Source organism: Schistocerca serialis, chromosome 5, assembly GCF_023864345.2.
Source record: "Schistocerca serialis cubense isolate TAMUIC-IGC-003099 chromosome 5, iqSchSeri2.2, whole genome shotgun sequence".
NCBI lineage: Eukaryota > Metazoa > Arthropoda > Insecta > Orthoptera > Acrididae > Schistocerca > Schistocerca serialis.
The window spans coordinates 72,744,192-72,816,280 of NC_064642.1; the positions used below are offsets into that span (position 1 = coordinate 72,744,192).

The 72,089-nt window shown below is 40.5% G+C and overlaps 1 protein-coding gene and 1 non-coding gene across 2 annotated transcripts; both read left to right on the forward strand.

The window, feature by feature from the left end:
• The first annotated feature begins 2,452 nt into the window (after positions 1-2,452).
• On the forward strand, positions 2,453-46,401 carry LOC126480761 (coiled-coil domain-containing protein 43). The gene is made up of 4 exons (XM_050104050.1): positions 2,453-2,643; positions 21,338-21,559; positions 35,866-36,035; positions 41,017-46,401. The coding sequence occupies exons 1-4, from the start codon at positions 2,479-2,481 to the stop codon at positions 41,087-41,089; spliced, it is 630 nt and encodes a 209-aa protein (XP_049960007.1). The 5' UTR covers positions 2,453-2,478; the 3' UTR covers positions 41,090-46,401.
• On the forward strand, positions 9,734-9,808 carry Trnar-gcg (transfer RNA arginine (anticodon GCG)). The gene has a single exon. It is a non-coding gene; the product is annotated as a tRNA-Arg (tRNA).
• Positions 46,402-72,089: the final 25,688 nt, after the last annotated feature.

Genomic DNA, 72,089 nt, shown 5'->3' on the forward strand with positions numbered 1-72,089 from the left:
AAAATATTGTCTATGGTTGTTCTACTGTTCCCTTGCACTCTCGTTGGAAAGAATACGGTTTGCATAAGATTATATGAATTAAGGAGGTCTACCAGCATCCTTTTCCTTGCACAATCACTTATACAATTAATATTGAAGTCACCACATATAACTAACTTTTTGTATTTCCTATAAAGTGAACCAAGAACCTCCTCTAGCTTTAGCAAAAATGTTGTGAAATCGGAGTCTGGGGATCTATAAATAACAACAGTAAGAAGTTTAGCTCCACTAAATTTAACCACACCTGCACAACATTCAAACACCTTTTCAGTGCAGTACTTTGAAACATCAATTGACTCAAATGGGATACCGTTTTTCACATACATGGCTACTCCCCCACACCGCAAAGAGCTCCTAGAAAAGCTGCCAGCCAACCTGTATCCTGGTAAAGGAAGCCTCTGAATTATCTCCTTATTTAAGAAGTGTTCAGATATACCAATAATTTCAGAGTCAACATCTATAAGCAGTTCACTAACTTTATCTCGAATACCTTGTATATTTTGATGAAATATACTAATTCCCTCATTAATCGGATACCCAAGCTTTGTAGAAAGTGGTTTCTTTGTTAGAGAGACTTCCCTTAAGCAGGAATACCTATCAGCTGACTTCAATCTAAAAAAGGTACAGCTCTAACACCCACAACTACCGGAATTTTCCCATGAGTGATCCCACCACCCCCACCTATGCTGTCACCTATAAGTTTTGCCAACCTCCCCTTCCCATACCTGTTGAGGTGCAGGCCATGTCTAGTGAAACCCGTCCTACTGATAGACTCCACCGACACCACTGAAATGTGACTCATGCCTTCTGTCATCAGCGCACCCCCAAGTCTCATGTTATTACGCCTGACGGCTATATTAAGATGAGGCCGATCGTGACGCTGAAACAGTTCCACGAAATGCACATTCGTGTTGCCAGTCTGAGTGGCTATCTTTTCCAGGTCACCATCTATGTCATACTTCCCATCCCTATCAATACTATTACCAGCCCCACCCACAATCACTACCTGATCCTCTTTAGTAAAATCCCTACATAACCCCCCTATGTTAAAAGTCACCTGAGCCAATCCTGCATTAGGCTTCACAATGCTGGTGACCTGGTACTCACTCCCCAAAACTTCCTGCAACTGCTGGCCTACACCTCTACCATGAGAACTACCTAACAGCAGAACCTTCTTCTTTCTCTTAGACTTTGCAACTGTCCTAGCCACCGTAACTGCTGAGGTCTGCTGCATACTTCCTACATCTACGGCTACTAGAGATTCCTCTCCACTAGACTCTGACAGTTGGTCATATCTATTACAAACACCAATAGTAAAACTATCTGAAAATCTCCTTCTCCTAGCAGATCTCTTGCCAACAGCCAGCTCCCATTCCCCAACCCCCTTCTCCCTCCTCATCCTATCTAGCTCCTCCTGTGCGTTTTTCAACTGCACCTGAAGGGCACAGATCTTACGCTCCTGCTCCTCTATCAACTTACTCTTGCTACATAACCTGCAGTTCCAGGAGAGGATCTCACCAGAATGCCCACTGGCTTCCCCACTGCATTCCCCCCAGTGAAAATTATAGTTATGATTTTAAAATAAATAAAATTTCATTTTGTAGTCCCATACTTACATAATAAATATCTTCAATTCTATTTTAAAAAGATAAATTATGTCCTTATACAACCCACCAGATATTTGGATAGGGAACACAATGACAAACAAATAGCTATTTTTACATCAATGTTAAGGGAATTTGGATTATTTATATATATATATATATATATATATATATATATATATATATATATATATATATATATATATATATATATGTATTTGTGTGTGTGTTTTCAAGAAAAAGGAAAACAGATAAAACAGATTTTCATGATATGACATGCTTATCATGAGCAGTGTTAAAAAGTATAAAAGTATAAAAATATTACCTTCAGTACAGAAGTTATTTATTGTTCAGGAATAACAAAAGAACACACAAAACTGTCCCTGTTCATCCCAGTTTACAATGCCGTGAGTCACACATAAATTACTATTAAAGGTTCATCAGAAATCTCTTGAAATGGGAATGTCATATACAAATTGGCGGCTACTATGACGACAAACATGGACTGCATAATAGTTTCGAATGATTAATGCACTGTAATCTATGGAGCGCGGCCGTGGTCCAGCAGAGCAGATTGCAGTTGACGAGGCGTCTGTGAAGGGTGTTGTGTTTCCGTTTTTTTCTTCAATGCTGCGTAAAAGTAAAACAGTTTGTGAAGGATAGTGTATTTTTAATATATGTACTGTCAATTAATACATACCATATGGCTGTTAAAATTCGTGTGTAAGAGCATTATCGAGCTCTAAATGTAGGTAATGTATTAAAATGTTCGGAGTGAATTATAGTATAAACTTTGGAGTACAAAGTGAATACACTTCTCTGATTTGGTGAAAATATGGCAGCTGGTGGGGAGGATTTTGATTCTTGGCTGAGTTTGAAATTGCTTGCTCTCAATATCGATGAAGGAGTATTTGGATCTTACATTAAAGGCATTTTGGACGGAGATGAATCACTGGAGGATAAAACTGAAGCCTTGGAAGGGATTCTGTCAGAGATAACAGTGAGTATATCATAGAATTGAATAGGTTAAAAATATTCTAGATGACAGATTTTGTGAATCATCATATTCAGCATTGCCAAATTTGATTTTCTGCAATATTGGGAATAAAACTATTATGATCCAGCACAGTGCTTAGTTTGTCTGTAGAAAGTTGTGCGATTGCTGTCTTTATAAGGCTGTAGTTACCGGTTAGTGACAAAACGGTAATTGTAATAGAAAATGACACTCAGTGGGAATTCCGAGTTATGTTCTGGACATTATTTTATAGCTAGTAGTATACAGGATAGTTGGATGCTAGTAACATGTTTTCTATGGCTAAACATGTATGAAGCGATCTGTATGTATAAAAGACTGTCTAAATAGAATATGCCAACTTGTTTAAATATGACATTCTGACTCTGTAGTTTGGTTATGTAGAACAATACTTCCCTGCATGAATACTAGAACGGCGTGTAAGCAGTGTTATTATGTACTAGTACTGTGTCCCTGGTTGCACACTGACAGTCTTTTCTCTGTATTGAATAAAACAGAATGTTCAAAGTTTAAGACACTATTGTTAGTACATTGTGTCTCTAAAGAATGTTTATGGAACTAAAGGTAGTCTGATCATAAGTTAGGGAAAGAACCATCATAGGAAACGCAATAAACTGATTAAAATGTAATCAGTGGAGTAGTTTTGAATCAAAACACTGGACTACATCGATGTGAAATATCACTTACATGTGTATATGTAGCTTTCAGAGTAAGGAATAGCTCGAGAAAAAGGAAAATTTTATCACTCAAATTTGAACAGTCTTTAAAGTGAGCAGGCATTTTAAACTGCTAAATCATCCAAATGCTTCCCCAGTAATCAGAAAAAATATTCGTATTCATTCCAAACAATATGAGGAAAATGTGATTTTGAATGCCAGTGTCAATCTTGGACGTTTATTCTGGCCTCCTTATTGGTGAAGACATATAGTCATGATAAGCAGGAGATCTGGTTTCATATTCCACTCTAGGAAATGGCAACTGCACCTTCAAAAGTAGTTATATAAAAAGCTGTTGAATTAGTAAAACTATGAATTCTTATCATATGCCCAGTGCATCTACAGATAGACTGATTTAAGTTTTCTTACCCCAAATATATTTGAAAGTATAGAAAGTAGGCAGGCAACATTATTTTCAACTAAATGTATGCTGTCTATCTAGTACCAGATGCCTGCACAACCATATTTTGCAAGGTGGTCACTGTACTTAAGAAATTTTGATTTATGAATGCAAATGTAAGTAATACCCGGGCACTAACATTAAAAAACGAAAGTGTTGGCATGTTGATAGAGACACTAACAAACACTCGTCTGCTTTTGTTTCTGTATATGTGCAGATGGGTGTGTGTGTGTGTGTTGTGTGTGTGTGTGTGTGTGTGTGTGTGTGTGTGTGTGTGGGCGCGCACGCGCCTGTCCCTTTTTCCCCCTAAGGTAAGTCTTTCCGCTTCCCGGGATTAGAATGACTCCTTACCCTCTCCCTTAAAACCCACATCCTTTCGTCTTTCCCTCTCCTTCCCTCTTTCCTGATGAAGCAGTTGGTGTTTCTATCAACATACCAATGCTTTCGTTTGGTAAGTTACATCATCTTTACACACACACACACTTTTTTTACCCCTGGAGTTTCCAGCTCTGATTTTTCCAGCTTCATTTCATGAAACAAAATCCCTTTGTTTTGTTTAATTAACTGCAGATGTTCTTTGATCACCGTATTAATAGAAACCCTACTCTTCCTTCCTTCTTCCTTTACTAATATGCACAACTGCATTGATTGGGCTTTCATGGCCGTCTCCCCATTTTCATATGGTCTTTCCTGTCTCGGTGGTTTTTCAGGACCCAAGTTGGTGATTCACTGTCAGATTGTTTTGAGTAGGAGAATGGTGTCCCTCAGGGCAGTGTTTTAAGTGTAACCCTGTTTGCCATAGCCATAAACACTATCACGTCTATCGTAAGGAGTCCTGTACAATTCTCCTTATTTGTAAACAATTATGCTGGTCTCTGTTCCTTCTCCAGTGTTGCAGCAGTGGCTCATCAGTTGTAATGTACGGTGCAGAGGTTAGAGGAGTTGGCTGCAAAGATGGGTTTTCGGATTCCTGCAGATAAAAGTAAGTGTGTGTGTGTGCGCGCGCGCGAGATCGCTTTTTACTCGTCTTGTCATATTTTTAATCTCCCGGTCTTGCATGTGAGGGACACCGTCATACATTGGAAATACGGAAGAGTCCGATCCCGCCCGTCTGCTTTGACCCACGGCGTCGCAAATATGGCGGAAACGACCATAAACCACGATTCCAATGTGGCGCATATAAAGTCGTTACGTACACATTATGAGGACGAAAATACATCGAAAAACAAACATACACACTTTCCACAAAAAGACTAATGACACTAACGGGACAAGCGCGGGAAATGGGGTGTTTTTGGGTGGTGGCAAACTAGATATAAACACCCACCCCTATACAAAACCACGCAAAACGACGAAAAGAACCTACATCACAAAATTGACACATCTGGAATACCAATACCAACGTACACAGCCACACATTGGGTTCGAACACTTCCCATGACCTACGCACTTAATTTTATCCGTCATATCCATTCCTGAACAAAACAACAACCGATTAATTTTACTAAAATTACCACACGACGTACAGTGAACAACACTATATTAACCTTCACACAAAATCGTTAACTCACTGAAACGAATTCCACTACGAACACAGCCGATACTCGAACAATTATGGATAATGAGCAAAAGCAAACTGAGCCCATTACCCCACACAAACGAAAACCCCGAACATACCACCAGAGAGCCCAACAAACCACAACACGACGACATCTATAAACACGCCACGCTCACGAACCAAACTCCACGCCGTCATGACGTCACACACGACAACGCCCTTACATCACGGGTCAAAGCATACGCGTGGGATCGGACGCTTCTGTCGACCCCATACATTTTAGAGGCTCAGTGAGGTTTATGGGCCTCATTTTGTCTCCAAATTGTTGTGGTTGTCACACTTGAGACCTCGCACAGTGTGTGGATCGGTGGGGCCTTCTTATTTGAAGATCCTTAACACTGTCCACCATGATTGGATTCAGCTGTCCACAGTTGCTTTTAGGACCAGTCCTGTAACTAGTCTTGTGCTGAGGCTGGGGAACCACCACTCACCATCCAGTGGAAACTCCTTGTGGTGTGTCAGGCATGTAAGTTCCTCGCAGCTCAGGCTTCACCCGCACACCATACTGTTGCTTGTCCACCTCTGGATCATCTGTTCTCCAACCGTCCATGAGCCACAATGCTGTTTGGGATCTGCTTGCAGTGTGTGTGCTGAAGTCAGTCTTTGTGGAGCAAGTACAACCCCAAATCCAGAGTTTTAACCATCTGCCACCCTGGATACTGCAGAGACACAGCATAATTCTGAATTCGGTGCATTACAGGAGAGATTTCACTCTCGCTTCTGTTTTCAATGCGATATTTTGCAACATTTTATGTGAGCACCACAACTATGTACCTGTGTTTACGGATGGGTATAAGCAGGTGGACTCTGTTGGTTGCTCTGTCGTTTTCTCGTACTGTGTCCTCAAGGTCCGATTGCCTCAAGAATTTACTGTCTTCAACGCAGAATTATATGCAATCTTGTGGGCACAGGAGCAGATGAGACATTCTTCCAGTGCTAAATTTCTTGTCTGTTCTGATTCTCTGAGTACCCTTCACATTCTCCAACTTTTGTACCTAGCAGATAAAGTAATCCAGGATGCCCTTCTCAAACTAAGACTGGGGAAGTAGTTGTCTTCATGGTGAGTACTAGGACATGTGGGTGTTGTGGGGAATGAAAGGACGGATATAGCAGCCAAGGAGATGTGTTGTGATCCCCAGTTCTTCCAGTGTGCCATCCACCTGAATGTTATCACCTCGTCATTGAGGTACAAAGTCATAAGTCAGGGGAAGATGAGTAGCTGAAAGTGACCAACACTAAGTTCTTGTAGTAAAGCCCACAATTTGACTGTGGTGTACCTCCTTTCAACCATGTTGACAGGGCGAGGTCCTTCTTACTCTTCTTCGTATAGGCCGCTGCCCTTCCTACTCTGGCGAGAGGACTCCAATGTGTGGTGCATAGATAACTGTGCGTCAAATTTTGTTGGTCTTTGTTTATTTTCCAACCAGCAGGCCATGATGGATTTACTGACAGATCTGCCATCTATTTTAAGTAACATTCAAATGCATGTGGGAAGAGTTTTAAAGTTTTCTGAATTAGGGCCTCTCCAATATTTTTCCCAAAATTTAGAAGAATGGTTTTAATGTTTCACAAGGCGACTGCCTCACTCAAGGGGTTGTTTTTTTTGAGGTGGGAAGCATCTCTGTCATTTTACTTGTGTTTTAATCTCCTATATAGCACATTTTAGTATTTCTTCACTTGTGTGTGTTAACATTTTGGTATTTTATCCACATTTGTTTCTTTTGATGTGTGTAAGGGTGTCAATAACCTCACAATTGGATGCCTTTAAGCTCCAAACACATGCACACACAGACATTAAAAAATCCCTGATTATGTTCAACAGATAAATACTCAGTTTTCCTGGAGCCCTAAATTTGCATCTTACTGCCTAGGCACATGTAATTCCTACAGTAGCAAAAGTTCCGCTGATCTGTGCAAATTTTAATTTCTGAGAATAAACAGGACACTGAAAGGGTAATTCTATCTCCCTATAAAATAGTTCACACTTTGAATGAAAAGTAAATGTTAACTGTATTGTACTAAACTCAAAATTAAATTGCTACTCAGTCTCACAAATACTCTCATTGCAGAAAGGAAAATAGCATATCCCTGAACAAACAGATTGTGACTGTATTCTGAAATTACGAATTACAAGCAATGTGCTTTGTAAAAACGGACTTTTGTCTAAATTTAACAATATGAAGGGGTCCACATCAGTGTTAAATAGTTTGTCCTGATGCTGTAATAGATGAACATCAGTTTCAAAAGAATACAAGCCAACAACTGATGAATAACAATTTAATTAATGTCTCATTATTTCTGGCAATAGCAGAGTTTGATGGTGCCCAAGATTCATTATTGTGATGCTGTCACCAACCTCCCACCAGATAGTCCATCACCTGGTGGGTTGAAATACTACATGGCGGCTGTTTATCAACATGAAGCATTTTTAACAGTCAATAAAAGGATTTTCTCCAACTTGCAGCCCTAATTCCATCACTCAGCCAATGTTTTTATATAATTGACCTAGCACTGTTACTCAAAATGGAAAATAAAAAGTGTGTGTAAAGTTGATATAGTCACACTGTTACAATGTATAGGATGGAGAAAAACAGTATTAATTGTTACCCAACAGCAGATTATGATTTCACAGTTATGCAGTTTGACAGGCTGCCTTTATTTTGTTTTAATGTATTGGCTTTGTTTCACAGTAAAGTTTTTTAAACATTAAATTTTCAGTGTCTGACCCCCTTGAATTCAAAACCACTTGTGTTTGCAGCTATGTAGGTGGCGCAAAACTTTTCTTTGCACATCTTGGCATAGCTCTACAAAATGTTAAACCTCTCCATTACTAAATTAAATCGAAAACAGCAGCATGAGAACAGTCATTCAAAAAGTATTGCCTGTAGTATAGCTACATGGCCAACAAAAAGTGCTAAGTTGGGAAGATGGGAATTTTAAAAGAAAGTAATGAGTAATTCTGCTTATTAGTAGTCTTATTGCATGTTGTGCTCCACATTGTGTGCAGCAGTGGTCATTGGTCGTCAGATTTTACTGACAAGTACACACTCCTGCAATATTGAATTACTGAAGTGAAGCTTATATGCATAACATTTTCAGCTAAAATTGAGTAAGGAGAAGCACAGTATTTTTACAATACAAAACTCTTTCATCAAAATTATGTTGCAGAATTCTGAAACACTTAATGCAAGATTTGTGCACCTTTCATTAAATGTAGACAGGGATTCTGTCTTGTTCCTCCATTGAATGCTGTGGCTAAAACATTGTAATAAATGTCACATGCAAGAAGTGTGTAGCCAAAAATATCTTTTCCAGTTCATGATCACAGACAGGAGACATGATGAAGGCAGTGTGTGTAAAATTTCACCACGAATATAAATTCCAAATGGAATTTGTGTGTTGACTGATTAGCATCAATCTTGAGAGAAATTTTCAGAAAATCTAACACTGAAAGAGCTTGAAACAAGTCATTTTTCAGGGTGGCTACTCAAACTTGGAAAAAAAAGTTCCCTGAGAATTTCAGGTGTGTGTGTGTGTGTGTGTGTGTGTGTGTGTGTGTGTGTGTGTGTGTGTGTGTGAGAGAGAGAGAGAGAGAGAGAGAGAGAGAGAGAGAGAGAGAGAGAGAAGATGGTGTCAAACAGCAGCTCCTAATAAATTGATGGTGAGTGGGGGGGGGGGGGGGGGGGGGGGGGGGGGGAGACAGCATACCACAATAATGGCTTTTCTTTCAGCTGAGCTACTGGGCTATATATCAGCTGTAAACAGTAGTTTGTACGAAATAATATTCATACGCTTAACACTCTTTGAAATATTAAGCATTTTAAAGTTTGTGATTTATAAAACTCTTTCAGTACTAGGTTAAAAACACAGAACTCCTTGAAATTTTATGAAATTCCCTGAGATTTCCCTGATTTTTCCAGGTTACATGTAATTTCCTCAGAATTGCAGGTTTTCCCAGAAGAATCACCACCCTGGTTTTGTAAGATGTCATACGCTTTCACAGCCATTTTTCTCCCCTGGGGACTCGCCGCTCTTTGGCGAGTTCATGCTTGACTACCATAGGGCCCCAACCTCAGCAACATTCCCAGAATGAGATTTTCACTCTGCAGCGGAGTGTGCTATGAAACTTCCTGGCAGATTAAAACTGTGTGTGTGTGTGTGTGTGGAAACATCCCCCAGGCTGTGGCTAAGCCATGTCTCCGCAATATCCTTTCTTTCAGGAGTGCTAGTTCTGCAAGGTTCGCAGGAGAGCTTCTGTAAAGTTTGGAAGGTAGGAGACGAGGTACTGGCAGAAGTAAAGCTGCGAGTACTGGGCGTGAGTCGTGCTTCGGTAGCTCAGTTGGTAGAGCACTTGCCCGCGAAAAGCAAAGGTCCCGAGTTCGAGTCTCGGTCAGGCATACAGTTTTAATCTGCCAGGAAGTATCAGCAACATTGTTTGCTGCATGTCTATCCTCTTGCTATTCTTTTCCCCCTGATTTGGGGAACATGTCTGGAATGTTTTTATTAATGTGTTCTGCTTTTTCAGTAGCCAGTATCACTGTTTTTTGTTCCCTTTTTCTTTCTCCATTCCCCTTCTCCTATTCTTCCTCCACTTTGGTGTTTGAGGTTTCTCTTTTTCTTCTTTCTCCCTGTGCATTCCTGAAGCCCAGCGCAAATGTCAGATGCATAACAGGTGACTGGGTAATGTGTAATTTCTAGCCCTGGGTAGACAGGTAGGGCTCGCATGTACCCCCTGGTAAAGGCCAGACCCAAGGAGCGCTGACTGCCTGAGCTGCTACCTTTCCGAATTGCCGACTGGTCCCTCTGTCAGGTGTTAGAAAGGTATGAATTGAGGTGTGAACGATCACCTAAAGTGGGTTTGCCCCTTCTGAAGGGTGCCCCCAGTCGGAACAAGCACACCATCGGAGTTGCTGGCAATCATGGGGATTTTCTCCCAGTGAGCCCATCATCTTCATCGGTCAACTTCTACTAAACGTAAATGGAATGAGCCTAACAATTCAAAGCCCCTCTCAGCCGCACCATAGTTCCATGTGGTTTCACATACTGAAGACAGTCAGTCCTTCACTATGGTAAATCTGTTTATTATTCAGAAAGGTGTTGATGCAGTTACTGGCCCTGTGAAATCCTGCTCTCGTTTACAAAATGACACTTTGCTTTCGGAGACTACTTCTGATTCTCAAGCACAACTACTGCTTGCAGCTTCGCTCCTTCAGGGCTATCCTGTTTGTATCGAGGCCCATCGAATGCTGAAGTCTCCCAGAGTGTTATTTACACTAGGCTGCGCGATGGTCTGACAGAGGCAGATATCCAAATGTAAATCTGATCAGGGTGTCATTGTAGTCCATCAGGTGATGAAAAAGATAGATGCCTCCTTAGTGCCCACATGCACTCTTTTCTCACTTTTGATAGATTGGTGCTTCTATCAAAGATCAAAGCAGGTTATGAAGTTATAGTCTGACCATACATTTTGAACCCGATGCATTGCTACCAGTGTCATTGTTACTCGAATGTTCTGTTTACATCCGGCCAAGTATGTAACCTCTGGTAGGGATGCTCGTGAGGGCGATTATCTACCTGCTTCTCCGCACTGTACGAACTGCAATGGTGACCATGCCGCCACCTTCCAAGAATGTCCAGCATATCTCGATAAGCGCACTGGCTAGGAGATCCAGGTGAAGGAAAAAATGTCTTACCGGTCACTTGCAAGTTGTTTAATGTCGTAAACCCTGTGTTCTACCATCCAGGACTTGCAGTACTGTTTTTGCTGCTGCTCACTCCACAAAGGACATGGCCACGCAGACATGTGACCTGAAATTCAGCAACGTAGTTGTAAAATCGCCCAGTGTCATGGTAGCATCCCCATCTCCTCCAGCTGTGCAACAGGCCACCAAGCTTTCACCTCATGGGTTGAAGTACCTGCTACACAACCAGCAGGCTGGAAAGGACAGAAGGAATACTTCTGTGAAGATGTCCTATGTCCCTTCAGCTAACAAACATCTGAGTCTTCCTCTGCCAACTAGAAAGACTCCAAGCAGTCTTCTCCTTCGCCGACTCTGAAATCCTTTTTGACAATGTTGCAACGTGATATCCTCACCTGGTTCAAATGGCTCTGAGCACTATGGGACTCAACTGCTGTGGTCATAAGTCCCCTAGAACTTAGAACTACTTAAACCTAACTAACCTAAGGACAGCACACGACACCCAGCCATCACGAGGCAGAGAAAATCTCTGACCCCGCCGGGAATCGAACCCGGGAACCCGGGCGTGGGAAGCGAGAACGCTACCGCACGACCACGAGATGCGGGCTCCTCACCTGGCTGACCTCCATGTTACCGGTGTGCACCGCCAACCATTTTTCTGCCCTGGACTCCGTAGGCCGACAGGAGGAGAATGCTGACACCTCTGTAGATTTTATGCAGCAGGATCCTCCAGCCCCTGTGCCCTGTAGCAGAGAGTCTTCGAAGGCTGGCACTCGGCAGCCACTGAGGTGACACTTCATTTTTTCGTTCGTCCACTTTCCTTGTCATGACATTACTCCAATGGAACATTCGTGTCCTTTGATCCAGCAAAGAGGACTTATTGCTGCTCTTAGAATCACAGCGTCCACTAGTTCTCTGCCTCGAGGAAACAAAATTGCTTTCTGACGACCGCTTTGAGCTCCTACATTTTTTCCCAGTCTGCTTTGACCCCTCTCTCCTCCCTCCCGAGGACTCCCAGAACCTGCCAGAGAGGTGCCCTCATGGTTGACCTTCTCTATCAACTTAACCTCGTCTGCGTTAACATGGGAGCATGTTCCTTTCAGATTCCACGCTCGCCTATTCCTATTTGGATCTCTTCTTCTACACTGACCAGCTTGCCCATCATCTCGAGTGGTCTGTTCTCTCCGACACGTACTCTAGCAACCACTTCCTGTGTGCTATTCATTTGTCGACTCCTACCCCCCCCCCCCCCCCCCCCCCCCCGCCAAAATGGCAGCTTTCTAAGGCCAATTGGAGGCTGTACTCTTCCCTGGCAACCTTCAACGAACCACATTTCCCCAGTTGTGATGACCAGGTAGAATATCTTACAAACTTTATCCTTACTGCTGCAGAACTTTCCATTCCTCCCACTTCTTCTATACTGCGCCGTGTCCTGGTTCCTTGGTGGACTGAGGTATAACACAACGCAATTTGCGAATGGAGACGTGCTCTCTGTGTTCTTAACTGTCATCCTACAGTGGCAAACTGCATTCGTTATAAACAGCTGTCTGCACAGTGTCATCGTGTTCTTCGGGCTACCAAAAAGCTTGCTATATTTCATTTACAAGTTCTTTTAACAGTTCCACTACCTCTTCCATTGTGTGGGCTAACGTGAGATGGGTTTCTGGGACCAAGATCAAGTCTGACAGCAGCAGATGATGGCATAGTGGACCCTGTTGCTATCTCCAAGACCTTGGCCGCTATTTTGTGGCGATTTCAAGCTCCTTCCACTATCACCCTGCCTTCGTGCATCAGAAACAAGTGGAGGCGGCTCAGGCGATATCATTCTTTTCCCAGAATAGTGAGTGTTACAATGCTGCTTTTACTATGATGGAGCTTGATGATGCTCTCACTTCATCCCGATCCTCAGCCCCAGGGCCGGATGACTTTTATATTCAGATGTTGCAGAACCTTTCTCTTGCGAGGAAGCACTTTCTCCTTCATATGTACAATCACATCTGGGCAGAGGGCATGTTTTCCAGATGCTGGCATGAAGCCAGTGTCGTACCCATATCAAAACCTGGTAATGACAAACACCTCTTTCTAGTTATTGCCCTATTTCTCTCACCAGCCATGTTTGCAAGGTGATGGAATGTATGATTCATGCCTGCTGGTATGGTGGCTAGAGTCTCACATTTTACTGACCACTGCATAGTGTGGATTTTGAGCACGCCATTCTGCAGTTGACAATCTTGTCACTTTGTCAACCCATGTCATGAATGGTTTTCTGCAGGAATACCAGACTATGGCTGTGTTTTTCGATTTGGAGAAAGCTTACAACACCTGCTGGAGGACTGGTATCCCCCGTACTCTCTACTCATTGGGCTTGCATGGCCACATGCCCTGTTTCCTTCAGGACTTTTTGAAAGACAGAGTTTTCAAGGTATGTGTGGTTTCTGCCTTGTCAGACACCTTTATCCAGGAAAACGGAGTGCCTCAGGGTTCTGCCCTGAGCGGCTTCCTCTTTGCTATCGCCATTAATCCTATTCCTGGCCTATCTCTGACCGGGCATCTACAGCTCCCTTTTTGTTGACAAGTTTGCCATCTATTGCAGTTCTTCAGACTTGTCTCCTCAAGCAGTGTCTTCGGCTATGTCTCAATCGTCTTTAATCATGGAGCATTGACAATGTCTTCCGCTTTTCAACTGATAAAATTGTTTGTTTGAATTTCTGGTGGCACAGTTGGTTTCTTCCACCATCTTTGTGTCTTGGGTCTGTTGCTCTTCCATTTGTTGAAGCTAGGAAATTCCTGGGGCTCATGCTTGATAGGAGACTTTCTTGGTCCTCCCATGTGCCTTATCTGGCCACCTGCTGTATACTGCCCCTCAGTGTCTTGTGTGTCCTCAGCAGTACTTCCTGGTAAATGGGTCGGACCATCCTCTATTTGTACCAGTCCCGTGTCCATTTGAAACTGGACTATGGGTGTTTCGTGTATGCATCTGCACATCTTTCCACCTTACGCCATCTCAATACAATCCACCACTGTGGCATCCGTTTGGCCATGGCACCTTTTACACTAGCCCGATTGAGAGTCTGTTTGCAAAAGCTGCCGGAGTACTGCTGTGACTTCCTTCTCAGCAGATGTGCATGCTCTTGGAGCATCGAAACAGGCTTCCACTTTTCTCCCAGTAAGACTGTTTGTGTTAATTTTTGGCATCGTACTGAGTTTCTTGCACCTTCCTAACATCTAGGACCTGTCAACCTTCCGTTTTCGGACGTCGCTAAATTCTTGGGTCTTATGTTTGACAGGAAACTGTGCTGGTCCTCCCTCGTTGCCTATCTTTTGGCTCGCTGTCTGCGATCCCTCAGCGGCCTCCGTGTCCTGAATGGTATCTCCTGGGGAGTGGACCGAGTGGTCCTTCTCCGCCTCTATCGCGCCTTAGTGCGCTCAAAATTGGACTATGGAAGCATAGTTTACTCCTCTGCTCGGCCGTCTATTCTTCGGCGTCTCGACTCTATCCACCACCATGGATTACGTTTAGTGTCTGGAGCTTTTTACACCAGCCCTGTGGAAAGCCTTTATGCTGAGACTGCTGAACCTCCGCTGTCCAATCGGCGAGCTGTCCTTCTGAGTCGTTATGCTAGCCATCTGTCTTCCATGCCTGCAAATCCGGCCCATGACATTTTTTTCGACGCCGCCTTGGATTTAGGGTATGGAGGTCGCCCTTCCTCCCTACTAACACCGGGAGTCCGCTTCCGTCAACTGCTCCATTCTCTTTCCTTCCGCTTTCCTAAAACTTTCTTGACAACTTGGGTACAGCACCGCCTTGGCTCCGTTCCCGGACCTGCCTGCTCCGTGACCTTTGTCAGTTTCCCCGTCACTTGTTTATCGTCGGGCATTTTCTGCTCTATGTGCACAAATGAAGGAAGCTACATTTATTTACACTGATGGCTCAAAAACATTGTCTGGTGTAGGGAGTGCCTATATTGTTGGCGACACCCCAAATCGATTTCGGCTTCCCGACCAGTGTTCGGTTTATACTGCGGAGCTTTAGGCTGTTCTCCAGGCTGTCCAATACATCCGTCGCCATCAGCGGATACAGTATGTTATCTGTTCAGATTCTCTCAGCTCTCTCCTCAGTCTCCAAGCTCTCTACCCTGTCCGCCCTCTGGTCCACCAGATTCAGCACTGCCTACGCTTGCTCCACTTGGGGGCGTCTCGGTGGCGTTCCTCTGGATCCCAGGACACGTTGGTATCTGTGGAAATGAGGCGGCCGATATAGCGGCCAAGGCTGCAGTATCTCTTCTTCGGCCAGCTATTCGCACAATTCCCTTCGCCAATCTACGGAGTGTTTTATGTCGTCGTGTTGTTCTTTTATGGCACGCACATTGGTCGACACTTCCCAATAATAAATTGCGGGACACGAAAGCTCTTCCCTGTGCTTGGACCTCTTCCTCCCGAACGCATCGTTGGGAGGAGGTAACTTTAACTAGACTCCAGATAGGGCACTGTCTTTTTAGCCATCGACATCTTTTAAGTGGCGATCCTCCTCCACTCTGTCCCCACTGCTCTCAGCTGTGGCCGGTAAGACACCTTTTAATTTAGTGCCCCTGTTTTACTCTGTTACGCGCCCGTCTTCAGCTGTCGCCTGAAATATCTTCCATTTTTAGCAGATGACACGCGCTCAGCCGATCGCGTTCTCGAGTTTATTTGTGCCGGTGAGATGACGTTAGTGATTTGAAGCTCTTTTTGGGGACAACCAACCCCCTTCTATAGTGGATTTTTAAGCTTTCCTTCTGTTTTTCGTTTCTCCAGGTTTTTTTAGTTTCGTTCCCATTGCTGCTGGTTTCCAGTTTCGTTTTTTTACCTTTTCCTAAGTCACAGACTGGGCGCTAATGACCGTAGCAGTTTTGCGCCCTGAAACTATAAAAAAAAAAATATATATATATATGCATGCCGTTTGTCTGCCATGCCTAGCCACCCATCCTGTGCCGCCTCCTTCGATGACTTCTTTGATTGCCAATATGTTCACGCCTATCTTCTGTTTCCTCCTGTAGTTTGCTTTCGGCTCTTGCTCCATCAGCTTAACTCATGCAACCTGCCACTTTCCTAATGGGTGGGAACCCATCACCACCTTGGCTTCGTCTGTCAGCCCTTGTTCACCTGGGCCTTCATTCACTTCCTAAGGACACTACTCCAGCCTCGCTCTATTGCTGTAAATTTCATGACCTTACGTTCCTATTTATGCCAGTGTCGGTTGGTCGCAGTCAGTGTGCTCCCTGCCGCTGTTGGATAAGCAGCTGAGCGGCAAGTCGTATACTCCTAGCTCACTCATTTGTTACATAGTTTAATTCTTAATTTCTTTGCGTGTTTTTGGTTCTTGCATTGTTTAATTCATAAATTTCGGGCGTATTATAGTATTTGAGAGTGTAGCATCGTGTTTTAGTACCTGAATAGTGTAATTTCGCTTAGTCTCCTTCCGCCGCCGAGCAGTGTCAGCAGTGCGCAAGTAGCAGCATTACTGCATTTACTAGGCAATCTTGTATTTTAATAACCGTTTAAATTTTGTCGATTTGTTTGCGCTCTCTGTAGATTAGTTCAGACGTTCTTAGCAAAACAGTTTTTAGCATGGATAGGGACTGCAACTGCTGTGTTCGGATGCAGGCTGAGTTGGCATCCCTTCGCTCCCAGCTTCAGGCAGTGTTGGCTTCGGTCACACAGCTTGAGGCTGTTGCCAATGGGCATCACTGTGGGGGTCGGGATGGGGGTTTGTCGGGGACGGCCAGCCCGTCCCACGCATCCCCTGATCGGACTACGACTGTGGTTGCCCGGGATACTGCCCGCATTGAGGCTGATCCCTCACCTGTGGTAGAGTGGGAGGTCGTTTCAAGGTGTGGCAGGGGGCGAAAGACATTCCGGAGGGCTGAACGGAAAGCCTCTCCAGTTTCTCACGAACCGGTTTCAGGCTCTGTCTCAGGCTGATACTGATCTTCGGCCTGACATGGCTGCTTGTCCTGTTCCAGAGGTTGCCCCTCAGTCTGCAAGATCCGGGCAGTCGCAGAGGGTGGGCTTACTGGTAGTTGGGAGCTCCAACGTCAGGCGCGTAATGGGGCCCCTTAGGGAAATGGCAGCAAGAGAGGGGAAGAAAACCAATGTGCACTCCGTGTGCATACCGGGGGGAGTCATTCCAGATGTGGAAAGGGTCCTTCCGGATGCCATGAAGGGTACAGGGTGCACCCATCTGCAGGTGGTCGCTCATGTCGGCACCAATGATGTGTGTCGCTATGGATCGGAGGAAATCCTCTCTGGCTTCCGGCGGCTATCTGATTTGGTGAAGACTGCCAGTCTCGCTAGCGGGATGAAAGCAGAGCTCACCATCTGCAGCATCGTCGACAGGACTGACTGCGGACCTTTGGTACAGAGCCGAGTGGAGGGTCTGAATCAGAGGCTGAGACGGTTCTGCGACCGTGTGGGCTGCAGATTCCTCGACTTGCGCCATAGGGTGGTGGGGTTTCGGGTTCCGCTGGATAGGTCAGGAGTCCACTACACGCAACAAGCGGCTACACGGGTAGCAGGGGTTGTGTGGCGTGGGCTGGGCGGTTTTTTAGGTTAGATGGCCTTGGGCAAGTACAGAAAGGGCAACAGCCTCAACGGGTGCGGGGCAAAGTCAGGACATGCGGGGAACAAGCAGCAATCGGTATTCTAATTGTCAACTGTCGAAGCTGCGTTGGTAAAGTACCGGAACTTCAAGCGCTGATAGAAAGCACCGAAGCTGAAATCGTTATAGGTACAGAAAGCTGGCTTAAGCCAGAGATAAATTCTGCCGAAATTTTTACAAAGGTACAGACGGTGTTTAGAAAGGATAGATTGCATGCAACCGGTGATGGAGTGTTCATCGCTGTTAGTAGTAGTTTATCCTGTAGTGAAGTAGAAGTGGATAGTTCCTGTGAATTATTATGGGTGGAGGTTACACTAAACAACCGAACTAGGTTAATAATTGGCTCCTTTTACCGACCTCCCGACTCAGCAGCATTAGTGGCAGAACAACTGAGGGAAAATTTGGAATACATTTCACATAAATTTTCTCAGCATGTTATAGTCTTAGGTGGAGATTTCAATTTACCAGATATAGACTGGGACACTCAGATGTTTAGGACGGGTGGTAGGGACAGAGCATCGAGTGACATTATACTGAGTGCACTATCCGAAAATTACCTCGAGCAATTAAACAGAGAACCGACTCGTGGAGATAACATATTGGACCTACTGATAACAAACAGACCCGAACTTTTCGACTCTGTAAGCGCAGAACAGGGAATCAGTGATCATAAGGCCGTTGCAGCATCCCTGAATATGGAAGTTAATAGGAATATAAAAAAAGGGAGGAAGGTTTATCTGTTTAGCAAGAGTAATAGAAGGCAGATTTCAGACTACCTAACAGATCAAAACGAAAATTTCTGTTCCGACACTGACAATGTTGAGTGTTTATGGAAAAAGTTCAAGGCAATCGTAAAATGCGTTTTAGACAGGTACGTGCCGAGTAAAACTGTGAGGGACGGGAAAAACCCACCGTGGTACAACAACAAAGTTAGGAAACTACTGCGAAAGCAAAGAGAGCTCCACTCCAAGTTTAAACGCAGCCAAAACCTCTCAGACAAACAGAAGCTAAACGATGTCAAAGTTAGCGTAAGGAGGGCTATGCGTGAAGCGTTCATTGAGTTCGAAAGTAAAATTCTATGTACCGACTTGACAGAAAATCCTAGGAAGTTCTGGTCTTACGTTAAATCAGTAAGTGGCTCGAAACAGCATATCCAGACACTACGGGATGATGATGGCATTGAAACAGAGGATGACACGCGTAAAGCTGAAATACTAAACACCTTTTTCCAAAGCTGTTTCACAGAGGAAGACCGCACTGCAGTTCCTTCTCTAAATCCTCGCACAAACGAAAAAATGGCTGACATCGAAATAAGTGTCCAAGGAATAGAAAAGCAACTGGAATCACTCAATAGAGGAAAGTCCACTGGACCTGACGGGATACCAATTCGATTCTACACAGAGTACGCGAAAGAACTTGCCCCCCCTTCTAACAGCCGTGTACCGCAAGTCTCTAGAGGAACGGAGGGTTCCAAATGATTGGAAAAGAGCACAGATAGTCCCAGTCTTCAAGAAGGGTCGTCGAGCAGATGCGCAAAACTATAGACCTATATCTCTTACGTCGATCTCTTGTAGAATTTTAGAACATGTTTTTTGCTCGCGTATCATGTCATTTCTGGAAACCCAGAATCTACTATGTAGGAATCAACATGGATTCCGGAAACAGCGATCGTGTGAGACCCAACTCGCCTTATTTGTTCATGAGACCCAGAAAATATTAGATACAGGCTCCCAGGTAGATGCTATTTTTCTTGACTTCCGGAAGGCGTTCGATACAGTTCCACACTGTCGCCTGATAAACAAAGTAAGAGCCTACGGAATATCAGACCAGCTGTGTGGCTGGATTGAAGAGTTTTTAGCAAACAGAACACAGCATGTTGTTATCAATGGAGAGACGTCTACAGACGTTAAAGTAACCTCTGGCGTGCCACAGGGGAGTGTTATGGGACCATTGCTTTTCACAATATATATAAATGACTTAGTAGATAGTGTCGGAAGTTCCATGCGGCTTTTCGCGGATGATGCTGTAGTATACAGAGAAGTTGCTGCATTAGAAAATTGTAGCGAAATACAGGAAGATCTGCAGCGGATAGGCACTTGGTGCAGGGAGTGGCAACTGACCCTTAACATAGACAAATGTAATGTATTGCGAATACATAGAAAGAAGGATCCTTTATTGTATGATTATATGATAGCGGAACAAACACTGGTAGCAGTTACTTCTGTAAAATATCTGGGAGTATGCGTACGGAACAATTTGAAGTGGAATGATCATATAAAACTAATTGTTGGTAAGGCGGGTACCAGGTTGAGATTCATTGGGAGAGTGCTTAGAAAATGTAGTCCATCAACAAAGGAGGTGGCTTACAAAACACTCGTTCGACCTATACTTGAGTATTGCTCATCAGTGTGGGATCCGTACCAGGTCGGGTTGACGGAGGAGATAGAGAAGATCCAAAGAAGAGCGGCGCGTTTCGTCACTGGGTTATTTGGTAACCGTGATAGCGTTACGGAGATGTTTAATAAACTCAAGTGGCAGACTCTGCAAGAGAGGCGCTCTGCATCGCGGTGTAGCTTGCTCGCCAGGTTTCGAGAGGGTGCGTTTCTGGATGAGGTATCGAATATATTGCTTCCCCCTACTTATACTTCCCGAGGAGATCACGAATGTAAAATTAGAGAGATTAGAGCGCGCACGGAGGCTTTCAGACAGTCATTCTTCCCGCGAACCATACGCGACTGGAACAGGAAAGGGAGGTAATGACAGTGGCACGTAAAGTGCCCTCCACCACACACCGTTGGGTGGCTTGCGGAGTATCGATGTAGATGTAGATGTAGATGTTTGCGGTTTGAGTTATCTGCCTTTTTAGCGGATGGCACGCAGACTATTGACCACACTTTACTTTTTATCCATAGTAGCAATATGGTGAAGGTCATTTAATCTTTAGTTCAAGATCTCTTGTTTCTCTGGCATTTTTATGGACCTTTCTCTAAGAACCTGTTTTTAATTGTCTTTCCTTCTGTCGATTGGGCTTAACGCGTAGTTGCTTTTTTTTTTTTTTTTTTCTCTCTCCGCGTTCTGACATGGGCGCATAGTGCCCTAGTTGGTTTTGCGCCCTAAAAGAAAACAAAACAAACAGCCATTTTGAATAAAAGCCTTTTGGGTACTTGGCCATGTTATGTTGAACCATCAGAAACACTTATACTGATGATGTTTCCACTGCCCTGGGAGCATTCTTCAGGGTGTCTAAACTGCTGTGTTCTGATGATGGTCATCTGTTATAACATTCTATTTCAGTGACGTGTGACAACTACTATATCAGTTAGGGAAAACATTGGACAGTTGAAAGTCAAATAATGCATTTGGCTTGTTATATCATATAGATAGTGAAAGTGCGCCTTTCACTTAATAAAAACTTAGATATGAACACCTGTTTCATTTGTGTGACAAGTATGTTTTTAATTCTTTATGGCTGTTTTGAAAGTTGCTTTTATTTATATGCTCATTTTTGCCAAAATAATGTCATTGTAAGATCTATTAATAGGTGTGATTCTCGCATGGCCAGTTGTTATTCACTATAACTTTTTTTTCCAGGAAAATGGTATTAGAAACCACTGCAGAGAGATTCTGGAGAAGTGGCGAAACACTTCTCAGGCAGCTAGTTCGGTAAAGGAAGCAGAAGTTGCAGGAGCAGAAGCAATGGATATAAAACTGGCAAAACTCATGGAATCTCAAGCTCGTCCAACAACTGTTCAGAGAACTTACACAGATGAGGAAAGAAGAATTCGTGAAGCTATTTTGGCACAGTATAGTCAGGTATGTTCATAGAAAAAGACTGGAAGGTTTAAATTTGTGGAAGAATTTATTACCAGCTTTCGTCTGTTGGGAATGGTTTAATGTGACCATTATGTGTGTAGTCTGTCTCATAAGTGGAACAGATATTTCCACTTTAATTACATCTACATGAACCACAGTGATGGCGATGGTATTCATGTCGCCATTTCTCAGCTTACACACAACTCTACATCATAGGGGTATCTGCAGAGAGGCTGGACTAACATAAGGTTCCCGAAAAGGGACAGACCAACAATCTGGGTGATTGAGTCACATACCCTTGTAACATTAGTCAACATAGTCATTCTGTGTTGGTAATGAAAACAAACTGAAACAGCAGCTGTTACATTTTCTGAAGACCTGCAGCTGTACTATATGGTCAGATGATGGTAGCATCCTCTCGGGTAAAATAGCCACTCATTTGCATACATCGGGACGCGTACTACTTGTGAGGACGTTGTCATGAGAAAAAAAACAAATTCTACAGAATGAGATTTTCACTCTGCACTGGAGTGTGCACTGATATGAAACTTCCTGGCAGATTAAAACTGTGTTCCGGACCGAGACTCGAACTCGGTACCTTTGCATTCGCGGGCAAATTCTCTGCCATCTCAGCTACCCAAGCACGACTCACAACCCATCCTCACAGCTTCAATTCTGTCAGTACCTCATCTCCTACCTTTCAAACTTCACAGAAGCTCTTCTGCGAACCTTGCAAATTCTGTGGTAGAGCACTTGCCCGCGAAAGGCAAAGGTCTAGAGTTCGAGTCTCGGTCCGGCACACAGTTTTAATCTGCCAGGAAGTTTCATGACATTCCACAGGTTAGTGTGTGGAACGGTAGATATCTTATTCATGTTAAGCAAATTAGAGAATTAGAAAAAAAAAAGAAATAAATAGGTTATTTATTTCAAAGAATGTACCTACACAAAATATATAAGTTTGCTAAGAGGATAGTACAGATGGTACTTGAGTGAAGTGACTTAAGAAACCCATGGAAAACCTAAATTAGGGGACCGGACAGAGTGATCTCCATCTGCCCAAATATGGGGTCAGTGTCTTAACAACTGCACTGCCTCACTCGGTTGGTGCCTATTGTAAAATATTCTGTGATATAACAGTTTCACTCTCAATTGCCCTATGTGTCAAGGAACAATGCTGTTGACTCCAGCACAAACAAATTTGCTAGTATACCACTTGTTCTGATTTTAGTTTGTTCAGAGAAACATGTCACTATTCCCCATGTACATCTTCATATCCTCCCCTCAGCCCATCTAAAAAAGTGTCAGCATCTCCATATGATGAGTAAGACACTGAACTCAGCAAAATGAGAAGACATTACTATAATGCACTATAGATCTCAGCACGATTTTCTTGCAAAAGCTTTATAGTACTGTAATGTGAAAACATAATGTAGTTATCCACTTTCATTAACAACTCCGAATTCTCAAAGCAATCTTGGATTGGTTAGAAGACAGTCAGCCTTTACTGGGGTATGCATACTCCTAAGGTGTTCTGTCTGCAAAGTAATTTTTTTTTTTGCATTGGAGAACTTAACAGTTTGCCAGTGATTTATTTCAAGGGCATAAATAGAATTTATTTAATTTTTTTCACGTTGGTAAATGAAGTCTGTGATGGGAAATGAGATACATTTAACAATTGAGAACGTTTCAAAGCAACAGGCAACCATTCTCTACAATAGGCATATTTTGCTATTTTGTAAATATGCTTCACATTATTGTTATTCTGAATGACTATAACATTCATAAAGCATTCTGAGTCAGTATTCTCATTATTTTTATTTAATTAAAGCATAAAGATAATTGAATTTTAAGATGATTGAAAATGCTCTTTTGTTGGCTAAAGATCAGATGACATCACAGCCTGGAAATAAGATGAAGCTATATGTGTGTGATACAGAAGTTACTAGTATTTTTCTGTACTTTTTCTTCAAACTGTTTAGTTATTTAGTGATGGAAAATGAATTTACAACTTTTAAATATTGATGGAAGGAATTTTTTTCAAGGTGGATAGTAAAAATCATCAGAAAGTTGATGCATTTATGGTCTCTTTGTTATTCAAAAACAACACAGATTTTTATGTCCCTAAATAAGAAATGGGCGATCCACATTGCATGGCGACTGGGATGGAACTATTGTGACACAGCAACAAATTGCAGAATTGTCTTAAAATTGAGGGAATCTGGAACTGGATCATTTGCTCGGATCATGCTGAAAAGGTTTTCCAGAGCAACTTGTGAAAGCCTGCACAGTATAACACCGTGGAAAGTTTTTCATTCAGAAGATATTTCTGATTATTAGCTGTGTTTGTTACCAGTACTACTACTGTTTTCCAGGTACCTCTTTCCACAATTTTCAAATTTTCATACTGTGTAGTAACACCCATGGAGAACTGCAATAAATTTCATTTATTGGAGTATGTATACAGAATCTACTATTGAACAGAGCTTCCTGTGGTACAGATGCATTATAAATGGAAATGAGTGCTGATGAGATGGGGAATGCAATACTCTTGGAGAATTTTACATAGAACTTGGAGACCTAAGTTGAAACGAAGCACCTGCAGTAAATTACATTGTCAGAATTATTAAAGTCCTTGGAAGAACCTACCTTGACAAAACTGTTCCACCTGGTGTGTGAGATATACAAGGCAGGCAGAATATCTGTAGGCTTAGGAAGAATTGATGAAATCTTTTTAGGTTATCAGCAGTCAGTTTATTGCAACATTTTGATGTGTTTCCCACTTGCTATTTTGAACTGAGATGAAGGTGATGAATATGAAACTCATGGCACTGCTACTCAGATGATAATCCAAGGGGATTTAATCAGTGAAATCCACTAAACAAGCCCACATTCCTTCAAAAAATAATGTAACTATTCCTTTTCCAAAAGAAGACAATTTCTGACTAGTGTGAATACTACCTCACAGTCAACTGCAAAATACTATCTTGATTTATTTACATAAGAGTGGAAAAATTGGGAAAAACTGACCTCAGGGAAGATCAGTTTTGGAACTGTGAGTCAGGAATGACACACTATGATGTATATCTTTAAGAGATGCTAAGTTGAAAGACAAACCAACGTTTATAGCGTGTGCCGATTTAGAGAAAGCTTTAGAAAATGTTGATTGGATTACTGTCTGTGATTCTGAAGGTAGCATTGATAAGAGTGTGTGAAAGGTTGTCTAAAAGTTTTACAGGAATCGGACTGCAGTTAACTGTTGAAGGCTGTGAAAGGGAGGCAATAGCTAAAAATTGAGTGAAACAGGGTTCCAGCGTATCCCCGGTGTTTTTCGGCCTGTACACTGTGGATACAGTAAAGAAAACCATAATGCAATCTTGAGAAGGTGAAGAAGTTAAAACTTGTTTCCCTCTCAGTGGCGCATACAGAAAAATCTCAATGACGTGGCGTGAAAGATATCTTGAGCTACCTTTACTTTTACTGTAATATAAAGTAATAAAGTCAGATGCAAAGTTTAAGAAAGTTTTATTTAAACTGATTATACAAAGATAGGATAATGCCACCCTATGATATAAAAAAGTTACTTCCTTAAATGATGAATTCTATGCACCTATTCTTCCTGGCAAATTGGTTAATTACATCGTCAATAGGAGAATCAATGACATGGTCAGTGTTCAACAGAGCTAAGCCAATAAGTCGATCCTCCTTCACTGTCGACCTCAGCCATATCTTCGCACGCTGCAGTGTTGATAAACTTCTTTCTACTGTAGAAGTAGTATTCAGGTAAAGAACTGACCACAGTTGATTCTGTAAAATTTCTTGGGATAACTTTAAATAAAAACTTGCAATGGACCGACCATTTGTACAGTTTACTGAAGAGATTATATAGTTTAGTTTATGCCTTGAGGGTACTACACAAAGTAACAGATTTAACGGTGAAGAAAAGTGTATATATAAAATCAGAGCAATGACAGGAACTAATAGTAGACATTCATGCAAACCACTATTCGAAAGCCTGGACTTCATGACAATCCCTTCCATCTTCATATATGAAATAATTTTCTTTGAAGAGAAAAACTCTCATCTGTTTGAAGGAAATACATTCGCACATACCTATGAAACTAGACATAAATTGAAATACATGCTACCTTGTCACAGACTCACATTATATGAAAGTACCCCATATTACATGGCTCTGAAGATCATAAATAAGATAAGGTCAATATTTGGGGAATCCACATTGGAGACCATTGGCACATACCTAAAAAGCAAATGTTATAGTTAAGAAGAATTTATAAATAGGAATAGGGAGTAAGGATACAAGTACTTTTGATGCCATATAGGTACAAAGTTTACACGTTCACTGTATATTCATGTTTGTATATAGACTTATAGTTTGAATGGCGGTTTGTATTCTGTTCAGTACATCCATACATAATATAGGTGTGTGAAGCGTATGGTAATGATTCAATGAGTTATAAAAAGATTTAAAATATAATGTTGTATTTCTATTATAATAAGCAATGTATGTATTACGTATTTCCTGAAGTATATAAAATACTGTAACAACTTAGGTTAAAGACTGACAATTCACCAATGTTCTCAATCGAATGATTGTATAAAAACATGTTATGTGACAATAAAGTATCTTATCTTACCTTACCTTATCTAGCTGCAGGTAGACAAGCAAATATTTTGTACAGCGACAATGCTTGCATAGCAGAATAACGATCATTAAGGGCATTTATGCTCATTTGCTTGTATTGAAGAATCTCTCCCATTAGTCTCTTTTTAATCACAAAATAGTAGAATATTCACAACTTTTCTCAAACTAATGCCCGACTGAATAACATATCAAGATCACTAGAATGGCCGCAACTTTTCTAGTAGGTGTGTGTGAGCTATCTACGTGCCACACAGAAATGTATAAAATACGATGATGTGGATGTGCATACTATATAGGAAAGTACAACTACATGATAACTCGATTCAGTCAAGTCGACTGACGAAAGAATAGCTGACTGGTGGGGCTGCGCGTGTGGCAATGCGGGCAGCCCTTTAAGGGGGGGGGGGGGGGGCATGTGTATCTGCCACTGTTCCCAGTGGCCCTGTAATTGTCAGTGTCAGCAAAGAACTTGGAAGAACAGTTGTTTGAACTGGATAGTGTTTTTAAACAGGTAATGAAGCGATAAAAAAAAGTAAAACAAGGTAATGAAGTGTAGTCAATTTAAATCGGACAATGCTGAGGGAATTAAATTGAGAAATAACACAAAAAAAAAGAATTGTTGTGCTATTTGGACTGCAAAGTAACTGGCAATGGCTGAAGTAGAGGGATGTAAAATGCAGACTGCCGTTAACAAGAAAAAGTTTTCTGAAAAAGTAGTATGGTAACTTCTCTAGATATATTATAAAGAATTAGTAACACTACTGTGAAAATGATGCCATTACCATCTAGCAGTGAATGGCGGAACAACGTGGATGTAGGACTGTTCACAGTGCATGTACTGACAATAAGCAGAAGGTATGTGATACTAGCATTAGTGAGAAGACTGGTAAACAAAGCACCACTAGTGATTAGAAGGCTGAAGTCTTTTAAAGCTAATAAAGACATGAAAACAATCTTCTTGAACAAGATTCAGGAATTCCTTGTGGATGACTACAGATGATTTCGATATACTTCTACACATGGTTGGCGGAACATACAGTGAACTACTGAACTTTGAAGTCTCATAATAAAAATGTCCAATAATGAAAAGATAATTGCTTCTTCATCAGGCTGTGATATGAGGCTTAAAATGCAAAATAATCAAATATATATTTAACCAATAGTTTCCCTTCAATCATTTGAGGACAGTTGCATAGCAAAATATGTGGTTTTTATTTTTTTTTACGCTTAAAGTAAAATGTTTTCTGAAGAACTACTTCTACTGCATCAACATATGCAGCTTTGCTTTGTTTACATATGATATGTTTTTCAGTAGCTCAGCAGATGACAGAACTTTCAGTTTTTTTAATTTTTTATTTATTTATTTATTTATTTTTTTTTTTTTTATATCAAACTTAGAACTTAGATGTGGACACAATTCTTCACATGGCACAGTGAAAAAGTGTGCTGCAGTGTGTCCACAATAAAGAATTTTTGCAGTGGGTCTTAACAGTGCATGTTGGTGTATAATGTGTTTCACAACAGGAGTGTTGTTACGGCCTACAATCTGCATAATGATTGTGTGTTTGTGTGTCCCCTCCATCAGCCTCCAATATCTCTCTCTCTCTCTCTCTCTCTCTCTCTCTCTCTCTCTCTCTCTCTCTCTCTCTCTGCATATGAAATGTTTGCGTACAGTAATTATATTGGTTGCAAACATGTCACAATGTGTTCTTAGTATTGCAATGAGATGCCACTCAAATGCTAATTCAGTGTGGAACACACAACTTTCATGACTGCAGATAACTTTCCTGGTGTGCAGTACTTATATCGTATAATTGATACAAAACAGACAAATTATCCTCTGGCTTCTGTCCTCGGTTCTTTGGCCAATGCTTGTTTGATAATATTTCTGATGTTTTTCCTGCATGAGTGGCTATCATTGTCAAAACTTCACCCTCCATTGTTGGTGGCAGACTTGAGTCAAGATTGTGGCCTGGAATTATATGTGCTTGAAGCGCCGTCAGAGTGCGTTTCCATGGTCATCACCACTGTGGTTCTTCCCTTGCTTGCTGCAGCACTGGAATCCACGATCTATTCACCATGAGACTTTCTTCATTTTTGTGGATTCCTGTAGCTTCCCTGAACAAGTGGGTGCGGTAGCTCTTCTCCTCAGCGAGAACTGTCATGACAGTGAATTTCAGCATGTGGTTAGTCTCTCACAGCGTGTACTGTGCCACGGTAGATTTCTCCACCTGTTGCAAGCTGCAGTGTTACTTACATTCAGTGATCCTGGTGTTGATTGATCGTCTAGCCATTCCAACATGTACTTTTACATATGTACACAGTATGCAGTATATTCCTGACATTGCAAGTGCATCCCTTTTCTCCTATACCGAGCTGAGACACTTTTTGATCTTCTTTGTTGGTTCACAAATAATCTTTACATCGTGTTTGCACAATATATGACCAATTATGTCCATCACTATGGGAATGTATGGCTGATAGGCAATAGTTGACATTTCTTTTTCCGATGTCTCTCTTTGTTGAGTGTTTGATTCTGTGACATTTCTTATGTAACTGGTGGAGTACACAGTATTCCTCAGAATGCTTTCTAGGTGTTTCATCTTGCATTTGAAGGGCTGCAGCTCACATATTTGTCTTGTGTTCAGTGTGAACACATTAATAATGTCTCTTTTCTGGCTCCGTGGTGATTTGACAGTTCATACAAGTATCGGTTTGTGTGTGGTGGATTTTGATATACTCCGTGTCCCAGGTTTTCACTATCCCTTGGAACCATTATATCTAGAAAGTGTAGCAGTTGGTCTTTTTCTATTTCCATGCACAACATGCTGAAAACTTAAGCATAGATCTGACACAACAGATCACACAAATTATGAATCAGTTAATTAAGGCATCCTTTCTCTCAGCAGACCTACAGAGAAACCTGCGAAATACACAAGCACTACCACCTCAGCTCGATTACCAAAAATCCATAAGGATAGTGTGGCTCCCCAACAAACGGATGGAAAAAAAATTGCAGCACCAAAAAATAATTAGAGTAATGAAATTTTGGGAATACATTTCTCTAGGTAACATAAATAAGTGATTAACATTGCTTGAGAAGTCTTTGCAAATGTGAAATTCTGGTACATTAATAACTGGTGTAACCACCAGAATGTTGATCACAAGCTTGAAAACATGAATGCACCATGTTGCGCGGGTGCTGGATATCAGTTTGTGGGGTGAAGTTCCATGCCTGTTACACTTGGTCAGTCAGTATAGACACAGTTAATGCTGGTTGTGGATGAAGCTGTAGTTGTCCAATGACGTCCCACATATGCTCGACTGGAGACAGATCTGGTGATTGAGCAGACCGAGCCGACATGTTGACACACTGTAGACCAGGTTAGGTTACAATAGTGATATGTGGACGAGTGTTATCTTGTTGGAAAATGTGCCCTTGTGTGCTGTTCATGAATGGAAGCACAACAGGTCGAATCACCAGATGAAGTACAAATTTGCTGTCGGGGTGCATGAGATAACCACGAGAGTGTTCCTGCTGTCATACAGAATCACACCCCAGACTCAGTCTCGATATACGAGGTGCATTTAAGTTCTAAGGCCTCCGATTTTTTTTCTAATTAACTACTCACCCGAAATCGATGAAACTGGCGTTACTTCTCGACGTAATTGCCCTGCAGACGTACACATTCTTCACAATGCTGACGCCACGATTCCATGGCAGCGGCGAAGGCTTCTTTAGGAGTCTGTTTTGACCACTGGAAAATCGCTGTGGCAATAGCAGCACAGCTGGTGAATGTGCGGCCACAGAGAGTGTCTTTCATTGTTGGAAAAAGCCAAAAGTCACTAGGAGCCAGGTGAGGTGAGTAGGGAGCATGAGGAATCACTTCAAAGTTGTTATCACGAAGAAACTGTTGCGTAACGTTAGCTCGATGTGCGGGTGCGTTGTCTTGGTGAAACAGCACACGCGCAGCCCTTCCCGGACGTTTTTGTTGCAGTGCAGGAAGGAATTTGTTCTTCAAAACATTTTCATAGGATGCACCTTTTACCGTAGTGCCCTTTGGAACGCAATGGGTAAGGATTACGCCCTCACTGTCCCAGAACATGGACACCCTCATTTTTTCAGCAGTGGCGGTTACCCGAAATTTTTTTGGTGGCGGTGATCTGTGTGCTTCCATTGAGCTGACTGGCGCTTTGTTTCTGGATTGAAAAATGGCATCCACGTCTCATCCATTGTCACAACCGACGTAAAGAAAGTCCCATTTGTGCTGTCATTCCGCATCAACATTGCTCGACAACATGCCACACGGGCAGCCGTGTGGTCGTCCGTCAGCATTCGTGGCACCCACCTGGATGACACTTTTCGCATTTTCAGGTTGTCATGCAGGATTGTGTGCACAGAACCCACAGAAATGCCAACTCCGGAGGCGATCTGTTCAACAGTCATTCGACGATCCCCCAAAACAATTCTCTCCACTTTCTCGATCGTGTCGTTAGACCGGCTCGTGCGAGCCCGAAGTTGTTTCGGTTTGTTCTCACACGATGTTCTGCCTTCATTAAACTGTCGCACCCACGAACGCTCTTTCGACACATCCATAACTCCGTCACCACATGTCTCCTTCAACTGTCGATGAATTTCAATTGGTTTCACACCACGCAAATTCAGAAAACAAATGATTGCACGCTGTTCAAGTAAGGAAAACGTTGCCATTTTAAGTATTTAAAACAGTTCTGATTCTCGCCGCTGGCAGTAAAATTCCATCTGCCGTACAGTGCTGCCATCTCTGGGATGTATTGACAATGAACGCGGCCTCATTTTAAAACAATGCGCACGTTTCTATCTCTTTCCAGTCCGGAGAAAAAAAATCGGAGGCCTTAGAACTCGAATGCACCTCGTAGATCCAATGTGTCTAGTGTGCAAAGAAGTTGGTTGCAGGTTCTCGACTGGCCTCCTCCTAACCGACAAATGGCCATTGCTGGCACTGAGGCAGAATCAGCTTTCATCAGAAAATACAACAGACCTCCATCCTGCCCTCCAATGAGCTCTCACTTGACGCCACTGAAGTTGCAAATGGCAGTGGTCAGTGGAATGTACTCTACAGGGCATCTGGCTCAGAGCTGTCCTTGAAGTAACTGATTAGTAATAGTTGGTTGTGTCTCTGTGGTGCTAACTGCTGCTCAAATTCCTACTGCAGATGCAATACAGTGCACCATAGCTGTGCACTGAACACGATGGTCTTCCTCTCAGTAGTGTCACACGGCCGTCCAAAGCCTGCTCGTCTTGCAGACGTACATTCTCGTGGCCTCTGCTGCCGGGAATCGTGTACAGTGGCTACATTGTCGCCAAGTCTCTTTCCTGTATCACAGAAGGAACATCCGGCTTCTCGTAGCCCTATTACACGACATCGTTCAAACTCCGTGAGGTGTCGATAATGTCTTTGTGACTGTAAAGGTAACTAATGCTTACAACTGTTACAGCCTATATTTAAAGCACTAGCCACTCTTGTGCGACTGGTGCAAAATTTGAATAGACATTTTCAGATGTAGAAAGATACCTACTAGTTTTGCTCTGTCACACAAGTAGTCACCCCCTAGTTCATGTTCGAGCTAGTGAATCACTTGGCCTGTCAGCTTCAGCCACACACGGAAGAGACTGACATATACATAAAGGACTCCGGGACATTCGTTGTGAATCCGAAGAAACTAAAAATTGAACCGAACAGTTTCCTGATCAGCTTTAATGTTGTTTCTTTGTTTGCTAAAGTGCCACTCATTGATTCTGTGGAGTGTATTGATTCCAATTTCCCACAAGACATCACCAAATTCCTCCATACTTGTCCCATCGTGAGCAATTTCGTGTGGTTTGGCAACTTGTACGAGCAGCCGGAGAGTGACACCGTCGATAGTCCTCTTAGTCTAATGGTAGCCTGCTTGTACGTAGAACATTTCAGAGCACGGGCACTGGACTTACTATCTTATAAATGTAAGGTGTGCTGTAGAAAAGTTTAATGATCCGTGCATTGTGTGGAGCCGTGGAAGGAACAGCTCAGTGACTTCTGGGACACATGAAAAGTACACAGGGAGAAAAGTACCAGCAGGTACCCTTTCTAGATGTGCTGGTAACAATGGATAGTTAAAACCTGGGACACAGCGTTTATTGAAAACTGACACATACTGTCAAATTACCACCTAAGATGCAATTAAAACACCCGTAATATGCACCAGATGAACATTGAACTGCAGCACCTCAGACATGAGATGCAACATGTAGAAATCATTCTGAGGGGTAATGGGTACTCTACCAGTTACATAAGATGTGTCACGGAATAACACTTGACGATGACACATCGGAAGAAGAAATGTCTGGTATGGCCTTTCTGCCATAATATCCCAGAGTGACAGACAACTGGCTGTATATTGTTCAGACTTGACATAGAGACTATTTATAAGCCAACAAAGATGATCAAAGAGTGTCACATGTCAACAAAGGAGAAAAGATATTCCACTCGCAAAGTCAGGAATATACCACATCCCATGTACATGTCGAAAAGTATATATTGTAACTGCTGGATGATCGGTCGATACCTGGATCACTGAACATAAGCGATACTGTAGTTTGGGCCAGGTGGAGCAATTGGCCATGATGGAACACGTGCTGTGTGAGACTGGCCACAAATAATATTTCCCAACATGGAATTTCTTGCTGTGGAGAAGAGCTACCATTCTTGCATTTTCAGGGAAGTCTCAGAAATCCACAGACATGAGAACAGCTTCAACAAGAAAGGGGAAAGTCTCAAAGTGAACGGGTCCGGGATTCCCGTGTTGCAACAAACAGCTGTTGCAGGCAGCAAGGGTAATGACCATGGGAAAGCCCTTGGATATAGGTGCACTGGTTACATGTAATCTGTGACCGCAAGCTTGACATCCGCCCCAGCAATGGAGAGTGGAGCTTTGATAATGCCAGCCAATTGTGCTGACAAAAAGTCAGAAAAATGACCATACAAACATTGGATGAAGAACTCAAGACAGAAGCAAACAGGCAGTTTATCGATGAGTGGCCACAAAAGCCTTAAATAATGGAAAATCCAGGATGGAATGTAACAAGTGCTGCTGCAGTTGCCTGAGACTGTAGTCATGTGTGAGTTGCATTTGCATGAGTGTGAGTGTGTGTGTTGTCTCTTTTTGATGAAGGCCTTCCTGGCTGAAAGCTTTATTTGTGACAGTCTTTTTGTTGTGCCTATTTGCAACTCAGCACCTCCACTATTTGATGAGTAGCAACTTTCCTTTTCAAACATTGTCACAAAAGACTTAACAATTTTGTTGTATGAAAGTGATGAGATTCAGTTCTCTAACATTTTTCCGTGGATGTTATTCATTACTTTACACAGTAGTCTGCAAACAAAATTGCTGCTACACCACAGAAGTCATCTAGCTATAGATACTTAATTCTATCCGTGCCAAGCTGGATAGTGTCGCTTATCTTATATAATTTAAGTGTCTAGCATAATTTAAATGTTTAAAAGTCTATTTTAAAAGCATTTGCCAAAGGTTCATCATTATAAGGAGGTAAAATATGAATGTAAACAGAACAAACAAGAAAAGAATAGAAGCTTTTAAAATTTGGTGCTACATGAAGTAGATCAGATCAAGTAACTAATGAAGAGCTAATGAATCAAATTGGGAGAAAAAAAATATGGCTCATCTTGACTAAAAGAAGGCATAGGTTGAGAGGGATGATTAATTTGGTAATGAAGGGACCTACACTTTACTATAATGCGCAAGCTCAAGTGGGTGTATGTTACAGTAGTTGTGCGGGATGAAGCAGCTTGCACAGACTAGACTACCATAGTGTGTGTCATCGAACTGGTATGTGAAGACCCACAGCATCTACATCTACATTTGTACTCCGCAAGCCACCCAACAGTGTGTGGCAGAGGGCACTTTACGTGCCACTGTTATTACCTCCCTTTCCTGTTCCAGTCGCGTATGGTTCCCAGGAAGAATGACTGCCTGAAACCCTCCGTGTGCGCTCGAATCTCTAATTTTACGTTCGTGATCTCCTCGGGAGGTATAAGTAGGGGGAAGCAATATATTCGATGCCTCATCCAGAAACGCACCCCCTCGAAACCTGGCCAGCAAGCTACACCGCGATGCAGATCGCCTCTCTTGAAGAGTCTGCCACATGAGTTTGCTGAACATCTCCGTAATGCTCTCATGCTTACCAAATAACCCTGTGACAAAACTCGCTGCTCTTCTTTGGATCTTCTCTATCTCCTCCGTCAACTCGACCTGGTCCGGATCCCACACTGATGAGCAATACTCAAGGATAGGTCGAACGAGTGTTATGTAAGCCACCTCCTTTGTTGATGGACTACATTTTCTAATCTCAACCTGGCACCGGCCTTAACAACAATTAATTTTATATGATCATCCCACTTCAAATTGTTACGTACGCATACTCCCAGATATTTTACAGAAGTAACTGCTACCAGTGTTTGTTCCGCTATCATATAATCATGCAATAAAGGATCCTTCTTTCTATGTATTCGCAATACATTACATTTGTCAATGTTAAGGGTCAGTTGCCACTCCCTGCACCAAGTGCCTATCCGCTGCAGATCTTCCTGCATTTCGCTGCAATTTTCTAATGCTGCAACTTCTCTGTATACTACAGCATCATCCGCAAAAAGCCACATGGAACTTCCGACACTATCTACTAGGTCATTTATATATATTGTGAAAAGCAATGGTCCCATAACACTCCCCTGTGGCACGCCAGAGGTTACTTTAATGTCTGTAGACGTCTCTCCATTGAGAACAACATGCTGTGTTGTTTGCTAAAAACTCTTCAGTCCAGCCACACATCTGGTCTGATATTCCGTAGGCTCTTACTTTGTTTATCAGGTGACAGTGCGGAACTGTATCGAATGCCTTCCGGAAGTCAAGGAAAATGGCATCTGCCTGGGAGCCTGTATCTAATATTTTCTGGGCCTCATGAACAAATGAAGTGAGTTGGGTCTCTCTCAATCGCTGTTTCCGGAATCCATGTTGATTCCTACAGAGTAGATTCTGGGTTTCCAGAAATGACATGATACACGAGCAAAAAACGTGTTCTAAAATTCTACAATAGATCGATGTCAGATATAAGCCTATAGTTTTGCGCATCTGCTCGACTCGGTGCCGTTATCTGAATTTATGCAAGTAACATTGGTATATAGTGTGGTGACAGTTTTTTTGACAGTACATTTGAATAATTTGCTTCAGTGTCATGATGGAAGAACGCAATTGATTTATTTTAATAAATGTGTAATTTTCTTCCTCCAAGCAAGTGGTATCAGTAAATACTCTATTTTAAAGTTGATCACACTGTATATATTTGTGTTCGAAACATGTGAAATGATTTTCCCATTACAATTTATTGTGTTATGATAGTTTGTTTTGTTGGCATGGACTGATAGTTGTATTTGACTTGTAGAAATCATACCAAGAAACTTGTATATTACTACAACATGTTACTACATTAACTGACTTTGTGAAAGTTCTTCATTTCATTGGCTCAGCAAAGAATTTTTCGCCATATTAAAGTAATTATTTTAAGTAAACCATTTTCTGATTTTAAGTAAACCGTTTTCTCCAATATTAGATGTCGGACCAAGACGATGATGAGGATGATGGTGACAGAGGTGCTGAAGCGAAAGAGAATGGACTTGTAAAGAACACTAATGCCTCAGTCGTCCAGCAGGCTGAGAAAGAAAAAAGAGAAAAAGCAAAACTGGAAAGTCAGAAAAAGAAGGAAAAAGATAGAGAAGACAGGTAAGTTTGTTTGGTCCCTTTAATATGTATTGAATGAATGTATGTAGCATTTTCAGAGTGCAGATCTGAATTCACTTGTTGTCAATGGTTTCTTCAAGTAGAACAGTTGACACTTTTAAATGCCAGATTTGGTTATAATGTAAACCACAATATCAAGAAAAATGTGTGCGAGAATAATTCACCTTGTATCCCACCGTTTTCAATTTTTGGGTCATTATTGAACAATTATCAGAGTAAAATGCTTATTGTAAACAGGAAGTATGTATTTTGCAGTGCACCATCTGTAGCAAAAGGATTGAAACAAAATTACACTGAATACGGTTATAAAAACGGAGAAACAATTTCAGTGAAGGAGTGAGAGTATATATGAAGCTCAAGTGAAGGTTAAAATTGATGTTTGTACTCTTATCAGTGTATTCCCAAAATTGAGCTGAGCTGTCATAATTGTTTCTGAATATAAATAATTTAGGAGCAAAGGACACCACCCACTGAATGGCAGAACTGTTGATCGTTGACAGGCACTCACAAAAGAGAAAGAAAACTTGCTAGTGTTCGGAATCGGTCCTTTCTCCAGCTAGAGCACAAATTAACAGACGAAACACACATCGGATTGTGCCTTTACACAGTTCTGTCTGGACACATGTTGAGTGATTGCAGTTTGGGAGGTGGACTCTGTGGGTTGGGGGTTGTGTCCAGATGGATGGTTAGTGGGAGGGAGGCAGAAAGCAGGGAGAGGGGTTGGAGGTGGGTAGCTAGTGGCTGAGAGGGAGGCATGTGGTTTGCTGGCTAGGAATGCAGGAGGGAGAGACATGAGAGGTGTTTTATGGATTCTGCCAAGACATAAACAGATCAGTCTTATCATGTAAAAAAATCTTTACATGTAAGAGGACATTATAAATAAATAGTCTTAATAGAGATGTAATTCAGAAGTTACAATACCAGAGAAGGAAAGTTGTTACTCACCATATAGTGGAGATGCTGAGTCGCAATAGGCACAATAAAAAGATTCACACAATCATAGCTTTCAGCCATTAAGGCCCTTGTCAGCAGTAGACACACATACGCACACACTCACGCAAACGCAACCTACACACACTGCTGCAGTCTCATAGAGCTGAAACTACCAGTTTCAGCTCTCAGAGACTGCAGGTGTGTGTGTGTGTGTGTGTGTGTGTGTGTGTGTGTGTGTGTACTGCTGACAAAGGCCTTAGTGGCCAAAAGCTATGATTGTGTCAATCTTTTTATTGTGCCTATTGCGACTCAGCATCTCCGCTATATGGTGAGTTGCAACTTTCCTTCTCTGGTATTGTTACATTCCATCCTGGATTTTCCATTGTTTAATTCAGAAGTTAGTTATTTAATAAGTGTTAACATGCCAAGAGTGGGTAAAATGCCACATTTGACAGCTTTTCCACTTGTCTGTAATAGATTTGAACCACTGTTGATGGCAGGATGACAAGAGTGTAATAATGGTACTTATAATTGCAAAATTTTTGACATATCGAATTGGGAATATTATATAAATGTGAAATTTTCATTAGAGAAGGAGAAAAGAAAAGAAAGACCTCAGTAAATGTCACAAAGGGAGAAACCTTGTACATATGGTAAGTTAAAAGTCCCAATTTTCTGAACTGAATTGCGTGGTGGTGGAAGTGGGAGGAATGAACTAAGTAGCTTAATGAATCTCTAGATGTTACTTTGATTTTTCGTAACAGAACACTAAGTTTGTAATACAGAATTTTTTTAGAAGTTCATCAGTTCTTGATTATTGCAATTTTTATACCAAATTGAAGGACAGAATGTAAGCAAGAAGACATTATCATGGAAAGGAATGTAATTTATAGTTGTAATAATCGTAATTGTGATTTGATTTGTTTAGTTCCATAGTTGAAAAAACATCTTTTCCACAAATATGTCGATCGAAATATTGTAGCACTTTTGCAGACTCATTATGGAGATGTGGAAACTGTGCCTAAGGAAAGCAGTGTAGACATCCAGGACAGTTTTAACATAAAATGATTTGTTATTAAAATGGGAATTACCTTTCATCTATTTTTTTATTTAAGAAAATTGTAGCCAAATAGCCACATACACTTACTGCTTAACATTTTACATTTACATTTTTGCATATTCATTTATAGATTTCAGTTCTATGTGATATTGTTCACAGGGTTTGTTAAACAGTTCGCATACACATGTTTTGGTTGGTTGTGATAGTTTTTATTTTTGCAAATTAGATAATGAAAGCCATGAATAGATAATCTAGTTAAGACCTGTGCAGTTCAAAGTTTGATGCTGTCAATGAGTGGTTCGTCATTGCTTTGGTGCCATAGAACTCCACCCATACTTTTTCTCGTTTATCCTCCATAATCTTCAGTTGATGTGGTGTATGGCATCGTATATCAAAATTTGATGTCTTCAATTAGGAATGTCTCTCTCGCTATCAGGTACACTAGTCTAGATCTTGTTGTCTTTGAGAGAGACCTTGTGCCCATTTTAGATAAGTTGATTTTACCTTTTCTACTGTTTCTAGGTTTTTTTCTTTCAGATGGCCCCCCATATAACCTCCAACCCGCAGGCCAGGATTGGCAAGATTTTTGCGTTGAATAATTTCGTGGCAGTTTCTAGACTGAGTAGGTTGATGTTTTTGATGTCCTGTATTGCTATTATTGCTTGAGCTGCACGTTCTGTTATATGTTTTGTGAAGCATTTGGCTGTTGGTTGCAGTGTCACTCCTAGGATTTGAAGTCTGATGAGATTTTCATTTTTTGTCCTGATGTTGATTTCCGCATTCTTGGGTGTTTTGCCTCCTTTTCTGAAAATCACCATTTCGGTCTTTGTTATGTTTGTGTAGTTTTTCACTGCACCATTTATCTATTTTCTCAATGATTTTCTGCAGCTTCTGTATATCTGTTGGTCCTATGGCTATGTCGTCAGCGTATGCATATATGTATACATCTTCATTTTCTCCAATTTGCATTACTTCTTCAGTGGTAAGAATGTACAGCAAAGAGCTCATTGGGTCACTCTGTAAGACTCTGTTTGATTGCGAAATGAGGTTTGAAAAAGAGAGGTTGTCTGATATTGTGATGTATTCGAGGAGTGACTTGATTATTCTTCCCCATACCCTCATCTTCTCCCATTGTGTTTTCCAGTTTTTGGACTAAGAGATCTCTTTCCAGCAGGTCAAAGGCTTTGGTAAAGTCTATGAACACTGTGTAGAACATTTCTTTCATGGTGCTTCGTTGATGTTGTTTAGAAGAAGCCTGACTGCTGTAAGTTTTGATCTTCCAGATCTGAAGCCCTTTTGTGGTTATAGGAGGTGACTGTCCACGCAGGCTTTGATTTTTTTGTGTAATTATCTTTGAAAACATCTTGAACTGAGTATTGTCTAGGCACAATAAAAAGATTCACACAATCATAGCTTTCAGCCATTAAGGCCCTTGTCAGCAGTAGACACACATACGCACACACTCACGCAAACGCAACCTACACACACTGCTGCAGTCTCATAGAGCTGAAACTACCAGTTTCAGCTCTCGGAGACTGCAGGTGTGTGTGTGTGTGTGTGTGTGTGTGTGTGTGTGTGTGTGTGTGTGTGTACTGCTGACAAAGGCCTTAATGGCCGAAAGCTATGTACTTTTTTGTGTCTGTTGGGTATCCTTTACCTTTGTAGAGAAATTTTATTATCAAGTGTCTACATTGGGTCAGAATTCTTCTAAGCACCAGGCATTTGTTGAATAGTTCGATCCATATATGTTGGAGAGCCTCTCTTGCATCTTCATGTCAGTCAATTACACGTACACATGCACAGGAGCACCTTCAACCTCCTCTTTTCTTTAATGATAGTGGGCTTAGTGAACAGGACTGTGTTAGTCAGAATGTACGCATTCAATAACGAGATTTTTTTAACTGTGTCCCTGTTTTACTGCACCCAGTTCAAATCAGAAAGAAGTTGTTTCTCGTCTTGCAGTATCTTACTGTGGGCAGTTTGCAGTCATGGCCACTTAAAATGAGAGATAGGCCATCCATTCCAGATATTCTAATTTTCATTCCTGCAATCCCATTTTCTTCATAATTACAACAGTGAGTTTTAACCTTGATTTTTAACCTATGTATAATGCAATAATGTATTGTCTCCATACTGTTTGTTCAGCTCCATTGTAAACTATTGTAGCTGACAGTGGAATAATGTGTACTACTTCAGAAATTTTACTTTTCGTACCACCAGTTTCGTGTCTTGTATGCCTGCAAATTTAGCACAAAGTGCTTCTTGATATATCGATCCCTTCTGTTGACTGTTGTAATTTTTTGCTCTTTCATTGTCAACTAAATCCTTAAATTCTTTCTGTATGACATTATAATATTGTTACATAGCAAATTAGCAGTACCGGTCACTTATGCGACTGCGCAATAGATGTTGTCATTTCCATTCATTTTTAAAGGCTTGTGATGATAGATTGCCAGACTGCCTCTTTTTGTGCAAACATCCACTGGACATGTGAATGTCCTTCATACCATGAACAAATAGTGAAAGGTAAACATGGCTGACACTACTATTCCCTTGAACTGAAGAGAGTTGTGCCAATCAAAAAAGGAACTGTGCAATACTAAATGGAACCACACTGTACCGAGTACTTCCGGGAAGGAACAAGCAAAGCAAGACAATCTCAGTCGTGGCCCACACATGGTGTGGCAGCCCTGATTTAGTGGGTTGAGATTAATTTCTACTTAGTGACAAATAAAAGTACTTGTATCACACTCCTGTTTTCTTTTTCTCACATTCTGCAGCATCCTCTCAAAAATACTATGTATGCAGCTTGAATGGTTGGTAAACGAGCATAATGGCACTTCCCAATCTTTCTGAGTTACAGTAAACAAAGCATGTTTAACACAAAACTTTAGGGATTTTCTTTAAAAAGTATTTCTTTTGGCCTTATTTGTACACACATGTGCATTAAAACATTTTTTTTTCCTTCAGAGAGAAGCAGAAACAAATTCAACAAGAAAAAAAGGAGAAACGCAAAACACAGAAGGGGGAGAGACGAAGATAGCAAGATCTCTCAAACATCAAATTACATTGTATGTGTTGTGCTGTGTTAATTTATTGCCATTGGATCAGTTATGTTGATTGTAGTACCTACAGTATCCTTAATCAGCTGTTTTATCTCAGCTGCCTTTTAGGATGTCCACATTAGTATTAGTGAGGGCACAGCTTGGGGTATTACAATGCCATGAGTGGCTGCCACAAATGGACGATGTCTCTGCAGTAGACATTTGAGTGAAATAAAATTGACTTTATAAAGTGCATCAGTTTTGTGACATTTCAATCACTGTTTGTTTTTTTGTCCCCCCTCGTTGTAGTAAGACCTTTTCCGTATCAGACATTGTTATATTGTAATTTCCTGTAGTGGATTTCAATACTTGTGAGAAGCATTTTCTGTGTTACATATTTTTTAATAATAATAATATTTTTATTACTGTTGTTGACTTTTATCGCCATTGTTGCTAATTATTACTGCTAGAATCTCCATCACTTGTCTGTCTTATAATTTCTCGTGTTGGAAGAATTGAGAGTAATTAGAAAAGTAAAAGTGTCATGATGTCAGGATTATGGGGATCATGCATGGTAATCCTTTCATAAAATTAAGTTGTATGTTAATTATTGTATTCAAATTATATTTAGATTATTTATAAGAAAATGAGCCCCTTTCTGGTAATAAGATTTTTAAGAACAATCAGTAAAACAATTTCTGTGTATAACAAGAATGAAAATTTCTGGACGGAGCACAGGAACATATAACAGAAAATACTGTTCACACTAGCTTTTGAGCACTAGCTCTCTTCCCAATGGTAGTACACACATTCACACACACGATGATGCAGATACCCAAACACTCACACTCCGTACCCATAGTGAGACTCAGTTTCAGAAATTTTCCCTCAGTTTTTGTTGGCTGCATAAATCATGCCTTATTTGTGTTGTTTTGAATGAAAGCCAACAAATTACATAAAAAAACTAATGATTTGTGATTAAGGTACGCTTTTTACAAGTATTATATAATTGTGTCTTTTTAATACAGCTTTTATCATTGATATTGTTTTTAGTTTTGGGGGTGATTACAGTTGCACATGTGTCTCTAGCATCTATGCAGTTGTAAGGTTTAGTGGGGGGAGTGAATAAGGGAAAGTTACTGAGGAGGAATGTGAGTTAGTGCTCTTCATCTGCAGATTTAAATTCAAAATTCACTCAAACCTTCCAAAGGCAAATTGTTTTTTATGTCTGTAGTAAAGGATGTTTTTGAAACTAGCAATTATACTATTACTGTTCTTCTTGCAAGCAGTAATATAAATTTTTATCAGAAGTTTTTGTTCTACCCACTGGAGGTAGTGGAAAATGTATACTTACTTGTTTGAAAGATTTTTGTAAAATTGATAACCTGGAAGCTAAGGAGAAGCAGATGTGTATAATAAATTTAAAAATGGGAAGGAGGGAAGGAATGTATTGCATGATACTTCTCACAATTTGTGTGTTGTTTAGTGGATTCAGTTTGTGAAATGCTTATGAATGGAAATAGTAAATTTGACTAACACGTTTCTACTTTTAAAAATTAAACAGGTAATATCTTTTTAAACATATCTATTAATAATTTGAAGTTGTTTCTTAACAATCACACATGGCTTCAATGTATAGTCTGACTGAACATTTCTTTCTACATTCTGTATTCTTAATGAAATCAACTGTGGGTAAAAGATAGTGTGGCTGAAGTCAAGAAATGCTGGAATTGTTACCATAGAAGGAAGAAGGTTATACTCTACATCCTATTGACACGGAGTTCATTAGTGATTTAAATATTGTTATAATTTTAAGTATGAAATATAATTTCTGAGTTATACTTTTTAATTAAAAAAGTTTTTAGTCCAGTAGAAACAGTAACAGCATGGTATAAAAATCTTTAAGCCATTCACTTATAAAATTTTAGATTTATTTTACAAATGTGCTCTCTCTTGAACTTAATTTTTGTAAAAAATTGTGCCCTTAATTCTGTGAGAAAATATCTACACTTACAATAAAACTTCTGAATTGTGTAAGTACTAGAACAGACACTAACTAAAATGTATGTTTTCACATCACAGTCTTAGTCTGGTTAATGTTCGGTTTTCTGTTATTACTCAGTATTCTTAGAGTTCATCGTAAAATAAATTCCTGGTGTTACATTTTGTCAGTTTAGCTTAGGGAGTTGTTTATTATAAATACTCTTTCAACAAATAGTTATATGCTGTTGGGCTTGGCTAGCACTTGGATGGGTCACTGTTGTGTATACTGAGCAGAGTTGGCAAGCAGATGCACTCAACTCTTGTAAGGCAAATCGAGGAGCTACCTGATTGAGAAGTAGCAGCTCCGGTCATGAAAATGGCCGGGAGAGTGGTATGCTGACCTCACGCCCCTCCCTATTTGCATCCAATGATGCCTATAGTCCTGAGGATGACACAGCAGTTGGTCAGTATCATTGGGTTACAGAGTTAAAAGTGCATAGGTGGTCACTGAGGCACAGATGAATGGTGGGAGACACATTGGTGCACTTAAAAACCATGTAAGTTCACAAGATTTTTCTAATTTTACCACATGCACATGCTGTGGAGGTGAGGGGTATACATAGTTGGGTTTGTACTAAAATTAGAATAATAATTTGAGAGATGATGCCTATTCTTTTACCATCATTCATTTTTAAGTGGCTATCTGTACTAATTTTTGATAGCACATCTATCTTATCATTCCAGTATAATACTCAGTCCTCTGTGGAATACAAACAATGTAAAGGTAACCTCTCACCATACAGTTGATAAATCATAAGGCATATGAACACACAGAATATTTTATAAGCAGTCTGCCAGGTTTCCATATAAAATTCCACTCAAGTTTTCAATATTTTTGATGTTAATTCGCATAGAAATATGAAAGAACGACAGTGTCATGGATGAGCACAGAAATAGTTTCAGCACATGATTTTGTTAAAAACCACTCACAGATTTAAATTTAAACTCAGTTGTGAAGAGAGAAAAATTCTGTGACATGGCGGATACACATCTGATGTTTGTAGACTGTTACACATTGAAGTTTAAATTTATTCCCTTTATTATTTTTGTTTTGCTGTAGAGGATGAAAATGGAAAAACAAGAGAAACAACTTATAATTAAAAATGCCTCACTTATTTTCTTCCGCCTAAATGTCTTACTTCGTTCCATTAAATTTCCTTCAAGCAGTACATAATTTTCTCATATTCAGAAGTCGTGCTGTAGCTCAGTCATTCTTTTTAAATTTTTCATATGTCTGAAGACTAGTAAAATACGTTCAGCATGTCCACTGAGTACTTGTTGGGCATTATTTTCTAACAGAAGATTAATTTTTCATATCTTTAGAGGGACACCTAATAGGTTTGAACCATATTATGTTATCCATATGTAAATTAGATTGTTGTAAAGATGTTATTACTGTGGTGAAACTGACATGGCTGTGGTGCTTCCTGGTTGTACTTCATTTAGATGATGTATTTGAGGCTAAATCTGGGCACTGATGACCATGCAGTGATTGCCCCACAAACCTGTCACTATTGTCTTGAGGGTAAATCGCAGATCATAAAATATGGGAGGCTCTGAGCAATTTACGAGCATGCAGAAAAGACTAAAAATTGCATATGTTTTGTGTAAAGCCTGGTCAGCTGGCATGTTTTTGTCTTCAAAAATCATCTTTCTCCAAAATAATAGTGCTTTCTCTTTTCTTATTGTTTAACCATACATGTTTTGACACCAATCTGTCAGATTATGTGGCTGTCATTTTCATTCCTGTAGCTGCATCAATAGTGGCCTGCTGTTAGACATTTCATAACATGGACAGCATGCCATGTGTTTCATCAGATTGTGAATCATCAAGTGTGTTTCTTGAGATAAATTACGCACATTCACCCCCCCCCCCCCCCTCTCTCTCTCTCTCTCTCTCTCTCTCTCTCTCTCTCTCTCTCTCTCTCTCTGTGTGTGTGTGTGTGTGTGTGTGTGTGTGTGTGTGTGTGTGTGTGTGTGTTTGGATTTGGAGAACATTTAAAGAAAGCTAAGAAATCTTGCCTACTCTGCATACTTTTCAATTAATGTTTTATTTTATTTGGACAACTGTAGGATGTTAAAGAAGTGGCTGTGTATATAAAAGTAAGAAGAGAAATGACTAAATAAGTGTTATGAATGTCATAATGTTACTAACTTCGAAGACTGAAAGCACAGTACTGTGATTTTTTTTTTTTTTCCCCCTCAGTTGAAAACACAAATATAAGACTCACTAAGGTTAATGAATGTTGTATGAATTTTGTGACTACATACAACATTGATATTAGTATTAGAAATGAATAAATATTTTATTTTTCTTTTCTTTCTAAAATTTAATTTATTGAGCTTAAAAAGACTGTGTTGAGTAATACTTTTTCAATCTTTTTGTAATTACTTCAACTTTTTTCAAAATATGTTTTATCAAGATCAACAAAACAAGTATTACAGTTCCTATTAGCTTTCTCATAGTGTTAATCAGTGTCAACCATAGTATTTAAAGTTTACAAAAAGAAAATAGTCTCAGACAACCAAATATTTTGCATGTGTTAGTCACAGTGCACAGAGGACAATTTGTTGACGGAATTTCAGATGAGTATTTTTGTAGTGTGTGTGTGTGTGTGTGTGTGTGTGTGTGTGTGTACATGAAAAAATTTATCCAACAAGAGCACTTTTAATCACATTTATTTTATCATGGTAACTGAGAAACATCACACATTGGGAATATTTCCCCCCTCCCAAAAAAAGGTGGAGGAAGGGGATAAAATCTAGTTATTTTTCTATATGGTGCACAAGCACAGTAATGTGGACCTGCCTATTTTTTCCATGTCCTAGATGCTTCTCCTGAATGTGTTCTGTAAATCTCAGAATCTTTTCCCATGCTTTTCACAACTGATGAACAGTTTTTGCATTCTGTGAACTGTTTTCATTAGAAGTGGATACTTTGTTAACTTGGAAACTAAAATATTTTATGAACAGTAGACGGTTGGTTGGTTGGTATAAAAGAGGAAAGGGGGGGGGGGGGGGGGGGGGGGAGGGGGGAGAACAAACTGCTAGGTCATCGGTCCCAGTAGAAAATTGCATTGACTTATTGGATATATCCAAGCACTCCAGAAAATGATCACATGAGCCCAATTTTCATAAGCTGTAAGCTTCCTCCTTCTTAAATGTGTGCGCAGGGTATTAAATAGCAAGTTTGCAGTATTTAAAGAAAATTGCACAGTTGTCTCAATTGAGAGAATTCTCTGTAACACTTTTCTTACATCAAGGGGGGGGAGGGGGAAACATAAGTGACAATATATTAGTGTTGGAGCAATGAAAATGTTTTGCTGATTTTTTTATTAAAATTTTATGGGTGAAGGACTACCTTTCTGAAATATTGTCAATAGCATTCTAGTAAAGAAACTCGCTATGAGTACTTTTGTTTTCATATTGTCATTTCAAGGACAATTACATTTTGATGCCATTGAATAGTTCTTAAGAAGGCTGATACTTGATTCTTATGTATGTACTGTGTGGTGTATTATCTATTTCTAATGTGTCAGTGACTGAAACATGTAATTATATATTAAGTAAGTTCAGGTACATACACCAAGCTGTGCCCTAAAAGTCAAACCAGTTGTGGAAGCATGTAAATATGTGTTACTGTAAAGCTCAAATTGATCATTGTTTGTGTACTTCATGTCATATGCATAATTCATCAACATAATGTGCACACTGCCCAAATCTGAACAAGGCTGGCTTAAAAAGATAGTCGTTAATTGTTACTTTCCTGCAAAACTGTAAGCTGAATCAACAAGCTCATAGAAATTGCAGGTTTTAAATTTGTCGTGCTGTCGGCACCATTTGTTGTTAACCTTTTCCACATAATTAGCAATGTGGGGAAAAGCAGTAGCAGATATCAAATTCAGAAGCAGTTATGTGTATTATTTTTAGTTTTTTGAGGATTTATATTTGTATTTGTTTAGACAAGATCACTTGCAGTCCAGGAAATTCTTACTCTAGTGGTGCTATTAAGTATTTGGTACAATATTCAGGTGCAGGCAATGCCTTGACAAGTAGATAATATACAAACATTTTCTTGAGATAAAAACTTCTTAAGTTTTTTCTGATGTAATTGTCATGGTTTTAAAAATGTTCATCAATAAACATGACAGTTTATAATGTAAATACATGTCTGAAACTTATATTATTAAAATTTTGTAGAATACTGATAATAATTATTTTCAGTATACTGTAACTACATGTATTAAAAAATGTAGTTTCATAGTTTTCAGAAAGGAATAGTGTCTTGCTGCTTCTTTGCTGCATGTTGAAGATATAGATTATAGAAATTAAAACTATTACATTATACATGTAGAGCTCAATGGTGTAAACTGAGAACTGAAAATGAAATGAAGATAGTAACTAGTTCTACACTGCCAGTTTCAAATTATGATGAAAAATTACAACCAGTAGAGTATCAAAATCTTCAGTCTTTTAAACACTGTAAAGTGAGTTAAGTCATTGTATATTGTCTGTAAAGAATTGACTGTCATTCTACAAGTGAATCAGAATGTCCTATTAAGTGTCTTAGGCCAGCTGGAAATCAAATCTCTAAGATTACAAGAAATTACAAAAGTATGCACAAAAGTTCTATTATCATTGTGAGAATGGTTCCCTTCCATATTCAATGGAGTACACAGTATTTATATGCTTGGAATTCCATCAGATTTTCTTATGTGCACACTTCACCCACCTGGATTAGAGGTGTACTGATCTCCAGTAAAAATTCACTGGCTTTTCCGTTTGAGATTGTGACAGTTTTGCTATAGAGAACTTTTAATTATACAGATTAATAGAACTTCTGTAATTTTATATTGAGTCTCTTATTTACGTTCCAGCAATTACTATAGTCTTGTTAAGTTAACCGTGAATATACGGGCTAACTTGTGCCCTCTGAACTGTTGAAATAGTGAAAGTCTAGGTACATTTATGAAAATACAATACATGGAGTTAAAAAAAATTGCAACCTTTCTCAACATTTCAGCTAAATGAGAAACTGAAAAATAGGACAGGTAAAGGGTAAGTCATTCTGAGTTTGTGGGCCAGGGAGGGAAATGGGAGTACAGAATCGAAAGTTTTAGCAACAATGGAATATTTCAAATAGTTAACATTTGAGTAAAATTTTTAATGTGCCGTAATTGTAAACCATTAAAGGGGGGGAGGGGGGGTGTATAATTCAGAAACAGGCATTTTGGCCGAAAGCTTGCTTTTTTAGCAGTCTTTTTATTGTGCCTGTCTGTGACTCAACATCACTATATGGTAAGTAGCAATCTATCCCTTTCATAATATTGTCATATATTTTAAGTAGTTTTTTATTCATTTCAAACTCTTCTATAGTTGGTCTTAATTTTACTCAAATATTCAGAATATTAGAGTTTCAGAACACATGGCATATTAGTGTAATATCTCATTATCACTGACTGATTTGGATTTAAATTGTCATTCCAGAGAAGTGCCTAATTGCTAACCACAACAATAGTACCATTATAATAGAACATTATGTCAATGGAGATTGTTAATCTTGGATTAACCATCTGGATTGCAAGGTTAATGAAAGCCTCTAAAAAATAATCAATGCTGAAGAGGCGAGTCACTACAGAGGCAAAAGACTTGTTATTATGTAATTAATGGACATCTGCTGTACTGCAGCTGAGTTAGCCCTCATCAGGTATCTGCTTTGGCATAACTTTTTCCGTTACTACTCTCAGAACGCAACAACAAATTTTTGAACATTCTCAGAACTTTGGTTGGCTTAAAGACCTATTCCTGGAGCACAGGAAATAGTTTACAATTGGTTAAGGAGCACGAGAGTGAAACAGTTAAGGGAGTGCACCTTTCTACAGTCAAAGATACTTAGACATCTGTAAAATCATTGTTCTTGGAAATTATTTCCAACTATGTAAGGAAACTACTGGTGAACTGTAAGAATTTAGAATTTTTGGAAATGTGTGTTTAGTTGTGTCACAGCATCCTGAACTATAGCAAAGATGTGGTATATGTGGAGAACAAATGAGAATTAACAGCAGTAAACCTATAAGCAGACTGGTAGTGCAAATCTGTGATTTACAAAACTAATGAATTTAACTTGCTAAGTGGTAGGCGTTACAGTCCTCATAGGACCCCAGACTCCTTTTTCACCAGTATCCATTTATCCACTCTCCAGTTCTCGTTACTTCAAGCTCCTCTTCCATATCTTCAGGCCACCCTTTCATGGATCTTCTCCCCTCGGGCTTCCCTATAAACACTTTCTTAACACTTGGAATTTCTGGCATTCTCTGTTTATGACCATTATGCCCAAAAGGTGCCTCTAGTTCTGTGTTTTTCATTATTCTCCAGCATTCTACCTCTCATTGCTCCAGATACCATTCTCAAAATTTTCCTTTCCCATCTGAATAACCAAACTTCTTCCTGTGTAGTCATCATCTAGCCTTCCAGTCAGTACATTTTGATTTTTATATTCCTCCTAATATTTCTAGTCTTAAATATATTCTACAAGGAATAATAGCATCCATTTCCATAAGCTATCCTTTTCGAATTTCTACTGCTATCATATTATCTTCTGTTTGTATCAAAACAAGGTATTTAAATGCTTCCACTCTATCCTTTCCCATATATTTTCACTGGAGTCTCTTCTCTACTCGTACTCAGGACTCCTATCATCATACTTTATTTTGCCTGTATTCACATCTAGTCCTAACTTCCACAGCACTCCTAATGCAGCACAATTATCCTCCAAACCTCTGATATTCCTTGCAGTTAATGCTACATCATTAGGATATGTCACTGCCTGCACATGCCAGTTAAATATTGTTAGCCCAGGATGTGTTGTATTTGCGTTACCTTCTCTCATGCTAAGAGTAGCACAGCGAAGGCATCTCCCTGGCACAGCCAGTTCTGTACATAGCACACACTACCAACTCTTGTTCTGTTCTGACCTTACAAACTGTTGCTTTCATTGTCATTTTTTGTCAGCCTCACTAACTTTAGTGAGATTCTAAAATTCATAATTTGAAGAATCCTATTCCTGTTTAGACTGTTGTTTGCTTGTTTAAAAGCAACATGTAGCTGATTGAAGTTGCTACTCGTATCCATTAAATTTCCCTAGCACATGCCTCAATAAAAATATCTGGTCCATTGTGGATCAATTTCTCTTAATAATCACCCAGTACCCTATCTAGCCAAGAGGCTAAAGTATTACTAAGCATTGTTTCAAAGAGTAATTCTGTGGTAATTGCTACACATGGGCTCATCACCTTTCTTATATAATAGGCAGGTTAATTTAAAGGTCCAATCGTAAGGCATTTCTTCCTTTATTCATATTTCTTTTATGAAGTCATTAACATCCGCCTCTATCTTCTTTCTTCCAAATTTTGATAATTCGGCCTCTATGCCAACTTCTCCTGTTGCTTTATTATTTTTTAATTGCATTCTTTACATCCTGTAAGTGTGGTGGTTCACTCCTTGCTCTTCTACTGCTACTTCCAAATCCACTTCCTCCTCTTTCTCATTTCAAGGCTTCCTCTGTTTTACTTCCCTCTTTCCCTTTGAGTGACTCAGTAAAATAGTCTCGGCATTTTCCCAGAGCCTTGCTTTTAGATCCAATTATGTTTCCATTTTTGTACTTACAGAATACTGCTATAGGTTGGTATCCTATCTTCAGTTCTATAGATCTTTCACATAAATTTTGTTTCTCATTATTGTCCATCATTTAATCCAACTGCACCATCTTCCTCCTTTTATATTGTCTTTTCTTCATCCTGCATAACAACTTATCCACAATTTCCTCTTCTCTCTGCCCTCTCATGTCACTAATTTCATTCCTTGGCAGCATTTTTTTGCGTCATTTCATTTCTCTCTTGGATTACTGGTGAACAGTCCTTGTCTAACAACCCAGCTGTTCTTTTATGTTAACACTCCTTGTCAAACAGTTGAAGTGTTGACATCTTGGGTTAGTCTCAGGTCGCACCTGATGAAGGCCACGAGCTACGTGACCGAAATATCGTGCAAGTACGACGCTGATATCCGGCAGAACACCCGACAACCCAAGATGTCATTAGATCGCCGGGAAAGCCTGAAGAGTTACAATTGAAGTGTTCTTTTGTGTTCTGCCCCCCCCCCCCCCCCCCCCAAGTAACTCCCAACACATCTACTCTGATGGCTGTTTTCAGTATCTCTCATTTTGCTTCCACATTCCCTTCCTTCCCCATGTTGTTTCTTGTCTCGAAAATATCTCCTATTTCTTTGTACATTCTTACTGCTTTTCTTTAATTTGGAAATTTCTATATTGTGTTTCCCTTTTCCCATATTGCTTCTTGCCAGATCTATCTTCTGTCTATACCTGAATCGTACCAAGTAATGATCCCCATGTCTGTCTCCCCATGTCTGTCCGCCATTCCACAGTACGAACCTCCATAATACCTGATGTGTGCCATTTATCTATAACATCTTGGTCTCTTTGGTTCTTTCTCACTCAGTCTGGCAGTGCCCAAGTGCGTTTCTTAATAGCTTTCCTTGGATCCTCCTGGCAAAATTTGCCAGCCTTAGTCCATTATCGTAAGTGACTTCATGCAGCCTTTCTTTTTGTATTAGGTTTCTATACACTTCTTTCCCTGTTTTTGCATTCAGGTCCTCAAGTATCATTTTCACGTCATTCCTTTGAACTTTGCTGATTTCCTCCTCCAGTTTGCAGTAAAATTCATCTCCTCATCTTTCTCTGTATCCTCTGTAGTGTGATAGGTACACATCATTGAAAGTTAAAAAAATATTCCCCAAATCTTAAAGAACACAACCTGTCACTAATTGCAGTGAAACTAACTATATTTAGCTTCATTGACCTACATATACAAAAGCCAATGGAGTGACGGCCAGTATCCCTTCCACTATACGTTAGTGTATATTTCACCAATGCTACCATTCTCTTAACTTTTCCATCTCATTTCTTGCAGTGCCACTATTTTCTGTCTGTGAGGGCAAGCTGAAAAATAATGCTTCTGAATCCTTAATGTGAAAACTCATAAAGCTTTTTAAATAAAACAATCATCATTAACATTCTACATATTTATTTCTCATCACCACCACCCTGGTGACGTAACACTTTTCCCCCAACGAGAGAGCAGTTTGTTGATACCATCACTGTAGAATGTTTGACTTTGTTGATGGAGCCACAACCTCATCTCTGCTTGCACTGCATCATCATTAACAAAGTGCGGTCCACGAAGATGTTACTTAAGTTGTGAAAATTGGATGGGGCCAAGTCAGGACTGTACGGAGGATGATTGATGACAGTGAACCAAAGGTGTCGGATTGTTGCTGATGTCGAAGTGCTTGTGTGTGGCCTGGCATTTTCATGCGGAAGGAGAGGGTGCTTCATGCGTGGACGATATCTTTGAATTTGACACTAGATTACAACATGCTGTTACTCAAGCATCGACATAGCAATGATGGAAAATCCAGATAGAATACAATAATACTATGAAAAGGAAAGTTGCTACTCACCATATAGCGGAGATGCTGAGTAGCAGATAGGCATAACAAATAGACTGTCACAAATAAAGCTTTCGGCCAGTTGGGCCTTCATCAAAAATATACACACACACACGTGCAAATGCAAACAATTCTCACACCCATGACTGCAGTCTCAGACAAGTGCGGTTTCAGTTGTCAGAGAGAGAGAGTCATCTATTTTTGATGAAGGCCCTACTCACCGAAAGCTTTGTTATTTGTGACAGTCTTTTTGTTGTACCTATCTGCATAGACTATCCAGAGCTGAAGATCATGAGGCAACTTAAAATATAAGCAAACCATCTGCAGGAAGCAGCATGTGAATGACAGAGGTTATTGATGCAGCAACACTTTGGCTCTGACGGCAACCAGTACAGGGGTACCATGTGGGTGTACAGGCCCTCCCAGTAAGGTGGCATAAGTCTGTTGCATTGATTGGAGGTTATGTTGAAAAATATGGTTTTGTAGCCAAGTTGGGAATAATATGGTGTATTGGAATCCTGAATAAAACCCACCTCCTTGAAAAACATAAGTTGCATTATTATTGAATATCCATCATAATTGTGCGTTGAAGGAACTTTTTATATGTGTGAAATAATGTACCCCCCCCCATGAACCATGGACCTTGCCGTTGGTGGGGAGGCTTGCGTGCCTCAGCGATACAGATGGCCGTACCGTAGGTGCAACCACAACGGAGGGGTATCTGTTGAGAGGCCAGACAAACATGTGGTTCCTGAAGAGGGGCAGCAGCCTTTTCAGTAGTTGCAGGGGCAACAATTTGGATGATTGACTGATCTGGCCTTGTAACATTAACCAAAACGGCCTTGCTGTGCTGGTACTGTGCACAGCTGAAAGCAAGGGGAAACTACAGCCGTAATTTTTCCCGAGGACATGCAGCTTTACTGTATGATTAAATGATGATGGCGTCCTCTTGGGTAAAATATTCCGGAGGTAAAATAGTCCCCCATTCGGATCTGCGGGTGGGGACTACTCAAGAGGACGCCGTTATCAGGAGAAAGAAAACTGGCATTCTACGGATCGGAGCATGGAATGTCAGATCCCTTAATCGGGCAGGTAGGTTAGAAAATTTAAAAAGGGAAATGGATAGGTTAAAGTTAGATATAGTGGGAATTAGTGAAGTTCGGTGGCAGGAGGAACATGACTTTTGGTCAGGTGATTACAGGGTTATAAATACAAAATCAAATAAGGGTAATCCAGGAGTAGGTTTAATAATGAATAAAAAATAGGAGTGCGGGTTAGCTACTACAAACAGCATAGTGAACGCATTATTGTGGCCAAGATAGACACAAAGCCCATGCCTACTACAGTAGTACAAGTTTATATGCCAACTGCAGATGATGAAGAAATTGATGAAATGTATGACGAGATAAAAGAAATTATTCAGGTAGTGAAGGGAGACGAAAATTTAATAGTCATGGGTGACTGGAATTCGTCAGTAGGAAAAGGGAGAGAAGGAAACATAGTAGGTGAATATGGATTGGGGGGAAGAAATGAAAGAGGAAGCCGCCTTGTAGAATTTTGCACAGAGCATAACTTAATCATAGCTGACACTTGGTTTAAGAATCATGAAAGAAGGTTGTATACCTGGAAGAATCCTGGAGATACTAAAAGGTATCAGATAGATTACATAATGGTAAGACAGAGATTTAGGAACCAGGTTTTAAATTGTAAGACATTTCCAGGGGCAGATGTGGATTCTGACCACAATCTATTGGTTATGAACTGCAGATTGAAACTGAAGAAACTGCAAAAAGGCGGGAATTTAAGGAGATGGGACTTGGATAAACTGAAAGAACCAGAGGTTGTAGAGAGTTTCAGGGAGAGCATAAGGGAACAATTGACAGGAATGGGGGAAAGAAATACAGTAGAAGAAGAATGGGTAGCTCTGAGGGATGAAGTAGTAAAGGCAGCAGAGGATCAAGTTGGTAAAAAGACGAGGACTAATAGAAATCCTTGGGTAACAGAAGAAATATTGAATTTAATTGATGAAAGGAGAAAATATAAAAATGCAGTAAATGAAGCAGGCAAAAAGGAATACAAACGTCTCAAAAATGAGATTGACAGGAAGTGCAAAATGGCTAAGCAGGGATGGCTAGAGTACAAATGTAAGGATGTAGAGGCTTGTCTCACTAGGGGTAAGATAGATACTGCCTACAGGAAAATTAAAGAGGCCTTTGGAGAGAAGAGAACCACTTGTATGAATATCAAGAGCTCAGATGGCAACCCAGTTCTAAGCAAAGAATGGAAGGCAGAAAGGTGGAAGGAGTATATAGAGGGTTTATACAAGGGCGATGTACTTGAGGACAATATTATGGAAATGGAAGAGGATGTAGATGAAGATGAAATGGGAGATACGATACTGCGTGAAGAGTTTGACAGAGCACTGAAAGACCTGAGTTGAAACAAGGCCCCGGGAGTAGACAACATTCCATTACAACTACTGATGGCCTTGGGAGAGCCAGTCATGGCAAAACTCTACCTTCTGGTGAGCAAGATGTATGGGACAGGCGAAATATCCACAGTTTCAAGAAGAATATAATAATTCCAATCCCAAAGAAAGCAGGTGTTGACAGATGTGAAAATTACAGAACTATCGGTTTAATAATTCACAGCTGCAAAATACTAACGCGAATTCTTTACAGACGAATGGAAAAACTGGTAGAAGCGGACCTCGGGGAGGATCTGTTTGGATTCCGTAGAAATGTTGGAACACGTGAGGCAATACTAACCTTACGACTTATCTTAGAAGAAAGATTAAGAAAAGGCAAACCTACGTTTCTAGCATTTGTAGACTTAGAGAAAGCTTTTGACAACGTTAACTGAAATACTCTCTTTCAAATTCTGAAGGTGGCAGGGGTAAAATACAGGGAGCGAAAGGCTATTTACAATTTGTACAGAAACCAGATGGCAGTTATAAGAGTCGAGGGATGCGAAAGGGAAGCAGTGGTTGGGAAGGGAGTGAGACAGGGTTGTAGCCTCTCCCCGATGTTATTCAATCTGTATATTGAGCAAGCAGTAAAGGAAACAAAAGAAAAATTCGGAGTAGGTATTAAAATTCATGGAGAAGAAGTAAAAACTTTGAGGTTCGCCGATGACATTGTAATTCTGTCAGAGACACCAAAGGACTTGGAAGAGCAGTTGAACGGAATGGACAGTGTCTTGAAAGGAGGATATAACATGAACACCAACAAAAGCAAAACGAGGATAATGGAATGTAGTCAAATTAAATCGGGTGATGCTGAGGGGATTAGATTAGGATATGAGACACTTAAAGTAGTAAAGGAGTTTTGCTATTTAGGGAGTAAAATAACTGATGATGGTCGAAGTAGAGAGGATATAAAATGTAGACTGGCAATGGCAAGGAAATCGTTTCTGAAGAAGAGAAATTTGTTAACATCGAGTATAGATGTGTCAGGAAGTCGTTTCTGAAAGTATTTGTATGGAGTGTAGCCATGTATGGAAGTGAAACATGGACGATAACCAGTTTGGACAAGAAGAGAATAGAAGCTTTCGAAATGTGGTGCTACAGAAGAATGCTGAAGATAAGGTGGGTAGATCACATAACTAATGAGGAGGTATTGAATAGGATTGGGGAGAAGAGAAGTTTGTGGCACAACTTGACTAGAAGAAGGGATCGGTTGGTAGGACATGTTTTGAGGCATCAAGGGATCACAAATTTAGCATTGGAGGGCAGCGTGGAGGGTAAAAATCGTAGAGGGAGACCAAGAGATCAATACACTAAGCAGATTCAGAAGGATGTAGGTTGCAGTAGGTACTGGGAGATGAAGAAGTTTGCACAGGATAGAGTAGCATGGAGAGCTGCATCAAACCAGTCTCAGGACTGAAGACCACAACAACAACAACAAATAATGTACTCGAAAGTTCTCCAATTGCTTGTGCCTGAAAGTGCAGCAGCAGGAACGATAGCAAATAAAATTTTGCATATTGTGCATACACAGTGTAGTAGGAGAAATAACTGAAATATTTGATTTCAGTGAACAACTTGAAGGACGCCATTTCGTGTGGTTCATTGCCACTGCAGTTTAGCACCAACAGGCCTGTGGTATTGAGGACTTCTGTAGAATTTGTGAGACAGGCATAGCTTTGTTGGAATGCTGAGTTCATTAACCTGCAGCGATATTTATGAATCATTGTGCACATAAAAAAAGCTTCTCTCCTCTGACAAAATAATGCCAATGTTGATGGAGAATGATTTTAAAATATTGCTTTGTTCTTGAATAGAGTCAGGTTTGCAAAAAGAAAATGCTTTTGGGAATGAGTTACAATCCACACATGCTGATTTTCTGTCTCACAATCTGTGATTTCTTTTGCAAGAAATATGTCGTCAATAAGCTGTCTGTAGACATAGCACTCATCATCATCAGCTGTAGAAGGAAAAAAGCTGATAGTCCAAACACAAATGTATGTTTCTCTTTAAACTCTGTAAATAAAGAAATTACTGGAAAGATGTGCCAAAAGAAAATTAAATAATTATTGTAAATATCAATTAGCCAATTCTGAAGCAAAGAAATATTCCAGAACAAAAAGCAGAGTGACACAAATGCCTTTGAAATGTTTTTTTTAATGTATCCTATTTGCTAATGGCAAGAATAAAAAAAATAGAATTGTACCATCTACATAATGATGCACACAGCATTCTCCTGTATACTAGGACTGGAATGAGGGTTTGACATGACCATGTTTGAATGGAGCCACAAGTAGTCTGCAACTCTGCAGATGTCAAAATTTGACCACCTTTTGCCACAACAGATGTATCTACAGGGGATAAGGTGGTGAAAAGAGACTGGTGGGTATGTTGGTGGAACTGATGGCTTTGTAGTGCAGGAGTGGGACCAGGGTAGGGTATGTGTGCAGTAAGGGCAGGAACTAACAAAGGTTGAGGCCAAGGTGTTTATATAAATGTACAATATATTCCAGGGAGAGTTCTCACCTGCACAATTCAGAAAGCTGGCGTTCATACCAAGGATCCACATGACGCAGGCTGTAAAGCAGTCATTGAAGTGAAGAAAGTTGTGTTTGGCAGTATGCTCGGCAACTGGATGGTCCAACTGTTTCTTGGCCATAGTTTGTCTGTGGCCATTCATGCAGACAGACAACTTCTTAGTTTTCATGCCCACGTAAGCACAGCAGAATTGTTTCAGCTTAGTTTGTAGACGAGATTACGGCTTTCACAGGTATCCCTGCCTTTGATGGAGTAGGTGGTGGTTGGACGATGCAAGGGACGGATCTTGCTTCTTCACCTGACATATATCGACATACGTACTCTGCAAGCCACCACATGTTGTATGGCAGAGGTTGCCCTGTACCGCTACCAGTCATTTTCTTTACTGTTCCATTTGCAAACAAAGTGAGTGAAAAAATGACACACTTTGCCTCCATACGAGCCCTCATCTCTCAAATCTTACCCTCATCATCCTTATGAGAAATGGAACTTGGCAGCAGTAGAATCGTTTTACAGTCAACCTCAAATAGCGAATCTCTCAATTTCCTCAACAGTTTTGCTTGAAGAGATTGTCACTTTCTCTCCAATGGTTCCCATTTGATTTCCTGAAGCATCTCCACAATACTTGCATGTTGTTTGAAACTACCACTAACAGATCTAGCAGCCAAGACATTGCATAGGTTCGTTGAGTGGCGGAATACCACTGTGGGAGAGGTCCGAAGGATACTGGGTAGGACATTCCTCATTTCAGGGCACAAAGAGAGGTAGCTGGAAAGCTGGTGGAGAATGTGATGCAGTTGCTCCATTCCTAGACATTACTGAGTCACAAGGGGTGTTTCCTTTGTGGCCAGACATTGGCACACTGGGAGCTGGTGGGTAACGAGAGAGATAAGGCACAGGTGTTCTGTTTCTGTACAAGGTTGGGAGGGTAATTTTGATATGCGGAGTGCCCAGTGAGACACTTGGTATATCTGAAGAGGGACTGCTCATCGCTACAGATGAGACAGCCACAGAAGGCTAGGCTGTATAGAAGGGGCGTCTTGGTATGTAATGGGTTGCAGCTGTCGAAGTGGAGGTACTCCTAATGGTTGGTGGTTTTTGATACAGATGGAGATACTGTTGTTGAGACAGAGGTTAACATTGAGGAAAATGGCTTGTTAAGCTGAGGAGGACCAGATGAAGTGAATGGGGTAAAGATTTTGAGGTTCTGGAGGGATGTGGATAGGATGTCCTCACTGTTGATCCAGATCACAAAGATGTCCCATGAATCTGAACCAGGTGAGGAGTTTCAGATTCTGGTTGGTTGGAAAGCATTCCTCTAGATAACCCATGAACAGGCTGGGGTGTCATGCAGGTGTCCCTTGCTCTACCATGGATTTATTTGTGGTGATGCCTTCAATGGTGAAGTACTTGTGCGTGGTGATACAGTTGGTCATTGTGACCAGAGAGGAGGTTGTAGGCTTGCAATCAGTTGGGTGTTGTGAAAGGTGGTATTCAATAGTGGCAAGTTATGGACTTTAGGGATGTTAGTGTAGGCATCAATAGTGATGCACAGGATGCTGTGTGGTAAAGGAAGAGGAACTGTGAAGAATCAGTGGGGCAAATGGTCGGTGTCTTTTATATAAGAGAGTAGGTTACAGGTAATAGGATGAAGATGTTGGTCTATGAGAGCAAGATTCTCTCAGTGGGGGCACAGTAACCAGCCACAATGGGGCTTCCTTGGTGCTTGAGTTTATGGACTTGCACTTTTAGGAAGCGTGTAGAAGGTAAGGTGTGTGGGGAGTGGTAGGGATTAGGAGAGAGGTAGACTCAGGGAAGAGGTTCTGAAAGGGCCCTAGGGGTTTGAGGAGAGACTGGATCCTGCCGGATTTCTGGAGTAGGGTCACTGTGGCAGCGTTTGCAGGTGGATGAATCTGGCAGTTGGCAGAGTCCTTCTGCCAGGTAATTCTTGAGGTTGGTGGAGCCTTTGTCAGCAGGTACAGTTATAAGGTTGGGATCAGTTTTAGGGTGGTGAATTGTGGTTCTTACTGCAGATGTAAGATTAGCTTGCGGGTTGAGGGATTTGGGGAATGATGATGAGGCAAGGTCTTTAACGAGTCCAGCATGTTAAAATAACTTACGAGAATGCAGGCAGGTGACATGTTTGACAACGGCCAATATTTTGATGGGAGCACACCCTGCAGTTTTCAAGGCATAACTGCAGCAAGTATGGTCTGTGCCAGGGAATTTAAATCATTGGTTTTCAGAGAAACTCCGGAAAGATAAAACTAACTCTCTCTCTCTCTCTCTCTCTCTCTCTCTCTCTCTCTCTCTCTCTCCTCCCCCCCCCCCCCCCCCCAATGTTCCTTAATAAGACTACTATGCCAATGACTGGAAATGCATGCCAGAATCTCCGTGAGGATGACCAGTGCCAATAAAATGTTCTGCAATGACAGATTTGCTCGGATATTGTAAGTGTATTGTCTCTTACGTTTAGTACACCAGTCTTCCACAGTTCAGATAGTATGATCAGTTTGTGACATGCCACCATGACTGTACGGAATACAGTCGTTACCCAGCTAACACAGACCAAGATCATCCTTTATGGAACCTAACAGAACTCTGATCTTAGATGGTGGTCAAAAAACACACTTCACATTTCTGTTTGAAATGCTCCCTGCATAAGGCAAAATGGCATAGACTTTGGTGCCACCTCCATATTATCATCACTTATCCAGTGCACGGTTGCTTGCTAGAGCTATGCACATCTAATCTGATTTTCACTATAACTGTTCTGATGGAAGGTGACTTCAAGATGGGCTAATTCAGCTGACAAACTGTCAGGGTCCGAGATGACATGGGGTATGTGAATCAAAGTATGAAGTATTCCTTCACAGTGAGCTGGATAGTGACAACTATCAGCCTGCAGATACAAGTCAGAGCAGGTAGGCTTCCCGTAAATAGCGTGCCTCAACATATCACCACCCTTCCTCCTGAGCAATACATCAAGGAAGGGAAGACAGCTATTTGTGTGGATTAAATAGAGGTGGTCTCAAAAGTCATTCAAATTCTCACTGCCTAGGGCCAAACAACATCTGAAAAAACATGCAGATTTCAAATGAGCCAACTACTAGGAACATTTTGTGAAGTCTGCCCATCACAACTCCATCTGTCTGCTTGTAATACTGGTCATTGAATACAAAGTAAGTGGAAGTCAAAACATGTTGAAATTCAGCACCAGACCTAGCCTCAACCAACTGTAAAAAATCATACAGGGAACATGAGTGAAGAGAGAGACCACTCAAAACTTAGTAGAATATCAGAGTCATTCAGTACCTCTAATCAACACAAGAAATTCGCTGAGATCAAAATGTCATTCTCACACTAGCCTGCTATAGGGCTCAACAGAATAGCAAAGTGTGTTACTAATTGATATGTTGGAGCACTAGTGTTACAATTGGTCAAAGATGAACTCCTTCCTTGTGGACCTTAGGGAGGCCATATAACCTAGGGGGAACATCTCAATAAGAATTAAGACTCTTGATCATCTCCTGAGACAAAGATCTTTTCTTCAGGAGGCTGTTAGTCTTTCTGGCAACACTTTTTGTGGGGTCACACCAATCCTGTGAGACCCTGAAACAATCAGTAAATGCTGCATCTTTTGAACATAATACTCTTATCCAAAACAACAGTAGCACTGCCCTTGTCCACAGGTAAAGTAACAATATCCGGATCAATTCTATGTGAATGTAAAGGAACCCCCTCAACTGCTTTGATATTTGTTACTCTTACGTGGATGTGCCCCATTCAACACCTATTCTGGCTCTCTCCTAGCCTCCTCTGCAACATCAGGAGATAGCTTAAAAACGTCCTGTTCACCAGTATTAATAAAATCAACCACTGGCACAAATCAAACCTTTCTCTAGCATAGATAAAGTTGTGTTATCAAAAAAAGTATCTCTACACGAGGTTTACCACAGAATGTCGAGATATAGTATTAGACTCTGTGCCACAGAAGCATTCAAACTTTGCTAAATGCCAGGCAGTTACAGAATGAAATTCCTAGTCAGATCGTGACGAAGCACTGTCCGGCCAATCCCAAGAAAAAAAGCTGAAATTTTTGAGGCTATTAAGTGAAGCCAAAACAATTCCTTGGAAACAAAATCCAACTTTCAGTGAGTGTAACGGATTCTTTCATGAACAAGAGCTAGGCCAGGAGAATTAATGTGATGCACAACTTTGGCAATCATTGGAACACTATTTTGATCATGATGCTTCAGAAAAAATGACAATGCACATTGTAGTCTTAGTCTAGTGCCTCAAAGTCTACCCAGCCTCCGCAAGCAATGATACACTTCTTTCTTTTATAGATAAACAATGTGAGATCTGAGTTTCTCATGGTATATAGCAATGCAGCCGAGTGGCATCATTGACAACTGCCAATATTTGTGAGTGTTTTTTGCACAGCTCTTACTTGCTGTAGTTATGCTTAAAAGTGGCATGGCATGCCCCCTGTCAAAGTATGGGCGATTCTTCATAAAGTCACCTGGCTGTAGTCCCATAAATTATTTTAACATTGCATACATTGGGAGGAACTCAGGTCTCTCAAATCCAGCATGAATGAATTTAGGAGTGGTGCAGAAGGTAAGGCTTTTGGAAAGGACTGATATGTCTGTGTGACTAAGGCTTTTGGGTGAAAGGTTCACAGCTGTGTTTCAGATCTGTTTAGCTCCTGGTTTCTGTATGGTGGTGGGAGGGAGTTTCTGAGGGTGTCGTAAATGTAGTAGGTCTCTGAGGCAAGGTTTGTCACCTATGAGAGGTTGTGAGGGAGTTTTAGAGGCTGTTGTAGATGTGCTGGATAGTGGTAGTCCAAGGTGGGAGTAGGCTGAAGAGCTTATTGAGGTGGCATTGTACATGCTACTGTAGTTCCTAGAGGGCAAGATTTTCAATGTGAAAGATTGATTACATGAATTTGGGATTGCAGAGTAGGAGACTTTTGTGGATTAGAAGTATTGCAAGGAGGTTTGGGCTGATTTACATGGTTTTGCAGGGCTAGGTTGGAGATGGTTGAAGGAGGGTTGCAGCCAGAGATGTTTAATTTTATGTAAGGTCATTTGGGGGGATTCCATGAGCCATGCAACAATGCTGGAACACTATGTAGAACTGGGTTTGGGCTAGGGACATGAAACTTTTCTGTATTGTCAAGGAGGGAAGGAGCAAGTATCTATGGTGGAGGATAAAAACGCGTAAAAATGCGTAAATTATGTAAAAATGTGTACAAAGAAACTCACAAAAATTACTCAAAATACACAAAAAGACATGGGAAAAATCACAATAAAGGCAGAACGGGTGAAGTATGGTGAAACAATTTGAAACCTGAGGGACTAGGGCTGATAGGGAATGGCAAAAAATGAACTGAAACTTGTAGGAAAACACAATGAGATCAAAGATAGAAACAAATAAAAAAAAAAATTAGATGCAGGCCATCGGACAGATACGTGCAAAGAAGTGCGACAGCAGATGTGACTGTGTTGGGTGAGGTTAGTATGCGCATACTGAAATAATAAAGGAGAAAGAGTGGGGAGGGAGGACTGGTAGGAAGAGGTGCAAGTTTGTGAGGCACAGGAATGTACAGAAAACAACACATCAAACATTTCTCTATCATGTTACTGTATTAAGTGTCCGTCCCTTTCTTCTCTTCTTTCCTGTGTTTTACCTGTTGCCTTCCAAACCGCACTACATGCTCGAGCATACAATATGTGGCTACATGAAAGTGCTAATCATTGGTGGAGCATATCATGTCTGACATTACTCCTGGCAATATGATTATCAAAGACAGGGATATCTGTGAAAGCCACCATGTGATCTACAAACTAAGTTGCAACCACCGTGCTGCATTCTACATGGGCCTGACAACTAAGAAGCTTTCTGTCCACACAAATGGCCACCAACAAACTGACCAAGAGATGACTGGACCACCCAGTTGCTGAGCATACTGCTCAACACAACATTCTTGACTTCAATGACTGCTTTACAGGCTGTGTTGTGCGGATCCTTGGTATGAACACCAGCTTTTCTGGGCTGTACAGGTGAGAACTCCCCCTGGGATGTGTTAAACATTTCCATAAACACCTTGGCCTCAGTCTCTGTTAGTTCCTACCCTTCCCTCCACCAATCCCCTTACCTGCTCCCACCTCCACCAATGTACCCCCTAGTCTCTTTTCACCATCTATTTATGTGCTTTTCTGCTCCCTCCCCCCCCCCCCCCCCCCACACACACACACACCCTGGTGTAAACTCCTGACTGTACCTAGCTGCCCTACCCTGTCTCCACCACATTCCTGCATGCTCCTATACGCAGCACTTAACTGTCCCTCACCTCTATCCTGCTATCTCTCCCCCTCCCCACCCCAGTCTCCTCCTTACTCTTGCCACCCAGATTGCTTCTCTCATCATGCATAGTTGCTCGCAGTTGGGCCTCAGCAGCCAGAGATGGCAGTCATATTTGTGTGAGTTGTGCTTGTGTGAATGTGTGTGTTGTCTATTTTTGGCTGAAAACTCACATGTTAGCAGTCCTTTTGTATTGCCTGTCTTTAACTCAACATTTCCTGTATGCGATGCATAGTGATCTATTCTTTTCATTATATTGTCTCAATTCAAAACAAAAGTAAGTCAGACTAAGGCTTTGATACTTACTTACATTCAAACATGGGCCAGGTCACACTCTCAGTACAATCCCAGGCTACAGGAGAATGCGATGTGCGTCATTATGTAGACGGTAGTTCTATTTTTTTTCACTGGGAAATGGATGCATTAAAAAAACTCACTTCAGAGACATTTGTGTCAACCCGCTTGATACAGTGGAATTATTCTTTGTTTTAGAGTTGGCTTATTGATATTTGTAATAATTATTTGATTTTTCTTGTGGCATATCTTTCCAATAGTTCTTTTATTTACAGAGTGTCTAAAGAAACACAGGCAGCTACCATTACTATTTACCTGACATTTTGGACCAGTTGAGGATCCATCGAATGTTCACTTTTTTGGATTTTCATTTACAGTCTTCTACTTAATTTGTGTTTCGATTATCAGCTTTGTTGCTTCTACATCTGACAATGAGTGCTATATGACTATAGACAGCAGCACTGGTCTTGTCAATGACGTATGCATCACAGTAGTAATTACAGATTGTGAGACAGAAAATCGGCATGTGTGCATTGTAACTCATTCATGAAAGAATCTTCTTCTTCCGAATCTTACTCAATTCAAGAACAAAGCAGTATTTCAGAATCATTCTCCATCAACACTGGCATTATCTTGTCAGAGTCCGGAAGCTTTTTTTATGTGTAGCAATGATTCATAAATGTTGTTGTTGTTGTTGTTGTTGTTGTTGTTGTTGTTGTCTTCAGTCCTGAGACTGGTTTGATGCAGCTCTCCATGCTACTCTATCCTGTGCAAGCTTCTTCATCTCCCAGTACCTACTGCAACCTACATCCTTCTGAATCTGCTTAGTGTATTCATCTCTTGGTCTCCCTCTATGATTTTTACCCTCCACGCTGCCCTCCAATACTAAATTGGTGATCCCTTGATGCCTCAGAACATGTCCTACCAACCGGTCCCTTCTTCTTGTCAAGTTGTGCCACAAACTCCTCTTCTCCCCAATTCTATTCAATACCTCCTCATTAGTTATGTGATCTACCCATCTAATCTTCAGCATTCTTCTGTAGCACCACATTTCAAAAGCTTCTATTCTCTTCTTGTCCAAACTATTTATCGTCCATGTTTCACTTCCATACATGGCTATACTCCATACAAATAATTTCATAAACGACTTCCTGACACTTAAATCTATACTCGCTGTTAACAAATTTCTCTTCTTCAGAAACGATTACCTTGCCATTGCCAGTCTACATTTTATATCCTCTCTACTTCGACCATCATCAGTTATTTTGCTCCCCAAATAGCGAAACTACTTTACTACTTTAAGTGTCTCATTTCCTAGTCTAATTCCCTCAGCATCCCCCGACTTAATTTGACTATATTCCATTATCCTCGTTTTGCTATTGTTGATGTTCATCTTATATCCTCCTTTCAAGACACTGTCCATTCCGTTCAACTGCTCTTCCAAGTCCTTTGCTGTCTCTGACAGAATTACAATGTCATCGGTGAACCTCAATGTTTTTATTTCTTCTCCATGGACTTTAATACCTACTCCAAATTTTTCTTTTGTTTCCTTTACTGCTTGCTCAATATACAGATTGAATAACATCGGGGACAGGCTACAACCCTGTCTCACTCCCTTCCCAACCACTGCTTCCCTTTCGCATCCCTCGACTCTTATAACTGCCATATGGTTTCTGTACAAATTGTAAATAGCCTTTCGCTCCCTGTATTTTACCCCTCCCACCTTTAGAATTTGAAAGAGAGTATTCCAGTCAACATTGTCAAAAGCTTTCTCTAAGTCTACAAATGCTAGAAATGTAGGTTTGCCTTTCCTTAATCTATTTTCCAAGATAAGTCGTAGGGTCAATATTGCCTCACGTGTTCCAACATTTCTGCGGTATTCAAACTGATCTTCGCTGAGGTCGGCTTCTACCAGTTTTTCCATTCATCTGTAAAGAATTCGCGTTAGTATTTTGCAGCTGTGACTTATTAAACTTATTCATAAATATCACTGCAATTTAATGAACTAGGTGTTCCACCAAAGCTATGCCTGTCCCAGAAATTCTACAAAAGTCGTCGGCACTACAGGCCTATTGGCGCTAAACTGCAGTGGCACATGGAAAGGCATGCTTCAAGTGGTCCACTGGAATCAAATATTTTCATGTATTCAGAATGAGATTTTCACTCTGCAGCAGAGTGTGCACTGATATGAAACTTCCTGGCAGATTAAAACTGTGCGCCGGACCGAGACTCAAACTCGGGACCTTTGCCTTTCGCGGGCAAGAGCTCTACCTGTCTCGTAAGCAGGAGACCCAGATTCAGTTCCTGGCCTCGGTACAAATTTTCCCTCACCACTGCAGCCTACATACATAAAATCAAATCTTTTTGATCTTTGAAGTTGTGTCGTTTCATTTTTTATAAGTATCTTTGTCTGGGTTGCGGGCTGGATCCCCATTTGCGTTCAATACTGAAGGGCTATTCCAGAAGATGGAAAGCCTTGGCCATTCTGTTCATGTGGAAGGGGGAATTTAAAGTAGACTGGGGTGACAATGAGGAGGAAGTGTGTCGGGGTAATGTGTGCAGTCGTGTGAACCTCTGTGCTGAGTTGGCTTAGTGGCTAATGCACTTGCCAATAAGCAGGAGACCCATCGTCTATATACATAAAATCAAATCTGTATGAGACTAGTAAAGTCTCTGAAGTTATGTCATTTCATTTATGCTAGACTGTTTTTCTTACTGAAACTATATCATGGTTGCTGCTTCATGCCATAGAGTGAGAGGATTTATATAACACTCTTTTCATTTACAAGATGCTGACATAACATACGAGGGTTATTCCAAAAGTAAGGTCCGATTGATTGCCAAATTGAAACCACAGTGAACATCAGAAATGTTTTACTTGTAACAATTAGCTACACCTTTCAGCTACTTCTCTACGTAGTCGCCGTTCTGACTTAGACTTTTGTCATAGCGTTGTACCAACTTTTCAATAGCCTCATCATAGAAGGCAGCCGCCAGTGCTTTCCGCCAATTCTCCACACTGGCCTACACCTCGTTGTCTGTGTCAAAATGTTGTCTTCAAAGACAGCGGTTCATGTGACCAGAGATGAAACTCAGGGGGAGACAATTGCGGACTGTATTGTGGGTAATCTCACATTTCCATTTGAAAACGATGCAGGAGCATCTTCATTGCCCCTGCAGAATGCGGCTGAGAATTGTCGTGAAGACGAAACAGCACGACAGTTATGTAATGTTGGCTGCATAGCTTCAGGCGAAATTTCTCACCAGGCCCTCGTACTTGGCGGCAGACACTATTTTCTAGACATCTTTACGCACTCACTGCGAGCTCAGAAATGAGAAGAGCGACGTGATGCTAACTGGGGTTATACTAGAGAGACTACCCAACACATCTGTGCAAAGCTTTATCGGATTTTCATAGTCGTTTCCATTTCGCGACCGATCGGACCTTACTTTTGGAATAACCCTCGTACAATGATCACACAAGCTCGAGACTTTTGTGTAAACTGATATGTTTTCATAAATTCATTTTAAATACCAATTTTACAATAATACACAGAGGGGTTCGTGACAATAATGATCTGATATTCTTGCTGTTGCGGACCATTGGCACTCTTGTGATCAGTAACCTGCACTGCCAATTTGCTGTGCTGATGGAACACCAATGAATCACCTGCCAGGATATCCTCCGTGTGACATGAAACAGAAAGACAACAACAGTTTAGTACACTCATCATATAAAAAAGTTACCTAATTAAATCTTATACTTTTATGGCCTACCTGATGTCACTTCAGCAGAAACTAAGGGACGGTGTTGCTAACTAAAATCTGGAGCATCAAAGCACGAGTGGGCTTAAGAAACATGCACATAGGGTGCACACATTGTTTCCAATTCAGAGAGTTTGTCTAGGGAACTCGCCTATCTAAGAGCAGTCTTCTTGGGAAAATGGGTACTCCATCTGGCAGATCAACATGGCATGGAAAATAAATAAATAAATAAATAATCCTCCACTGCCCCCCCCCCCCCCCCCACACACACACACACACACACACACACAAAAAAAATGAGAAGCATATCGAGTTGTTCTTCGAAGGAATACATCATTCGCATTCACTTGATTTGACAATACTAGTTTTACCGTTCCTATTAGGGCTGTATTGCAAGACCATCAAATGGTGTTTACATGTCAATGGCACGTTAGATGGATATGCCGTATTTGGCAGATATTTACTTTTTGTGTGATATACAAGAGAGAATTGTCACAGCATGTGCTTTGATAAGTGCTGAAGTGATAAGACATACCACTCAATCCATGATAAGAAGATTGCAGCACTGCATTGATACCAATGGTCATCACTTCGAACACTTTCTGTAAATGGACGTTCATGCCACCTGTTTGAACTTCGTTGACCTTCAAAGACCTTACTGTTACACATCACTGGATTTGTCTTGATAGCTGCTATCAGAAAATAAATACCAAACTATAGCATCCCATTTAAAAAAACAAAGTTGACCTTCATATCTCTGATGCGACCCCACCTAGCAACAAAAAACCAACATCATATTATGGCCCCCGTTGTCCCTTGCAACAATTGTCCCACAAGCTTTTCAGCTACTATCATAATTTCAGAGTTATTCTAGGTGGCAATAGTTAGTGACTCACCCTGTATAGGATTTTGGCCTTGGAGTTGCGAACAATGATTTCTTATTGTGGAAGTTGGAGTGTATAAAATTCCTTGTCACTGTGTCACAGCTCATAAACGTTAGACTTTATGAACTGTGGAGAATGTTGCATTCACCTTTTGCCATTGCCATTTCCATTGCTGAAAGTTCCACCAGAGAACTGTATTTTGCATTTCTGCCATTGAGAACGCTTCCTACTGGCAGTGTGATCAGTCTTGCAATTATAATTTTGATCCATATGCAAAATGCTTATGGTGCTACTAAATTCTGAGACATTAATTGTCAATAAAAATCATACTTGTAGTAACAAATTTAATTAGAGCTTGATGTGCCGTGACAACAGGAACTTGACAAAAAAATGAAATAAAGCTTTGAACAAATATTAAAAGCTTCTATACTACAGCTCTACATGTGCAAATCACCGACCTAGTCTACCACATTATAGAAATTTTCCAAGTGGTGACTTTATTTAAAGAATTTTGTAATGTTTCTGGAATTCACTTTTTTAACTCCTGGTGGTGTTTAAGCAAGCAAAACATGTGAAATCTTTATCTGAACTGATGCAGCTCAATAACAGATAATTTTTCTTGTGAAGCCCACTGAGAGTGAGTGTATAGTCATAATTGTAGCTGAATATTACTTAAGTGGTCACGCTATGCAGTGGATGTCAGGATTTAAGGTTAATAACAATACTTACTTAACACACAAGTAGTTTATTCAGTGAAGGGTACATGGGAACTACACAGGGGAAGGCATAATGGAAGGCTTCAGTATCTTAGTTGTCATGATTTAAGATCAGTCAGTCATGATTCGTGGCCAGGAACAGAGAACACAAACAGCTTTTCAGGCCCACTACTGGTAAACATCACATGATTTGATTGGAGGAAGTGGATTGGTCACTTGTGCAGCACTGCACCATCAGCACTGTCACTGCAGTGTCAGCTCTGGCAATATGGGCCTGCCCTGTCCTGGGCAGAATAGAGTCTGTTACAATTTTATTATTAATGGTTGTACAGTCTATATTCCTCTCCCTTCACAAAGGTCTACAGAACACGATTTTGCTCTGTTTGGGGAGGAAGGATAAAAAGAAAAAAAAAGTTGATAGTGTTACATTAGAGTTTAAAAAACCACGTTCTGCAGAATGTACGACAACGCTTCAGCTTCACTGCCTGCAGGCATCGAAAAGTTTGGTTCTAGCATCCTACTATGAAGAGTCTATTGCGGGCACTGAGGTTTTCACAGATTCCAGCAACAATTATGCTACATTAGACCTTTTAACTGCTGTCATCCACTATAAGTGTATAACACTCATTATTGTCCCATCGCGCTTATTTTAATCCAACAGTCCCTGCACATTGTTTACCTGAAATTCTAACTTAATGTATATCCTTGAGGTTTACTTGTTATGAAAGACCACAAATCTTCTGTAATGTACGTGCCCTTCTCTTTTCTTGCTACTGTGTCAACTAGAACTACGGATTTAGATGTGGCATCTTTGAAATTATATAGGGTCCTTGATACAAGTGATAGAACTCACTTATTAACTTGTAGGTTTTTGAACTCGGCTTGTTACTGTTAACTAGAACCATATCTCCTATCCCATATGGTGTTTGTGTATCCTTTCCCCTTTTTTATTTCTCTTCTCTCCTCCTCTGATTAATGACTCCCTGATAACCTGTGTTGTAACATTCATTTTCTGGGGCCATCCAATATGTTTTAGCATAGGTTCTTCCAATATGTTTTAGCATAGGTTTGCCTTCCAGTGGTCTTTCTATTACTTCTATAAGAGCTATCTGAAGATTCAACAACATTCCACAAAACCACCCTGTTTATTTCATTTTTTTACTGACTGTTGGTAGCTACTGGTATTTGATATGGTTTGACAAAAAATAGTTTATGTGGCTGTATCTTTAACTTGCACGCAAAGTTATGTATTAGTCCAGATCTCATGATGAATACTTCTCTCTCTCTCTCTCTCTCTCTCTCTCTCTCTCTCTCTCTCTCTCTCTCTCTCTCTCTCTCCTAATCCTGATGATTTACTGTAGTAATGCTGTATGTTAAATTGTCTTCACACATCACAACTGTATAAACACTTTGCCCCTCAAATATCTAAGAGTCATTTTGACTACTAGTGATATGTGAGATTCACCCCTTTTCTAAAATTTAATGTAATTCCCTGTTCAAATAACCAGCCTGTACCTAAAATCACAGGAATGTTTAATCTGTAAATAACGAGCATTTGGTATTCAAACACATAATCACAAAGGGTAAACTACACTAGTATCTCTGATTTTATAGGTTTACTAGTTGTTTCTGTGGCTTTTGTTATTTTCACTCCACATACAAGAAATGTCAAAATTAGCTGTAAAATATTATGCTATTCTAGAAAGTGTTGATTTATTACAAATACATTTCTCCCCAAATCTAATCTAGTATTATCTGGTAAATTTTCTATTTTTCCATTGAATTGTGGTCTAATATATCTCCTAATCAGTTGTTTTAGTTCTTCCAACAAGACCTCCATCATACGAACTCCATCGTTATACCTTAATAGTTGTTAATGTATGCCAGGTGACTCATTAGCACATGCTTTTGGGGATCGAGCCTCTCCCTGGAAGCTTGTTAGTTTTCACTCTCTGGATTATTAGAAGTATTAGCAAAAGTTCTATTAAGTTACCCTCTATTGTTGCCATTGTTACTCCCTCTCTATCTACTCCGATATATAGTTGTTGTAAATTGTCTAACAGTGTTTAAAATAATCACATACAATATATAAATTTCTGAATATACCATAGCATTATCTTTCTACGAAGGAGATACTGACTATCTGCTACAATAAGCTTCTGAAGATAACAAATTAATATGTCAAAACTGGTAAAGCATAATAAAATATATTTGCAACTGGTGACTGAAATTTATCCTGAAAAAGTAATACTATTGTTACTGAAAATTACAGCCATGAATAAAATAGTACGAAATATTTGGATTAACTATAAATTGTTAAACACCAGAAGTTGCCTATCCTTGGACACTATAGCTTCTATGTGAACTGGACAGGGCAGTATCAACAGGTGAAGCATGTTTTGTT

Excerpts from the sequence above, each read along its gene's own strand:
- LOC126480761 (XM_050104050.1), top strand. The coding sequence starts at position 2,479 with ATGGCAGCTGGTGGGGAGGATTTTGATTCTTGGCTGAGTTTGAAATTG. Across the intron at positions 2,644-21,337 it reads GGATTCTGTCAGAGATAACA|GAAAATGGTATTAGAAACCA; the intron begins GTGAGTATATCA and ends TTTTTTTTCCAG. Across the intron at positions 36,036-41,016 it reads GAAAAAGATAGAGAAGACAG|AGAGAAGCAGAAACAAATTC; the intron begins GTAAGTTTGTTT and ends TTTTTCCTTCAG.